Below are 70738 nucleotides of genomic sequence, written 5' to 3' on the forward strand. Positions count from 1 at the left end.
TCATGAAAAAGTGTGATTTCACGTTTAGTCCCATTGAAAGACGCGTCAGAGAGAAACACGCACGGTGCGTGAATCTACAGGAGGAGGAGGAAGAGAGGAGGGATTTTTTATTCCGCAGTCAATAAGTTAGTGATGCGATTCATATAATAACATATTCACACTTAATTCAGTTCTGTAATCATCTCTGGTCTCCTGCACCGATGTTATTAATTTAAAATCACAATTAAAGCCGTTTAAAAAAAAAAAAAAAAAACAGGCCAATAATAATAATATAAAATAATAATAAATAATTTGCTTGTGCATTGCAGCTGATTCCATGTCCAGGTGTCAACGCGATATTAGAGGAAAACCCGGTGATCACATAAGTTGTGCACGCAATCAGCAGAAGAAGAAGAAAGCTTAACCTGTGTGTGTGTGTAGGGGGGGGGTGAGAGAGAGAAAGAGAGAGAGAGAGAGAGGGAGCATCATCCCCCCCTCTTTAAACCCCCCCCAGCCCCGGAGAGAAAGGGTTAATTGGAGACGGAATTTCATCGCACATCTGTCAGATTTTTAAGGCCGTGACGCACTGAAAGCAGAGAGGAGGGGGGGGAGTGAGTGAGGAGGGGGAGGAGAAGGAGGAGGAGGAGGAGAGGGAGAGAAAGAGTTGGTGCTGAGATCGATGAAGTGGCAGCAGAGGGAAGAGGAGGAGGAGGAGGAGGAGGAGGAGGAGGAGGAGGAGGAGGAGGAAAATCTCACCGGATAATGAAAGAAGCAGAGGCGAGCAGCGAGTGAGGAGGAGAAACCGGACAACCTCTCTCTCTCTCTCTCTCTCTCTCTCCCTCTCTCTCTCTTGCGCGCAGTGGTGGAAAACAAAGAGGGGACGACGAGGACGCGTGCGTGTGACCGCAGATGGTTGGAGTGCGCGCGGGCGGTGGATGAACGTGGCACCCCGGGGCGCAGCGGAGAGAGAGACACCGGAGAGATGCTGAGGACGGACACACACAGAGAAGACAAGTGGACGCTGAGGAGAGAGGTAGGAGACAAATACAGGGGTTTTTATATTTTTTTGTGTATTGCGTGTGTGTGAGTGTGTGTGTGTGTGTGTCCACGCATCGTCGTCGTGCTCGGTGTCGAGTTTACGCATCGCTCGGGGTTCGCATGTGAGTAAACCTGCGATGCGTGACCCTCATTCTGTGATTTATTCGATATAAGAAGAGAAAACTATTTTTATTTCTGAGTCGAGATTCCGTTGAAGTGATTAAAAAAACATCGGTTTGTCCCGCGAGGTGAAAATCCCTCCAACGCGTCGCTTGTTTTTTTATAAAAAATGTGTATTTTGCGTAAATTTTGCGTCTAAAACCTAACGAGTCGAAGCTTATTATTCGCTGTTTTTTTCCCCCATGAAAGTTGAAACGCAAGGGACTAATGTCGTCTTGTCTCACGCATGCACTCGCAGGCACAACAGCTTCTGCCGAGGAGCCGCTGAGCAGCAGAGGAGCCGAAGCACAAGAGAGAGAATCCAAAAACCAGACACAACTCGCTGCTCCGGGACTTTGAGGGAGTTTGAAGACAGTACTTAACGTTATCAGATAATTAATTAGACACCCCATAAGCCCGGGAATCAATTAATTCACAAATCAATAAATCCATAGTCTGGTGTAACAAGAGGAGACCCTTCCAGTCCGTGCTGGCCCCGGCTGAGGAACAACAATAATAACAACAAGGAGAGCAGAAGAAGAAGAGCAGAACCCGGTGGACGGATCCAGGCGCTGAAGATGGACGGGGGTCTCGGAGACATGTCGCTCCACTCCCACCCGGACCACCTGGCCCACCCTCAGGACGGCCGGGCCATGCTGCACTCGCGGGACCTGTCGGCGGCGTTCCCCCGGCCCTCCCTCGGGGGTCCCTCCATGTCCCTGGAGCCCGAGCCGCGGCCCCCGGGCTTCGACCACTCCATGTCGGCGTTGGGCTACAGCGGCGACTCGCCCTCCAGCTCGGGCTCCACCTACACCACCCTGACCCCCCTGACCCCCCTGCAGCCCTTCGACGACAAGTTCCACCACCACCACCACCACCACCACCCCTGCCTGCCGGTCAGCAACGTCATCGGGAGCTTCACCCTCATGCGAGAGGACCGAGGCCTCGGCACCAACTTCTACAACCCGTACGGCAAGGACCTGGCCATGGCCCAGAGCCTGCCCCCCCCCAGCACCGGGTCGGGCCTGGGCTCCTCCATGCACGGCTACGGCAGCCTGGGGAACAGCCCCAACGGCAACGGCGGTCAGATGCTCCACGGCGGCTACGACGTGCACGGCGGGAGCCTCTTCTGCAGAACATCGGACTTCGCCCGGGAGATCTCGCCGCCGGGCCTGGGAGGCGGCGACGGGTCGGTGGGTCATCAGCTGAACAAGATGGAGGCTCACCAGCACGTGACGGGCCACCACCCCCACCTCTACAGCCAGCACTACCAGCCGCACCACCACCCGGGCCAGCAGGCCTCCAAGGTGAGCGAGCACCTGCACTCCTCCTCCTCCTCCTCCGGCGCGTCCTCGCCCGGCGACGGCGTGCTGTCGGGCCTGCAGGGCGGCGGCGGCGGCGGGGAGGAGATCAACACCCGGGACGTGGCCCAGAGGATCATCACCGAGCTGAAGAGGTACAGCATCCCCCAGGCCATCTTCGCCGAGAGGGTTCTGTGCCGGTCCCAGGGAACGCTGTCCGACCTCCTGAGGAACCCCAAGCCCTGGGGCAAGCTCAAGTCCGGCCGCGAGACCTTCAAGAGGATGAGCCGCTGGCTGCAGGAGCCCGAGTTCCAGAGGATGGCCTCACTCCGGCTGGAGGGTAAGACCTGGCTCTCTGTCTGTCTGACACACACACACACACACACACACACACACACACACACACACACACACACACACACACACACACACACACAGGAATCACAACAACAAACAGACACTCTCTCCCGTTGTTTCCCCCAAACACCCTCCTTCTCCATGTCTTCCAAAAAAAAAAACTCCCTCCTCTCCAGTAATCAGTATGCAGCTCAGGTTGAGACACGAAGAAAAAGCAGAAGCATCATCCTGATGTTTCCTTCTTCTTCTTCTTCTTCACACTGAACGGTCCACCAGATCCTCTATTGTCTCCGCAGCCGGGCGTGAGGAACTTCTCAGCTCATCCAGGACAGTTTCCCAGAAAGAAAGGGACCATATGTGCCGTTCCTTTGTTTACTTGGCTCCCAAACAGCCTCTATTGATTTGTACAGTAGCTACAATAAAAAAAAAGCCACAGACATTTGCCCTCCTCTTAAATGAACCATGAAGATCAGCTCGAGCAGCGTTTGGCAATTTAATCGCTTTTGAGCCCACAAAATAATTTGTGCAGAAACGCCACTCCGGAGCGATTGATTAATTCGAGCAGTGATTTATATCGGCGCGGCGCGTGGCTGAAGTTGAGTTGGCAAAGCCGCTGATGCAAATGAGACTTGAGCTTTTGCCAGACGTCTTTTATCAACGTTGTCGCCGAGGCAATTACTGCGAAGCTAAATACAGACGTGGTGCTCGGAGGCAGCGGCGGCGGCAGCAGCTCGCGGGTTCCAGATGATTCTTCACGTGTGGAACAAAAAGAGATTATTTGTTTCACCAGAGGATCATCGAGTCTCTGGAGCTGAATCCATCTGCAGACGACAGGAATTAATCCACAACTATTTTATTTATCGATAAAATGAGGATAAGACTCAAAATGGCCTGTTTGAGCATTTGAGGCCTTTTTCTGTTTTACATAAAATTCAAAGGATTTTAAGTTTTTAACAGATTTTGATTTGTTTTCTAAGCAAATATTTAGATTTTCTAAACTCAATTAAAATGAGCATTTGGGGAAAAATAACAACATAAAAGAAAATCGATGGTGAAAAAAAAATAATTATTCGTTGCAGAAGCAGAATTTATTATTTATACAGATTTCCCAGGATAAAGATTTTTTTTTTTTTTTTTTTGAAAGGCACATTGTAATCCGCTACTTGACATTTAATATTCTTCAGGGATGTGAATTGAAGACACAACAGCGTGCTGCACAGTGCCGTGTTACAGTGTTGTGCGTCCACTGGGACTCAGGGCCCATCTGATCCACGGCGCCCAGAAGCAGATCCAAGTGAACACAGTAATATGAGCCGAGCACAGACCAGTGTGTGTCTGTGTGTGTGTGTGAGTGTGTGTGTGTGTGCTGAGTGTTGTGCTCACACCGGGGGTCTGTGAGTGGTACGTGTGTGTGCGCCTTCCCAGTTGATCACTGCTCTTCGCTCCCTGTCAGCAGCTCGACTGATTAAGCCCAACAACACAATAGGGTTCATAGGTAATGATTGTGCACTCTTGCAATCCCTTCACAATTATTGATCTTTGATTGTTGGGCTCTGAGAGCACATGTGTACATCCTCCATTTAGCAAAACGTTACACCAATCACACGCAGAACCCTCTTATCTGGAGATGAGTTGTGTGTTGGTTTGTTCTGTGATTCATCACAAACGTTTTCCTGATGAATCCACTCGTCGGAGCTTTATATGCAAAACGTCCTGGAGGAGAATCCTCGGCCCTTTGTTCCTCGGAGCAGATTCCTAATCATCAATCATTCTTCTCTTTGTTCGCAGCATCCGCGACTCTTCATCTTTTACAAACACAAACATTATTTTAACGAGTCAGTGCTCCGGCGTCCGAGCAGCCGATCAATCAGACTCATAAAGAATTAAAACCTCTACACACACACAGAGAGAGAGAGAGAGAGAGAGAGAGAGAGAGAGAGAGAGACGTGTGTGTGTGTGTGTGTGTGACGCTGCTCCCACACACTCTCAAAGTGCAGATTTACTTCTTGGCAAAGCCACAATTTAGACAGCTCGGCACTTTTCTACATAACCTACTTTCCGAAGGGGGGTTGTTGTGTGTTTTTTTTCAACACTACACCCCCCCCCCCTCCCCTCCCTCCCCTCTCTCTCCTCTCTCGGCCAACCCCCTTTTGTTTAATTACAAGCCTCTATTGATTTCCATGGGAAAGAGCAGCACGCCTTGCCCACACACACACACACACACACACACACACACACACACACACCTCGGCCGCATCGGCAAAAAAAAATCGAGACTGGAATTTGAATGTGCTCTCCGGTCTGAAGACGGCTCAAGTGCTCTGTGCTTCACGCCTCAAGTTTTTTAAGATGATCCCCTCTAATGCAACACTCGCTTAAATACATAACAGGCTCTTCAGTGTCGCCCGGCCGCCCGCCGCGATCTCCATAACCACGACGACTCTCCTGGTCGTGGACGACGAGCTGCAGAGCCGGACGACGATTATGGAATGTGGTCGCTGCCATTTTGTCTCCTCTAATAATTGGCTTTCAACAGCGACATTTTGCTAAACACGGAGGAGGAGGAGGAGGTGATCTCTGGGATTTATCTGCAGTATCTTGTTTGTTTTTTCCCGAGTGTGAGTGTGTGTGTGTGTGTGTGTGTGTGTGTGTGTGTGTGTGTGCGTGCGGGTGTGTGTGTGTGTGTGCTCTATGGATTACTGTGCCGTATATATGAGATGCATCTCCAGCCCCGACCCCGGGCAGTGGAGGAGGCAATCAGGATTTAGTTGGAGAAGAAGAAGAAGAAGAAGAAGCCGGATGAAGAACGTGCAGCCGTGCTCCGACACTTAGAGTCAAGGGTGTGGGGGGGGGGGATCAGAGACTCTAACTTTAAAGATGATGGCCGAAGCCCTTGACTAAAGGTCCAAATGAATAAGAAAGGTCAATGCGGTTTACGTGCCGGCTCCAGTGCCTGCACCCCCCACCACCACCCCCACCCCCCCTCACAGTAATAACCTGGTACAGTTCACACTCGGCTGCCGAGGCTCAAAGGTCAACGCCGATTCCATTTGCATATCAGGACTCGTAAGCAGCAGGCCCGAGCTGCGCAACCACCAAACAAACAGAGGTTGTTGTTTTTGCTTCTTTCCTTTTTTTTTTTTTTTTTTTTTATCTAGCTCTTGCAGCTCCCCCCCCACCCCCCCACCCCACTCCGGCGCTGAAGGGGTTAACCAGCCTCTGTGGGTCGAGGAGTCTGAGCTGCACAGATTTAATCAATAATTTCTATCAGCCCCTGGCCCAAGAAATCAGCAGGGGGTGGGCTGGGGCTGCAGGGAGGGGAGGGGAGGGAGGGAGGGAGGGGGGGAGGAGGGAGGGAGGTGTAGGTTGAGACGCCGGGGGGGGGGGGGGGGGGTAGGGAAAGGGCTTTCGATCACGTTTCAGCAACACGAGAGAGGGGCGTACATCATGATTAGGGGCTGTTCCCACGATCATAAGACGCCTATGGGGGGATATTCACGTCTCCATGAGTCGCTGCAGCACCGGGGGGGGGCGGGGGGGGGGTTACAGCGTGGTAAATAATAATGATAATAATAATAATCGTGAGCCTTTTACACATGATTACAGCATAAGGAAGCATTTACTTTAATGGTCGGCGCTGTGTTCGTCAGTCAGGGATAGAGGCGATTGAAGCGAGGAAGAGGAGTAGGAGGAAGAGGAGGAGGAGGAGGAGGAGGAAGAGGAGGAGGAGGAGGAGGAGGAGGAGGAGGAGCGCTGCAGGAGAGAAATTAATAGAGGAATCTGTAGGACCAGAGTTTTTGGAAATCCAGCCACTGAACCCCGTGAAAATCAGAAGTAGCAAAATTACATCCTCCTCTTTTTTACAAGACTACGGCCAATCAGCGACTTCCTCTAAACACACACACATGGCTTTCAACTGAGGAGGAGGAGGTGGAGGAGGAGGAGCGCTGCAGGACACCCCCGACTCCTCCAACCAGCCATAAATCCAGGCTACCAGCACCTGCACTATCATGTCATTCCTTTCATTACTACATGAGCTGAGAGTGCACGGCTGTATATCTATATCTATATATATATATCTATATATCTATATCTATATTCACCTTCCATAGCTGCAGCCCGCCCCCCCAACCCCCAACGCAGAAATATTGATGGCGTGGATGGTGTAACGCCCGTGAAAAATGTAGCATTTGGAAGCAAAAAAAAAAAGAGAAGAAGAAGAAGAAGAAGAAGAATTTTCACTTGTAGTGATATTGACGTCCGCTGACATCTCGGCCTGTTTCGGATTTTAATGAGACGTCGTTCGATAACTCTCAGAAATGCAAACAAGCTCCGGATGCTAAACGCTAACAGGCCGCTGTAATCTCAAGTTGACACGAGTGCCCCCCCCCTCCGAGTCAAAGCATTTCCTCCAGATAATGATTTCAGAGGAGAGGAGTATGCAGGGATGAATTCACGTCGAGTCCGGTGCTTAAGTTTCATAAACTGGGCTGGATGTCCGATGTCTGATGCTGTCGATTGGCTGTGATGGAGAAAGACGACGTCTGTGAGGTCACCGTTATTTCTCAAGCATCCGGATAATGAGAGAAAATTTGCGCCACAGTGAGTTTGGAGGAGTGAGGAGCCGTCGTACAGTAAACAGCAGCAGATATCAGAAGATAGAAGCCAATCAACCCAACGCTGTTTTCAGAGCACAAGGCAGCAATTGCGGTTAATCTAATGTGTGTGTGTGTGTGTGTGTGTGTGTGTTTGAAATATGGGATTTCGAGGCTTTTTCCCGGCTGATATGTTCATCTAATCAAGATCAATAATAGAGTCAATAGCAGAGTTCATAAACCTTGTTTTCTTAGAGCCAGTGAAGAAGTCTGGCATCGCAGCAGGATTATTTCCAGAGGTTTGGGTCAAGATTTTAAAAACAAAATCTGGTTTTGTTTAATTCTAGATTCTGCAATATCCGGAAATAATAGTGGACATGTTTACGTAATTTTTTTTGTACAGTTTAAAACCAAAAACGTCGAATCATTCAGCGTTGCGCCCCCACATTTTTATTCTTCTGAAGATTCAAAGTGAGATCGTGTTAATATCACAAATATTTATCTCCATGCTGAATGAAGCAGGTGTTGCACGGACACATGAATAAATGCAGACAAAACCAAAAAGAAAAGACACTTTTGTTTTTCAGTTTGCTGGCCGGGATTAAAAGTCTTCTGTCGGCACAAGTCCATCCATCCCTGCTGTGTGTGTGTGTGTGTGTGTGTGTGTGTGTGTGTGTGTGTGTGTGTTGGCGTGCACGTGCGTGTTGAGTGCACAGACACCAATGCTTACACTTAGAAACGCCTTTGATACCATCAGCAGAACGCTCGCTCAGCCACACTGCTCTGATTGAAACCTCTTTACAGTGCGTGTGCATTTAGGTAATTGCACGACTCCCCCAAATATGTTTCAGTCCACTTAAGGCTCTAAACACCCGGGGGGGGTGGGGGGGTGGGGGGGGGGCCGTGCCGACGCTGCTGGTTTCGCTCGCCCCTGACGTAACCCGCCTTTAATAGAAAATAAATTAGTTCCCTCCTAAAGTGATTATTGCTCACTCACTGCCTCCACATGTAAATGACTTTTATGAGAAACTAATGATGTTGAAGTGTCCACTAAGGTAAAGGGAAGAGAGGGAGTGGAGGGAGATGGACGGAGGAAGGAGAGAGAGAAAGAGAGAGGGGGGGAGGAGGGAGGGAGGGGAGTTGGCTCGGTACACAAAGGCAGAGGTTGGTGTTGTGTTTCCTGTAAATACAGCATTACAGCGTGTTGGAGGTGAAGGGTTCAGCGATGGAGATGCAGAGGAACATGCAGCCGGAATTCAAAATGCACGTCTGATTCTCAAAATGGATCTGAGCTCAGCCCACACACACACATCAGCATCTTCTCCCTCCTCACTCCACCAAGATGCCTCTTTTATTATATTCATTTCTTATTTATTTTTTTTTATTTTTTTCGCAGGACATTTCCTTTTTTTAATTCGAGACTTTTACCAGAGGAAGTATTGATTATGTAATTGAGCGGCCAGTGATGTTTAACCCAGACCTCGAGTTTTTATTTTTCCGGTCGGCGTAAGCAAGACTTGCATTAAAATACAAATTACCAGGAGACTTCATCACCTCTGTTACCACTTTGAATATGGCCAACTCTGACACGCAGCTCACACACGGAGGAATTATGAGATCATGTTTTATCCTCCGTGGACCAGGGCGTTAGAAAAATTGTGTATTAATGCAAGAAAGAAAGAGTCTGCCTAAAATATGACAAGAGTCACGATTCAATTATTTTAAATGCAGCCACAACATGCTGGAAAAATATCAAATTTTGCTTTTGATCAGCTGATCTCTCGGAATGTGAAAATTGATCTTTAAATGTTTCTGGCTCTTTTCTCTCTGGATGTGTTTTCCAACTTAAAATGTAAAACACACGCGGACGAGTACGAGCCAGAATAAAAGCATAAAACTGCCGCCAAAATATAATATACCATAATAAGTTGCAGTAATTTCCCCTTGTAGTGGATGAAAGACAAAATGAGAATCGCATCTGTTTGTGTCTTTGAGTGTGATTATATTTGTTTTGGGAGGGGGGGGGCAGCCTTTGTCAGTTGATGACGTGTTTGCACTTTGTCTTTAGATCTATGTGAGCTGGGTTTTTTTTTAAAAAGAGGTTGTAATGAAAAGCATGAGGAGAAGCTTCAGATCTGTGGCCTGCTCGTGGTTCTCTGCTTCCTCTCAGACGTGACGGCTTCAGCTTCTTGATTCCTTCACACAACGATGAAGCAAAGCTGCTGATTCACCTCTTTCAACTAATCAAAGTTGCTTAGCTAATCAGTTTTTTCTTTCAACAAATCCACTTTCCCTCAGCCTAATCCATTTGTCCTAGTTAGCCTGCCCGTGTGTTAGCTAACCCTGTTTCTTTCCTCCCTTGTGTTCCCGCAGCCTGCAAGCGGAAGGAGGCGGAGCAGAGCAAGCTGGAGCGCAACCAGGGCCCGAAGCGCACCCGGCTGGTGTTCACCGACCTGCAGCGCCGCACGCTGCTGGCCATCTTCAGGGAGAACCACCGCCCGACCAAGGAGCTGCAGGTCACCATCTCCCAGCAGCTGGGCCTGGAGCTGTCCACCGTCAGCAACTTCTTCATGAACGCCCGCCGACGCAACGTCAACAAGTGGGCGGAGGAGGGCCGCCCCTCCTCCACGGGCTCCTCGGGCTCCAGCGTCTCCTCCTCCGCGGTGTCCTGCAGCACGGCGTGATGACGGGCCGCCGAGGAGGTGCGCTGGGGGGGGGGCGCCGAGGGAGCCGGGGGGCACATAGACTGGTCCGGGCAGGGATCAGCCGTCACACATGTCCTCCTCGTTATCAGAAGGAGCGACGGAGGAGCCGGCGATTGTAGATGATATTATGAAGATGAAGCATTTTTCCCGAAACCAAAGTTGATCGCTTCCTTGAAATGGAAGGGAGGGGGGAGGGGTGGGCGATACCCAGAGTGATATGAACGCAGGATGTGAGGTCCTGCTTGTACAGTCGAGGGTGCAAAGAGTATTTGACTCGCAGAAAGAGTCACGCCCTCACATCGACGCCATCTCATCGCATTATTTTGATTATGTAGAATAGAGATAATGAGGGTATTACAAATCAGGAGGAAGCATATTTTTGGTGAACCTTCAAATCTGTTGTCCTCTCTCCAAACGTGAAGAATCAAGATGTCGTTTGCTCGCACCTGGAGAGAGCGCCATCGTGTCACATGTTAATCAGAACTGTTCACCACCTGACCCCGCCCCCCCCCCCCCCCCCCCCCCGGGTGTGCTCCACCCACACGGTCCCGTCGGCTTCTTCCTCGAGAATCAAGGTGAAAGAGGAAAGAAACGGCGGGTTTTTTTTAAAAAACATTTTTTTCTGAAGAACCTAATTTCCCCTTTTCTTAGCATGTGTTTCCATGGCGACGGTTCCCACGTCTGTGCGGCGTTGTCTCGAGTTCAGAGCCTGGGATTATCAGGAGGGCGTCGCAGCGTCTGTGACTCCCAGCTGTCAATCATCTCACCGCCAGCAGGAGGAGGAGCCTGTGCTTCACGAGGATGGTCCCGCCTTGAATGAATCAGAGTTTTCGAGGGGGGGGGGGGGGCGCCCCCGGGGACAGAATCAATACACAAGTCGGACGCAGGAACGGACTTGTTGGTGCAAACGTCCGGCTCTGAGACTCTCACCGAGCTCCACCGACAATTTTTTTTGACTCAAAAATCAAGAACCACAAAAAAAAAAAGAAAAAACGAGAAACGGCCTTTGACCACGAAGGCGCCGCGGTGCAGAGGCTCACTCGACTCCACACAATGTATAGTGACATTGTCCGATTTTTTTTTCCACTCATTTTCAAACTGTACACACCTCTGCTCCATATTGAAATCTTTTTTTTTTTTTTTTTTTTTTTTTTACAGATGTCTAGAAACATGGAGGAATGTGATTCTTTCAGCCCTTTTTGTACAGATTTCAAGCACATGGCTCTATTTATAGAAACACATTGGGAGCACGGGCGGTTTGTTTCAGCCCGGCTGACGTACAAGGTCATTTTTTGGTCCACAAAGGAACGGCTTTGACATGCCTCCTTATAGCCAATAGTTAAATCAAACCAAGATCCTTTTAAATGCAATTGCTGATCTGATCAATGTATTTATTACTGCATTTGTGTATTTATTATTTTCCCCTTTTTTTCTTTCCCTCTTTCTATTTATTTGGTTATTTATTTATGCTAATCTATATACTGTAAGTATTTATTTAACAATGCTCTGTATGTCTGTGTGAAACTGAAGACTTTTTTCTGATGGGCACTTTTAGCTGTAGAATCCCATCGTAATACCAAAGATTAACATTGCGTCCCTGAATGTACGGCCTGAGTCCCCGACCCCTGACCCCTGACCCCTGACCCCCGACCCCCCCGAACCACCCAGTGATGTTACGTATCTCTCTCTCTCTTCCAGGCCTGGCCTTTGTTTTTGTTTTTTGTAGAATAACGGGGATTTCTTTACTCTTGCAATTGTCTCTGCGGTCAGCTCTTAACGTCAAGGCCAAAGCTTGTTTGAATGTTGTGATAATATTTATAATTAATAACACTATGAATAATGACAATAATAATGATGTTGATTCCCAATGACAACAACGATGATGTGGCGTCCCTTGGGTTCACAGGTTGCTTGTACAGTCGTGTCCGGCCTGACGCCATCTGGTGGCCGGCGCCTGGGGAGCAGCTCTGTCTGAAGGTCCCATCGAGTGCCAGTCCTTCAGGGTCACATGCAAACATGCGTACAGTTTGTCTGCCTGGGGAAATGCATGGTTGTGACCCCGCCCCCCCCCTCTCTCCCATTCCCATCTCCCTCCCCAGTGCAGTGCAGACGCTCTTGTCTTTGTCCAGCTCGGTGTGATCTTACTGTCCTCCACGTTCTAAAACCCTTCTGCCAGTTGTCTCAGTTCCCAGACGGTTCCCTCCTGGTTCTGGGAGGTTCTAAAGATTTGAGAGGTTCCTCCTGGGGTCGTCTTCCTGTTCCCAGAGATCTGGAAGGTGTTAGGATTCGCTCTTGGTTTCGAGAGGCTCCTTGTTTTGACGTGGATCAGGGTTCTGCGGGTGTAAGGATTCGTTCCTGGAGTTTGAGGTTCTTATGGTCCTGCGTGTTCCTCGTCTCCTCGGGTTTACATTGACCTTGAGTTCTGAAGGTCGCACGCCTTGTTCCTGGTCTTTTAAGGATCTTTCAGGTCTTCTGAGAGATTTGGTCCTCCTCTTTTGGAGATCTCCAATTTATTGATCTTCCTAGCGTGCGTCCCTTGGACTTTCTGAGAGGCGTTGGAGGCTCGTGGTGTTTGTCTGTGGCCGTCGTCCTCCGGCATCTCGCTGCCAGCACAAGTCACCTGATCTCCTGATTTCCTGATTTCCTGATTTCCTGATTTCCCGGTGTTTTAAATGCTAAATGCTTGAATCAGGAGAAAATTGCCCAGGATCTGATTCCCTGACCCGGGTGTAAACGCTGCCAGAGAGTGGCGAGGGCAAGCCTGGTGTTTCTCCTCCCTCTCTCTCTCTCTCTCTCACTGTCTTTAACATTGGGAGGGGAGGGAGTGGGTGGGGGGGGGCTGCCGGGGCCCCCTTCACAGCGTGCACTTGAAAGACGGGCGGTCATGAAAGAGGCCATCGACTTTTTTTCGCAGACTTCAAAGCCGAGGCCTTTTTCATCCCATCTCCTCTCTGGGTCTCCGGTCTGGGGTCTGCTCTCGGCCAGACCTGTGGGGTTTAGGGGGCATTCAGAGGGGGGGGGGGCGGGGGGCTTGGAGATCAGAGAGGAGGCTGAATCGTCCAGAACGAAGACAGTGGTAGTGTGCTGTGTGTGTGTGTGTGTGTGTGTGTAGGAGAGGTGGGAGGTGGAGGGGGGGTTATTGGAGGAACAGGAGGTGTCGGAGTAGTGAGGCGTGGAGCTGAATGAAACTTTAATGAGCAACAATTGTAAGCATGCTGAGCGCGGGGGGGGGGGGAAATGAAAAATAGAAGCGCTGGGAGGCTCCTGTGCTCCTCACCCCTGAGCTCCACTGTCATTGGACCAAAGCTGAGGTGACACCTGGCAGGTTCCTCTTTGTCCAACATGGAGACAGAGCCACCTTCTGCTCCGTGTCAAGCAGCGAGGCTCTTCCCTTTTTGTACAGAGGGGGGGGGGAGGGAGGGAGGAGGAGGAGGTGAATCCATTTGGCTGCTGCAGGTGATCCGCATTGCCATTTTTAGCCTGCGGCACCCCCTAGTGGCTTTTACAGAAACTTGACCCTGAAAAGCAGAAGGCCGTTGCAGAGCGAGTCGGAGGAGGGGGAGGAGAGGGGGGGGGTGTGTGAATAATGGAAGAGCGGAACTGAAAGCTAATATATACTTTCAGAATAATACAAAAAAAAACAGAGAGAGAGAGAGAGAGAAAATACCAAAAAAAAACCGTACAATTTTTTTTTTTTGATAATGTTGAAACCAAAAAAAAAAAAAAAAAAAACAACAACCAAAGATTGATGGGTAACTGCTGAATCGTGATGCATCATGGGTAGTTTGAGCAGTTCCCTATCAGAGCTACAGTAGCACTCAGAGGATTCAACACAAAGCACCGGTGGGTTCGGCCTGCTGAGTATTTACAGTTATGTGTTATTAAGTTGAGCTGGAACTGAGAAACTGACACGAGGCAGTGTCTTCTGATGGAAGCCCCCCCCCCCCACACCCCCCACCCCCGTGTGTACATGAAGACTTTACCCATCTACCTCAACTGTGTGAGATGTTGTGTGGCAAAGATATTCCTTAACCAAAGAATCCATCCTGTCAGGGTGTCTGTCCTATCTATCTTATCTATCAATCTATCTATCTTGTCTGTCCATCCGTCTCTTCTTCATGCCTTTTACTCCGAAAAACCAAACGTGCTGGAATCAATCCGTAACCGGAGCCCGCCGTGGCGCCCGTCCAGCCAAAGCTGAAGTCCAGTATGCTAGAGTGTCCCATCGATCCATGCTCTGTATATAAATACAACTCTCAAGACCAAAAAAAAAAGAAAGGAGGTGACAATCCAAGCAAGGAGGATCTTGCTGTAATCAACGTTGCCTATTCCTTGTTTTCCGAGAATCATGTATCAGAAAAAGCCCAAGAATCAAGCACCCGCCCCAGGATAAAAAAAAAAGGTCAGAGGAGACAGAAGCTATTTTTCCACATTTGTAAGCCACCCCTCCCAACCCTGTTTTTTCCGAAATGTTTAGTGTAGTTGAAATACTGTTCGATCCCACTGTTGTAAGTAGGAATTAATGAAATCCATTCAAAAAGCTTTAAACGGGGAAGAGCTGAGGGGAATATTATATTTGAGTCTAAGTTTCCTCAGCTTGGACGCGACCCACCATGCTTTATCGTGCCATTCTTGTTCATGTGTTAGACTTACTAATGAATGTGGCTAACCAACCAAAGGCTTTAAAAAAAGATACACAACACTTTAAACGTCAATCATGGTGGGACATTTTGTATCAACAACTAAAGAAAATCCCTTTGAATACCTCATGTGAAAATTGTTTGTTGTGATGTTGCACTAAAAAAATAAAAATGACTCATTTGTAACCCAACACGGAGCTCGGCTGACTTTGTTTCAGGTGCCGTCGGAGTTTTGTGGAGACACTGACACCGATATATCTTTAAATATTAAAGTAATCCTTTAAGTTGCAGTTCTAACTTGTAGTATTTCTTAAATTGGTTATATTCATCTGCATTAATAACCCTGAAGTTGGCCTTCGGTATCTTTTGTACTCGATTGCAAAACAAATTCAATAATTTATGTATTTTTATTAATTCATAGTATAAATATATTTATTCTTCTCTACAGGACTATGATGGTTTATCACCAGGGCCGGTGCTAAAGGATAGTCACCTTAAATTTCCCTTAAATTTTGAAGGTTTTGCGAATCCACTTCAAATCAAAATCCAAGTGTTGTGGATTAAAAAAACACACTTTTCATTAATCAGCCACTACAGACACAGAGAATATTAATGTTTCACCAGTTTAATTATTGTCAAAACCCATTTTACTGTCTTTCTTTACAGGAGTTGAACATTGGAGGAAACCTGCTCATTAGTTGCAGAGAGAAAGTATATGAAATTAAAGCCAGAAGCCAGTTAGCTTAGCATTAAGATTCAGAACAGCTGCAACATTTTAAAGGTTCACTGCAGCAAACAAAGAAACGATCCAGACTATTATTGTGTTGTCAAACCACAACTTGTCATCACTTTTTGATTGGATTAAACAGAAGATATACGCATCATCGAAGGACTCGAGGTTTGCGTTACTGAAAATGCAGTTTGCATAAAATTGGAATCTGTCGAGCAGCACCGTGGTTAAAAGAGTCGAGTTTGCATGTTCACACCAAAGCGAGATTTCATCCAACTTCCTCCCACAGTCCACAGACGTACAACTGAAGTTAACTGGAGACTCTGAGTTGCTCGTAGTGTGTATGTGACAGTGAATGGTTGTTTGTCTCCTGACGACTTGGTAAAGTTGAATATTTGGCGTCAGTGAGAAATAAAAACACCAAAAGGACGTTTGTTCTCTCCCGTGCACGAAAACGTGAGTTGCCAATCGGCAGCTTGTGCATGCTACATCAACATGTGCACAGATATCTACCAGAGACACCGGTATTGATTTGGACGATCCCTGGTAACATGTAAAAGCTAAACTGACCAACACACCAATATCCAACGTCAATGGTTTCCTTTCACTGGCTTTTATGGCAGGTTTAACAGCTGCTGGAGCAAAAATCACTTCTTCACCTCGATTGCGTCGCAGGCACAGACGTGATGTTTACTGAGACTAAACCTATATATGGATCCAAACCTGTCTGAGCCTCAGCAGCGAGTACGTACATTTTATTATTCCAGATTTAAAAATCACACAAACACATACAGTGAGTTTCAGGGACGAGGTGTTTAGAGGAAAACTTTTAAATTCCACCTGGAGATATGTTTAGAATACACCAAAGAGTGCTGGTACTTTTAGAAACACTTTCCCATTAGTGGCTCTTACTGTAAAACATTTTCATTAAAAAATTTGCACAGTACAACAAATTTAGTTTGATTATTAAAGATTTATTTGTTTCTGCGTGCTGCTACATGATGGGATAGAAGCAGTACGAGGCGATGCCACACTCATCGTTCTTGTTGCGTGACATCTTGATGTAGCCCTGATCTCCGAAAGTCGTTCCCCAGCTGAAATGAAGAGAACGGAAGAGAACACCACGAATCAAACAAACAGGCAAAGGACGAGCTTCCTGGGACTTTACGAGTTAATGTCAGATGTCGTGCAGAAAACTCCTCATTTACATGTTTTGTAAGTGATTTTCATCTGATAAACTTGACTACATCAGTTTGTCTTCATCTAAATGCACAAACATATATATATATATATATATATATATGTGTAAACTTTATTGAATCCACTCAGATCTTCATTGGTCAATGTCCTACAACTTCCACCAAGTTTCAAGAAAATCACTTCAGTAGTTTAGATGCTAAATGATTTAAAACATCTCCATCTACTCACCCGTCCTCTGTATGCCCTGGTTGTCGATGACGTACTGGAAGGCCATGCTCATGAAGCCCCCGTTGCAGCCTTTGTGGTCGTATCCCCTTGTACAGTCCACCAGGTTCTGGGGGCTGAGGTCCTCCAGCTTTCCTGTGGTCTTGGCCAACTGGCCCTCGAGGGCCCCTGCAGCACTGAAGGCCCAGCAGGAGCCACATGAACCCTGGATTATAACAAGATGTGTTACTGTGACGTCAGATAGACTCGCATCTTCTCCCAGGTTCAAACTTATTCCTCAAACATACTTCATATAATACAACTTAATAATAATATAATATTCTGCATCCGAATAGACACTTTCACACGCTTGGCAGCACGAGACGAGTTTGAGCAGATGAATCCGCTGGAGGTTGGAAAAGAGTTTAAGAGGTTTAAGAACTTTTGTCAATTATATTTAACTTGTTGTGAAATCAATACTCGTGAGTCTCTGGTTGAATGAAGCTCAACATCAGCTGTAATGTGTCAGTTCTGAACATCATCTCTTGTTGGAATATTTCAGACACAAGAAATACATTCATTAAAATATCCACTTTACTTATTGACTTTTCACAAGTTCTCACAGTGTCTTCAGTGACTAACTTAAGAAAAAGATTTATTTTATTTTGTTTCTATGCCCATTAACCAACATCAGTTTACTCCAGAAAAGAGTTTGTTGAAATGTAAAACAGTTTAAATCTAATACTAATAATTACAACGTGTGAGTTGCTGAATCTCTGTGATTCCTCGCTGATGGAAACTCTGACTCTTTACCAGCATTTTGACGCTGGTGACGAAGCCTTGGCGTCTCCAGTCCACTGAGTCTGGAACCTCTACGCCTGATGTGGGCAGGCGGATGTTTCTGCCCGTTATTGTGTCGCGACGAAAGCCGAATTCGCATCCTGTCAACGGGCATTAACTGCCAGCAATAAGGCAAGGTTGCAGAGGTTTCCAGCGAAGGAAATTTGGCTTTTAGTCTGGTAATAGTTGCAAATTACATTGTAATAGACATAAACAAGCGAAATCCGGTCAAATCAACAGTAATCGGCATTAGCATGCTAACAAGCTAGCCCCTAGGGTCAATTCCATAATAAAAAGCTTTAGCTAAAACAGGATAGTTTTAGCAGTGTTATTTTCCCAGTTATTCTTATGTCATTGTAGATATAAAAACGCAGTTCTAACTTACCTCGCGATGTTTTTCGTTCTCGGGGAGACGGAAAAGGAAATGATCCGATAAATGACAGTTGACAGCTAACTTTATACCTGTCAAGGAAGGTATTGGAGTAAAATCTGTGACCGAGCGTTTTTAACAAAGAGGAATCGCCTCATCTGGATAGGACGTCCCGTGATGCTCCTTCCACAGCTCCCAGTGGTTGTCCACTCTGCTGTCCAACACAGCAGACCTCAATCCCGAGGTCCAACTACGAGCTTTATAAATGCAGCAACTTTAAGATACGCTATTGGAGCTGGAATTACCGCGGCTGCTGGCACCAGACTTGCCCTCCAATGGATCCTGTGGCGATGCCTTGGTTTTGTACGATATAATCGAAGGCCTACGTTATGAAGCCCCCGTCGCAGTCATCGTTTCCGTATAAATATGAACAGTCCACCAGGTTCCGGGGGCTGAGGTCCAGGAGCTTCCCTGTTTTCTTGGCCCACTGGCCCTCGAGGGCCCCTGCAGCACTGAAGGCCCAGCAGGAGCCACATGAACCTAAACTTGGTGGCCTGTGTTTCAACGGTGACGGAGAAGCCCAGCACTCCTGAGGTGTTCCTGCAGGTTGCGTACACCTGGTACCTGCAGGTCGTGGGATCAGAGGCCCGTTTGGGGCTGGTCGAGAAACATCATCACTCAGTTAAACTCAAATAAAACACCACTCCCCCCAGTGTCTCCTTCGTCCTGAGGAAGTTGAAGCAGGACTCCTCCATGTGCATCTGAGAGGACACAAGTCACATTGACAGGAAGACTGTTTTAAATGTGCACTTGTTTGGACTTGTGTGCAGTTACAACAACATTATAAGACTTTTAACAGATAAAGCTGCAGTGAGAGTGAGGAGAGTCTCCAGGTTGAACCACACTTTGGCTCAAATCTTTGCACGAGGTTCGTTTCCTCTGGTTCGGTGGGTGTGTCAGAGGAGGTGTCCAATCAGCAGTAGCGGCTGTTTCACATCAACTGAAGATGTGAGACGATAAAGACAACGACTGAAACATTAGGTGTATTTTTTTTAAAATACGTATTTAAACTCGACTTATTAACATTTATTCGAGTCTCAGATTTTGTTGTTTGGGTGGTGGGGGACCTCCTGCTCTCTCCTTCCTACCACCTTGTGGGATTTGCTCTGTAAGTTTGACTGTGCAGTGCTGCGACTCCAAATGTTTCTTCAAATTTGACGTTGTGTTTTTGTAGCTTGATAGCACTTTGTCGCCACCAGCACCGAGTGTACAACGAACCTTGATATTTCCATCTTTAGCTGACAAATACTCAAAATAGTGATTGTATTTCCAACTCGAAAATGTGCATCTCAGAAACGGAAGAAGAAATCAAATTTATATTTTACTATTAATGACAAAATAGTAACACACAGTGACTTGGACAAGTAGCTTTAATCCGACTGCTGGTTTGGAAATAGTAACGCGTTAGATTACTCGTTTCTGATTACTCGTCAGATTTTGAGTAACGTTACCGGCATCACTGCATCTATCATGCGTGCACCTTTAATGCATTATCCAGTCTTGCCTGACGGTCGATTGTAGGTTGTTTTCCTCGAAAGGATAACGACACGGGTCAGGAAGACGTTTCAAGTGTAGCGTTGAGTTTTTACTGTAACAGCCCCTGGCTGGCAAAGCATGACGCCGAGAGTTCTGAACTGATGTCACAGCTCTTTATTCAATACATTACATCGTGGCGCCGTAGAAACACCGTAAAACTAGAATGACAGTAGATAAAACAAAATTATTTAATAGACCCCAAATTCAACCGTTAAATAGCCACGTGGGACAAGTTTGACGGGTTAATGTGACATAGCGACTCCCATTCCACGCTACCTGTAGCAAAGGGAATAAACCCAGCTTCTTGACCTCATTCCGCTTGGCTAGGGGTGTTAAACTAGGATCTATAGGTTTGTAATGTTTAAGAATTGCCGTACAGCTGGCGTCCTGTCATTTCTGCTGCTACCATCCTTGAGACGCAGCTGTACGGCAGGTGTTTTATATCTTCCTCGGACAGGAGAGAGGGATTTGGTGTGTTTATTAAAACGGTCCGCTCCGTGTAAGCTATAGGCGTTTTAATGCGAGGTGAGTAGCTATGTTTTAAAAAGACAACAAATTACTAACTTAAATAACACGACACATACTTGAACATAACAAACAAAATAAATCCAACCCAAATAACAAATGAAACAATTCGCATAACCTACCAGGTTTAGCAGCCAGTTACAAAACCTATATATGGATCCAAACCTGTCTGAGCCTCAGCAGCGAGTTGACTGCGTCGTCTACGGACCTGTTGGCTCTGTAGGCAAACTGCAGTGGGTCGAGGAGGTGGTTGGTTATGGCCTGGAAGTGGGTCAGCACCGAGCACTCAAAGGTCTTCATTACTACAGAGGTCAGGGCGACTGGTCTGGGGTCGTTAAGGCCTGTGATCCTCTGCTTTTTGGGAACGGGGATGATGGTGGACGTTTAGAGGCAGGCGGGTACCACGCATTCAGCCAGTGAAGTGTTGAAGATGTCTGTGAACACTGGAGACAGCTGATCCCCACAGTAGCTTAGTGTGGGGGGGGGACAGTGTCTGGTCCAGCTGCCTTGCGGGGGTTCAGACTCGTCAGTAGTTTGTTGACATCTCTCTTTTACAGTGTAAATTTCGAAGTTTTTACGAATCCAATTCAAATCAAAATCCAAGTGTTGTGGATTAAAAAAACACACTTTTCATGAATCAGCCACTACAGACACAGAGAATATTAATGTTTCACCAGTTTAATTATTGTCAAAACCCATTTTACTGTCTTTCTTTACAGGAGTTGAACATTGGAGGAAACCTGGTCATTAGTTGCAGGGAGAAAGTATATGAAATTAAAGCCAGTTAGCTTAGCATTAAGACTCAGAACAGCTGCAACATTTTAAAGGTTCACTGCAGCAAACAAAGAAACGATCCAGACTCTCTCCTGTGCACGATAGTTGCCGATCGGCAGCTTGTGCATGCTACATCAACATGTGCACAGATATCTACCAGAGACACCGGTATTGATTCGGACGATCCCTGGTAACATGTAAAAGCTAAACTGACCAACACACCAATTTCCAACGTCAATGGTTTCCTTTCACTGGCTTTTATGGCAGGTTTAACAGCTGCTGGAGCCAAAATCACTTCTTCACCTCGACCGCAGGCACAGACGTGATGTTTACTGAGACTAAACCTATATATGGATCCAAACCTGTCTGAGCCTCTGCAGCGAGTACGTACATTTCATTATTACAGATTTAAAAATCACACAAACACAAGACAGTGAGTTTCAGGGACGAGGTGTTTACAGGAAAACTTTTAAATTCCACCTGGAGATATGTTTATGTTTAGAATACACCAAATAGTGCTGGTACTTTTAGAAACACTTTCCCATTAGTGGCTCTTACTGTAAAACCTTATATTAAAAAATTTGCATAGAACAGAAAATTTAGTTTGATTATTAAAGATTTCTCTGTCTCTCCGTGCTGCTACATGGTGGGATAGCTGCAGTACGAGGCGATGCCACACTGGTCGTTCTTGTTGCGCGACATCTTGATGTAGCCCTGATCTCCGAAAGTCGTTCCCCAGCTGAAATGAAGAGAACGGAGAGAACACCACGAATTAAACAAACAGACAAAGGACGAGCTTCCTGGGACTTTACCAGTTAATGTCATGTGATGAACAGATGACGTGCAGACAAATCCTCATTTACATGTTTTGTAAGTGATGGAATCAGCATTTTCTTCATCTGATAAACTTGACTACATCAGTTTGTCTTCATCTAAATCCACATATATATATATAAACTTTATTGGATCCACTCAGATCTTCATTGGTCAATGTCCCACAACTTCCACCAAGTTTCAAGAAAATCACTTCAGTAGTTTTGTCTTAATCCTGCTGACAAACTAACAGTTTGTTGGATCAAGTTTTAAAATCATTGAGGTGACTTGTTGTAAAAAGTCAAGATCTGAGTTCACGTTAAAACATTTATATTTTATTTATAAGTAAAGCTCATTAACTGAAAACATCAAAACAACAACGTTACTTCCTCTTCGTTGTGACTCAAGCTGCCTGAATTTATAAGGTAGGCCCCGCCCACTTCTTCACAGCAGGTGGAAATAAGATCCAGGTGAGTTAGAGACGATTTCCCCACAGGAGATTAGATAATGGGATTTATATATATATATACATTTAAGGTAAGTAAAATAGAGTATATTCTTTAACAAAGTTTTTTGATATCATGTAATTATATCAGTGTGTTAAACGAAGACGAAATCTGAAAATTCACAAGAAATCTCCACAAACCACAGCTTTAAAATAAGCCAAGTGGACTGATGATGATTTTTGATTAATTTTTTTAATGTAAAATTAATTTTTAAAACTCCAGAACAAGAACTTGAATGATTAAATGCACTGAGTTACTGTTCCCAGCTATAAACATGCACCGAGGAGGAAGTGATGAAGAAATTCACTGTGGTGAGGAACGTGATAAACCACTGAGACCAGTTTCACATGATGAGTTTGACTGAGACCAGACTCGTGGTCGGAGTCAATCTCTGCTTCTTCATCGCTGTTTCTTCATCTCTGCTTCTTTTGTGACGTCTGTGACATTTTAAAGAGCTAGAACAGCACATCCTGAATTCCCTGTTTCACTTCCTGTTCATCCTCTGATGCACAGACGGAACCAAAATCAGGAACATATGTTACATATGTCCCCATGTTCATATATGTAAGTACTTGTTACGTGGACCAGATGTGAAAAGGTCTCACCTGTTCTTCACCAGCCAGTAGTCCTGCCCGCCCTCAGAACCGTAGCCCACAGCCAACACCCCGTGGTTCACATGCTGGGAGCAGCCCGGGTCGTTGTACACTCCTGAAACCAGTAAAGTAAAACTCACTAATAATAAATACATCTCAATATATCTAATTTCATACATAATTACATATTTAAACCGATTTGTTAGAGCATATTTTATACAAAAAACAAATGTCGGGACATATGAAGTCAGCAAACCGATCCAGTTCGGACATTCAGCTCCTGAGAGTCTAACGTGTGTAACCTACCGCTCTTGTATAAAGGAAACTTGGGCCTCGTGGCGTCAATGCCCACGGAGATTGGCCCGATGGTGGCGAGCGCCTGCTTCAGAGCGCCCTCGTCGCCTTCAGGCAGGACGCTGTACTTGGAGCAGTTGGCGGCGCGGTAGGAGGGGCTGTAGCGGCACTGCTGATCCTGAAGTGAGGAGATCAAACTGATTCACACAGCGTCCATGACGAAAAGTTGGCCTGAGGCGTAAATGAACCCTCTACCTAGAGCACCACAACCACCAGGGGGCCCTATTCAGACAAAACACCAACTTACTTTACCTTTCACTGTTTGCGTTGTGGCTGATTTAACTAATGTTGTGGAATCCAGAAATAAAGCCAAACTATCCCGGATACAAACGCTGGTGGTGATGTCATTTGGAGGCAGACTTTAGACCTTAGATACTCAGCCAATCATGAGTCAGTCTCAGCTGTCAATCATGACGCCTGTTTTTTGCGCTGGGAAGAAGTGTCGGCCATCTTAATTTACAAACAGCCGTGTCCTGAGATTGAGATTCTTTCAGTGGTTAAAATGAAAGAGGAATACATTTTAAATCTAAAATGTTGGTTGACATCTACGTGTTGAATCTTCTTCTCATAAACCTTTCTCAGAGTTTTGAATGTTCCGATCGACAAGCGAGTCAGACGTGAATAAGTGAATTTCCGCGGAGACGATTAACTCTCTGCTCGTTAAGAAGCTTTTTCACTTCCACGAGTGTTTTTATACTTTTGGGCTGAACTAGATCGAGGACGCGTCCACGAGGCTGCAGCAGCAGATCTGTCCTCCTCCTCCTCCTCCTCCTCCTCCTCCTCCTCCTCCTCCTCCTCCTCCTCCTCCTCCTCCTCCACTCAGCAGCGAACCAGATGGAGCCTGGAGGACAAACATGTTGTCCGCTCCGATTAATTTATTGTTGCTCCAAAGAGACATTAACAGCCGACCACAGACAAGTGAGGAGAGTGTTGCTGTCTGCAGCCTGGAGGGTTGTGCTTAACTTATTGTTTCTGTTCGTACACCCACACACTTTGTCTCACACAGGAATCCTCTCACCGATAACCTGAGCTTGCACTGGTTCCCTACGTGTTTACACTTTAAAAGAACATTGGGTTTTTATTTCTCCTGAACTGAGAAAACAGCACAGAGTCAAACAGAAATCAGATCTCAGTCCTGGATTAACCCTGCGTTTTTGGATTATAATCCCTGTTGGCTGGTAAACTGAGAGTGAAACTAATGATTCCGGCCACGTCTGTGAGTTTAAATACAGACGATATTTATTAAATAAATATATCAACGACACTCAGAAGAGTTCATACGTCTGCCAAGGTCACGTGATTGTCTGGTTCTCATCGTAGAAATATAAACGAAAAAAGGAAGCGTTTTTTAAGATCTGTAAATTATTCCCTGAAGAATTAATGATAATGTTGACGGACACTTGATGAAGCATTGTTAATCGGTTCTTGCTCAGTTCCTCCACCAAGTTTGGTTGAAGTTTGGTTTAGTAGTTTTAGCATGAGACGTTTGTCTTGACCCAAGAAAAAGCAGCTGAGGGAACAGTTGCACCACAAAGTTCATTTAGATGCTGAATGATTTAAAACATCTCCATCTACTCACCCGTCCTCTGTACGGGTACGAGGCCTCTGAGTCGATGCCCTGGTTGTCGATGACGTACTGGAAGGCCATGCTCATGTAGCCCCCGTTGCAGCCTTTGTTGCCGTATTTCCCAGAACAGTCCACCAGGTTCTGGGGGCTGAGGTCCACCAGCTTTCCTGTGGTCTTGGCCAACTGGCCCTCGAGGGCCCCTGCAGCACTGAAGGCCCAGCAGGAGCCACATGAACCCTGGATTATAACAAGATGTGTTACTGTGACGTCAGATAGACTCGCATCTACTCCCAGGTTCAAACTCATTCCTAATACATACTTCATATAATACAACTTAATAATAATATAATATTCTGCATCCGAATAGACACTTTCACACGCTTGGCAGCACCAGACGAGTTTGAGCAGATTAATCCACTGGAGGTTGAAAAAGAGTTTAAGAGGTTAAAGAACTTTTGTCAATTATATTTAACTTGTTGTGAAATCAATACTCGTGAGTCTCTGGTTGAATGAAGCTCAACATCAGCTGTAATGTGTCAGTTCTGAACATCATTTCTTGTTTGATTATTTCAGACACAAGAAATATTTAAAATATCCACATTTGTTATTGACTTTTCACAAGTTCTCACAGTGACTTCAGTGACTAACTAAAGAAAAAGGTCACGGTTTTATTTTGTTTCTATGCCCATTAACCAACATAATTTTACTCCAGAAAAGAGTTTGTTCAAATGTAAAACAGTTTAAATCTAATACTAATAATAAGAGAGTTCAAATTAAATATCATCTCTTCAGTGAAAACTGACAAAAAGGTCACAGAAAAAAAACGAGGTTATTGAAAAATAAAAGAAGTAAAAATCTGAAAGTGTCTGGAAGCATCAAAACCAAACTTCAACATTAAGGTTAATACTATATAATATATAATATAATAAATATTCATAAAGTACATAAAACATGTGCTAATCTTAATGTCAGAGAGTGGGTTATTATATATATATATATATATATGTGTGTGTTGGGTTACAGTGGTGGTGTCACGCCTCCTCTGGAAGTGGACGAGGTGAAACATTTCACAAACACGTGGTTGTGGTGACGTCTTCCTGTTTTAACAAGAAGCGATTTACAGAAATAAGGAACGGAGGAACGTGTGAGTTGCTGAATCTCTGTGGTTCCTCGCTGATGGAAACTCTGACTCTTTACCTGCATTTTGACGCTGGTGACGAAGCCTTGGCGTCTCCAGTCCACAGTGTCAGGAACCTCTACGCCTGACGTGCCCACGAAAGGAGATGGCGCCCTCTGGATGTGGGCAGGCAGAGTGAGCGCGGCGTACGACTGCATGATCTCCTCTGTTGTCTGTCAGGAAGTAGAGAACACAGCAGGAAACAGGAAGCAGTGAGGTCAAACCATCCAGATTCATTCAGCAGCGTTTTAAATCAAGTTAGATTTCACTGTTTTGTTAAGGTTGAAACACTGAAATCATCAATATTGTGGATGTGTATAGACAGAATAAACATCTGTTACATGTTAAACTGCTTTAATTCTTCTTCAGAAGTAAATAGACGTGATGATGGTGAATCAATAACGATCAATGATCAGTTGTTTGTGGTTGAACGGCCTCAGAGCGAGCGTCTCACCAGGTCTCCCATGAAGTTCATACTCAGGTCGTAGGTGTGAAGCCCCATGGAGACCTCCAGGTTGTGCGTGGTAACGAGCATCAGGTTCTTCTCCCACAATTCCCGGCGGCGCACATCCTCCACCTCAACACGAGCACAAACAGAATCAGTGCATGAGGTCAAACCCTGTGCGACTTTGTGATAAATATGGATTTAACAAATCCGCAAACACGCAGATTTTATTTGCAGTCACGTGTTAAATCTGTGACTGAGTGTTTTTAACAAAGAGGAATCACCTCTTCTGGATAGGACTTCCCGTGAGTCTTCTTCCACAGCTCCCAGTGGACGTCCAGTCTGCCGTCCAACACGGCGGAGGCCCGGACACACAGGCCCAGGAGCAGAAGGCTCGCCAGCATCAGCTCTGTGGACACACACATTTAATTATAGATATTAAAACAATTAGTATTAAATTGATCTATATCTTTACATACTTTACAAATATATTTCATATCTTAATTTGATTCTTTCCAAAGATATTCATTTAGTTCTATGTATTTATTGCTCTTATATATGTTTTTACCAGAACCTGAGACAAACAACTTCTCAGTTACGCAACTTTCCTAAATGAGGAAATACAAAAATAAAATACATATGATAGAATAACTTAATCTTATTAGTTATTATTATGAATAGCAGTATTATAACTATTATGACTATTATTACGATTATGATTATGATTATTATAAGAAGTAGTAGTAGTAGTATTAGTAGAAGTAGTAGTATCATTATAAATAGTAGTAGTAGTAGTAGTAGTATTCCCCTCCACAGTCGCACTGTGTCTCAGTGTTATATTATTATCACAGTTTTATTCTTCAGTAACTTTAACTTCACCTGTTGTCTCGGCACTAACACGTGAAAACGAAAGTAAAACTTTCATTTCACACTTGATTCGTTTTTTAAATCGACAGTTAAAAGTTCCCGTGTTGATATGAAGAGAAGCAGAATATTTCAGTCAAGAGTTTAAAAGTTGAAACTTTCTCTCACCTTGTTTGTTCTGAGTCTTCATCGTCACTGAGCGGAAAGATTCTCCAGCTCTCTCATAAAGGAGAACAACGGGTCACATGGTCTGATTTCTTCTTCCTCTTCTTCCTCTTCCTCCTTTTCCTCCTCTTCCTCCTCTTCCTCCTCTTTTCAAACACAGCACAGCTTCTCGTGTCTGTCGCAGATTCACCTGAAGTTCAACCGAGAGGAATAAACACAGACATCTGTTCACCTGATTCCTGAAAGACTCGAAACATAGAAACACCTGGAGAATGAGGATTTTGATTTAGATTCACAGAACTAACTCAGTAGTGACCTCTAGAGGCTGCAGCATGAACAGCATTTTACAAAACTAAACCAAACATTTAATCCTTAAACAGATAATACACAGAATTATTCAAAATATATTAATTTAAAACTGTTATTATGATATGTTTGTTTGTTTGTCAGCTGTTGTCTTCTGTTCCACAAAATGTTTGAAATGTTAATTCTAAAATTAGAAACTTCTGATAAATTGTTTAACAGCCTAGATGTTTTTTAATCAGCGTCATTAAAATAAAACCATAACCAACATGTTTACATGAAGCTGTTTCCTGTACGTCATTCGGACAGATTCAACCTCCGTGACTCTGTTGATCTGTACATTTTATAAATCTGTTATTAAATAATAGAAATAAATAAATCTAAACTTAATCCCAGTATCTTTTTGTGGAGCCAGTTTCAGATATTGTCTTTCATTGGTTCTTACACGAACATTATATTTATGCTGGAATCTATAGTAGTTAAAAAAAGAAACAAACAATCTAAATTAAATTATATACGTTATATATTGTAAAAGCTGTGGTTGTTGTTATATTCACATATTTACATGAAATGTCACTTTAACATTGTGCTGTTTATTGGCTTCATGTAAGTGTATCATTGTGTTTATCTAAGGATTCAGGTTTAATTAATCAGTTTACTCCAGTTTACGTTCTGAATATCCAGATACATTTCTACTTCTGGTTACTTGCTGACATCTTAGCTGTAATAAATACTGCACGACACAGTCCAACTCAAAATTAAACCTTTATTCAAGTTCATAGAAAACATCAGTTTCCAGTTTAATCATCGGAAAAAAGTTCTATACAGAAAAACTACAATAAAAGTGATTTGAAAGGTGAGAAGAGGAGGAGCCTCCATCGCAATGTCTCCTCCTCACAAACTGATTAAAGTGAAAGAATCTGAACAGTCACAGACAAACACTGTGGAACTCGTTTTTTTTCTCTGGAGATAAAACCTGAAAAATACCTCAGGGCTTTAAAGTGCCTCAAATAACTGAAGATAACCAAACGTCCTCATTTCTACAGACGCCTGAAATCCAAGAGTCCAAAACATTTAACTCCTGTTTGATTCCAGAGGAGATTCACTCAGGAAAAGTCCGATTCAAATTTAGAAAAACACGTATGTTGATAGAATTTAAATTAGTTAGTAACTAAGATCTGGGGAGGAGCTGTCTTCACGTGGTCCAATCAAAGCCCCTTCGTCCCCCTCCGTCCTCCTCTGAGCTCCGCCCCCTCACATGATGGGGTAGGTGGCGAGGTTGTGGCCCCAGGTGTCACTCCAGCTGTGACAGAGAAGAAAGGAGAGAGAAGTGAGAGAGGGTCGAGCAGCGTCAATAGATAATCTACATGTGAGAACTGTGTCTGTAGAATCCAGGTTTGTTTCTATATCACTGAACAATACAAACCAAAAGGAAACTGCAGGAAACAACTGAACACCTCAAACAAATACTTTACAACTAAGAAGGATGGAAAGATGCAGCATGTTTGTTTCTCCACTAGAGGGCAGACCGTGACTGCAGAGGTGTGAGCGTTTACTCCAGCGACACAACTCAACAAACTGGCACATCCTTCCTACACACACACACACACACACACACACACACACACACACACATACACACAAACACACACTCTCTACACTGCTGGCTGTGATGCAGATAATACAGACTGGAGCTGGAGGGCTGGCCGGGGTGGCGTGCAGGGTCTTCTTCAGGTTGAGGAGGCACAAGCACTGGGACCTGAAGTGCAGGTCTAAGAAGGCGTAGAGGAAAGGGTTGAGGCAGCTGTTGAGGAAGGCCAGGCAGGTGAAGTACGGGTGTGCCAGCAGCAGGAAGTGCAGGAAGGCACAGGTGACCGGGAACAGGTCCAGGTGGGACAGGGCGAACAGGCTCTTCACCAGGTGGACGGGTGCCCAGCAGGCGGCGAACACCACCACCAGCGTGGTGATGATCTTCAGCAGCCTCCTCATGCGCTGGTCCTCCCTGCGCAGGGTGTTGAAGTGGCGGATGACGGTGCAGCCGATGAAGCCGTAGCACACCATCATGGCCAGGAAGGGCAGGAGGAAGCCCAGCGCCGAGGAGAAGATCCACAGCGTCTCCTTCCTGGAAGTGGGCACCAGGCTTAAGTCCATGGCGCAGGAGGTGCTGTTGCTGCCGGGGTCGTCCTTGGTGGTGCGGAACAGCAGGCTTGGGGTGGCCAGGAGCCCGGACAGCATCCAGATGCCGATGAGGCAGGCCCTGGTGTGACCCCGGGTCCGCAGCTGGCTGCTGGACAGCGAGTGCACGATGGCCAGGTAGCGGTCGAAGCTCATGCACGTGAGGCAGAAGACGCTGGCGTACATGTTGAGCATCACCACGTAGTTGCTGATCTTACACAGGGCCACGCCGAAGGGCCAGTGGAAGCCCATGGCGGTGTACAAGGCCCACAGGGGCAATGTGACCACGAAGCTCAGGTCAGCCAGGGCCAGGTTCCCGATGTACACGTCGGCCGCGCGCCGCTTGCCCTGCGCGCGCCACACGGTGAAGATGACCACCCCGTTCCCGGAGAGGCCCAGGATGAAGATGAGCATGTAGAGCACTGGGATGATGGAGTACGAGGGGGTCCACTCCGAGAAGTCACACATGGTGTAGTTCTCCCACAAGTCGTAGAAATCAAAGTAATCATAGTAATCATAGGTAACTTGAGTTGGCTCCATCTCCAGTTTCTGCTTATTAAAGTCTGGTATGTCCACAGGGGTTGACAGCTCGGAGCTTTGTGGCTTCATGTGTGATGTGAGGACCTTTATATACCCCCCCCTCCCCTTCACTTGTACCGTCCCAGGATGCCCCCCCTCTCCCCTCCCACTGCCCTCCTCCTCTGAGGAACATGCTCTGTCACTACACACACACACACACACACACACACACACACACCCTACTCTTATCATTAATATTTCACCCCATCCAATGTAGAAGGAAAGGCTGTGTACATTTGCAAATACTGTGCAAAGACCTATGTTAAACTTTAACTCTTTACCTTCATATTTGACGCTAGTGATGATGCCTTGGCTTGTCCATTAAAGGCAACATCTCCCCTGGTGTCTGTCAGGAAGTAGAGAACACAGCAGGAAACAGGAAGTGGTGAGGTCAAACCATCCAGATTAATTCAGCAGCGTTTTGAATAAAGTAAGATTACACTGTTTAGTTAAGGTTGCAACACTGAAATCATCAATATCTTGGATGTGTGAAGCCAGAATAAACATCTGTTACATGTTAAACTGCTTTAATTCTCCTTCAGAAGTATATTACAGATGTGAATTGTTGTGCAATAGGAGTAGACTTGACGTTGGCTAATTATTAATAATCATGAAATATGATTATTAAAATACAAATTATTTATCAAAAATAATTAAATTATTAATTGAAGATGATCAGTAATCAAATAACAATAAAACCACTAATGAGAAAATAGGAATTATCAATTAGAAAGTACAAGCTATCAATTAACAATGATAAGGTTATCAACCAAGAATAATGAAAATAATTAGTCAAAAACAATAAAATTATCAATTTAAGAATAATACTATCTATATTAATAATTGAGAAAGGGGGGCACCACCCTGGTTTCCAGGGACCAACTAGTCAAACTATAATTATCAGTCTCATAATGATAAATGTCAAATTAATAATGTCAATATTTTAATATTAACGATTACTTAATAAACAGTGAAGGCTTCTAAGTTCGAGCACAGGCGATCATAATCCAGCTGCAATCACACACTTATGCACAAATAATCACAGACTACAGATACTTTAATTACAAAAGTATTTATTAAAAAGGGGAAATAAAGTTATAATGTTATTCAATGATTCATCATTTTAACAAGCTCCAATATTTCAAAGATAAACACAGCAGCAGCACTTATCACAATTCAGAAAATACATGTAAAACCTGCGGTCTACCTATGTATGTCTGTCTCTGTGTGTGTGTGTGTGTGTCTGTGTCTATCAAAGTGTGTGTGTGTGTGTGTGTCTCAAAGTGTGTTTGTGTGTGTGTGTGTGTGTGTGTGTGTGTGTGTGTGTGTGTGTGAGAGAGAGAGAGAAAAAGAAGGGGGGCGTGGCGATGACGCAGTCACATAGTGACAACACATCCAAGATGGAGGCCGACAATGTTAGGCTTAAAACTACAAAACAAAATGGCGGGTTCGTTATGAATTTAGAGCCAGAATTGAGGGCGGGTCTAGAGATGAATAACCTCCAATGGCCGCCGGACCACGTGTGAGGCACAAAGGAGGAGGTGGAACAAAGGATTCTTTGTTCTGGTTTAGCTTTGGCTTCAAAATGGCGGCCAGATGCGTTCAGGGCCTTTAAATATAGATTTAACTATGTCACATGAACTGTATTATAAATACAGATCGGAACGGGTGTATAGGTCGGTTTAGAAGGAGAGAGAGAGAGAGAAACATGCAAGGAGAGTTCAAAGAAGCTCTTAAAACCACAGTCAGAAACAAGTTACATTTACTTTACCGCTCAGCACCCAAACGGCGTTGTGTGCTGAAGTCTGACGGTAAAATCTCTGTAAGGTTGTTCAGACGGGAACGAGTGCAGCCGGAGACGTTTAGTCACGGCGCTTAAAAACTGTGGCACAAGGCCGTAACCGGAAATGAACCGGAAGTAGCCGAATCGTCGTGGCTAAACAATGAGACACGGAGGTCCCACAAACAAATACACTCAAATATTAAACAATATGCTACGTATCTGCCCAGATAATCAAGTCTCTTACTGTGCAACCCTCGCGATGTGCCTGCGCGTCTGCGCGAATGTGTCGGGGGCCAGTGAATCACGTGGTCTCTCTCACGAGCGGAGCTCCGGGCTCGGCCGCTGGACCGGAAAAGGAAGCGAATTCTTCTTGCTGCCTTGACGGAATGAAACTTCGCCTTTCTTCTGTAACAGCGGAGAACGTGCTGGTTTACAGGAACGGAGTGAATTGTCTCTTACTCCTCAGAGGGATGAACGTCGCGCTTCTGCAGGGAACGGCTTTGTGGAAGCCGTTTGTGGATGGTTGGAAAAAAGAAAAGTCTATGGAAGTGTCGGAGTCCGTCCAGCGGGGCACTTCCTGTTTCGGTCTTTCAAATTAAGACAGCAAAAAGTTCTATCAAGATAAAACTTTGACTGAGATAAAAGAAGAAAATGAAACGACTTCAAATAAAATGATATTAAACAAACGTCTAATCGCCTCCTTAGTTACTGAGTCGTGTGGTTAGACCTCTTGAGGTCAGAAGACAACTTGAGCAGCGTGGAAAAGAGGCAGATTTCTGGGAGCACAGGGGTTTTGTTCTACCTGGGAGGTACCTGCCCCCCTGGAGGAGGGGTCAAGGGTCAGTGTTGCCCTCAGCCAATTAGATGTCAGGGTCCCGACCTTAGTGGGCGGGGATTCGACCTCAGTGGGCGTTTCAGAGTCTCATTTGGGTTTTTGCAGAGCGGCCTGCAACATCTCCCCACCAGGGCCTGCTGGAGGGGGGGGCACAGTGGGGGTTCAGGAGATGCTTTCCCCACCAAGGCGAGGCTCCAGGCTGTCTAGAGAAGGTGTGAATTAAGACTGAAACTGGTTGAACTGGTTTCAGCTGGGCCTTGTAGGCCTCAAGTATTTACAACCTATTGTTTGATGGTCACTCAGGACCTCAACCCCAAGAGAATCATCTGGTCGGAGATAGTAGAAAACATATTAGTCCCTCGTGGGGGGCCCTACTAGATAGATAGATAGATAGATAGATATATAGATAGATAGATAGATAGATAGATAGATAGATAGATAGATAGATAGATAGATAGATAGATAGATAGATAGATAGATAGATAGATAGATAGATAGATAGATAGATAGATAGATAGATAGATAGATAGATAGATAGATAGATAGATAGATAGATAGATAGATAGATAGTTAGATAGATAGATAGATAGATAGATAGATAGATAGATAGATAGATAGATAGATAGATAGATAGATAGATAGATAGATAGATAGATAGATAGATAGATAGATAGATAGATAGATAGATAGATAGATAGATAGATAGATAGATAGATAGATAGATAGATAGATAGATAGATAGATAGATAGATAGATAGATAGATAGATAGATAGATAGATAGATAGATAGATAGATAGATAGATAGATAGATAGATAGATAGATAGATAGATAGATAGATTACTTTATTCATCCCCAAAGGGAAATTAAGTCGTCATAGCAGCCGGTATATTTGAATACAATAAAATACAATACAATACAATACAATAGAATCAAATTAAAAATATTGAGGTAGAAGAATAAAAACAGAAACACAAGATAAATAGGTAGATAAGGTGCCGTGGCAAGATGATGGTAATAGTACTGATGATATGATGGTAATGTTATTGTTAGACAGTATATACAAATAGTACAGTATATAATATAACATAATATATATTTATATATGATAGTAAATATACCAATATAATAGCAGTATATAGTAATAATGGCAGCAACAGTATATATAATAATAATAGTAAATATAATAATAATATTAACATCTTGTTGCAGACATTGAAGGACCTGAGCCTCCTCAGGAAGTAAAGCCGGCTCAGGCCCTTCTTGTTGACGGCCTGTGTGTTGGTGGACCAGTCCAGTTTATTGTCCAGTGTGACACCCAGGTACTTGTATGCAGATACCACCTCCACATCCGTCCCACCGATGCAGACAGGAGAGGGCAGGGGCTTGTTCCTTCTGAAGTCCTGAAGTCCACAACTTCATGAGTCATTGATAAATAGACGTGATGATGGAGAATCAATAAGGATCAATGATCAGTTGTTTGTGGTTGAACGGCCTCAGAGCGAGTGTCTCACCCAGCCTCCCATGAAGTTCATATCTAGCTCGAAGCTCTGAAGCCCCATTGAGAACTCCAGGTTGTGCGTGGTAACGAGCATCAGGTTCTTCTCCCACAATTCCCGGCGGTGCACATCCTCCACCTCAACACAAGCACAAACAGAATCAGTGCACATGGTCAAACCCTGTGCGACTTTGTGATAAATATGGATTTTTACAAATACGCAAATACGCAGATTTTATCTCCAGTGACATGTTAAATCTGTGACCGAGCGTTTTTAACAAAGAGGAATAACCTGATCTGCATAGGCCCTCCAGTGATGCTTCTTCCACAGCTCCCAGTAGATGTCCAGTCTGCTGTCCAACATGGCGGCGTGCTGGACACACAGGCCCACAGGCAGCAGGCTCGCCAGCATCAGCTCTGTGGACACACACACACATTTATCAATAGATATTAAAACAATTATTATTATTGGGGCCCAAGCACCGACAGTGGGAGGCCCTATTGAAATTGTAAGGATTATTCAGAAAATTTCAGAAAATTTGAATCACAATGGGTAGCCCACTGACGTCATTACGGTAAGCGTGCTGCGTCACTTCCTGTTATTGCCACGGGTGGTGTAGTCGCTATCTGAATTAGCTCCTCCGCTAAACACAACTGTCTTTCTGTTCTACTACGGCTAAAATCACCGGTATATAGTTAAGCACCCTCACATACCAGCCCCTACTCTCTGGTGCTTTGTGAGTCTGTGTTCTGTTTAAATCTCACCCTCGTAGTTTTAGCAGCGATGTGTTCTCTCTCTCCCTCTCGCTCCACCGCTCTCTCTTGCTCCGAGTGTCTCATGTTTACTTACTCCTCCGCCTCCATTAACAGTAGTGGTAAATGTAATAAATGTAGTATGTTGGTAGCGATGGAGGCGAGGCTTAGCGACTTAGAAGCTCGGCTCCTCAGCTTAGAACCCCCGTTAGCTGTAGTTAGCCGGCCCGTGCTAGCCGCAGCGAAGCCACGTAGCTCAGCCCGTAGCTCAACCCGTAGCTCAGCACGCAGCTTAGCTTCAGCTAGCAGTCCCTTGACTTGCCCCGGGCAGCCGGGAGCACAGGGCGGCTGGGTGACGGCCCGGAGGGGGCATAGTGCTGCCCTTAGAAAGCCCACGATTAAAGAGCCACCAGCTCACGTTTCAAATAGATTTTCTCCACTCAGCGACGCACCCGCTGAGAAACAAACTCTGGTTATTGGCGACTCGGTTCTCAGAAACGTGAGGTTAGAAACACCAGCGACCATAGTCAATTGTATAATATTGAAGCTGCTGGCTAAAACTAATCGTAAATACAGTAAAATCGTAATTCACGTCGGCAGCAACGACTCCCGGCTTCGCATGTCGGAGATCACTAAAGTTAATGTTGAGTCGGTGTGTGCTTTTGCAAAAACGATGTCGGACACAGTAATTTTCTCTGGCCCTCTCCCTAACACTACAGGTGATGACATGTTTAGTTGCATGTTGTCTTTTAACCGCTGGCTGTCGAGGTGGCGTCCTGTAAACGGTGTGGGCTTTATAGATAATTGGCAAACTTTTTGGAGTAAACCTGGTCTTGTTAGGAGAGATGGCGTTCATCCCACTTGGGATGGAGCAGCTCTCTTATCTAAGAATATTACTGAGTCTATCACATGACAACCCAGAGTTGGGACCAGGAAGCAGAGCTGCAGTGCTAAACACTTCTCTGCGCTCCCTCTGGATCAGTCACCCAACCGCATAGACACTGTCTCTGTCTACCGTCCGATTCAATTATTTAAATTAAACAATAACAGAGCGAGAACTCACAATAATCTTATACAAATTAACACAACCTCTGGAAAAACACAGGAAACTAAGACTTTCAAATGTGGTCTTTTAAACATAAGATCACTGTCCTCAAAGGCTATTTTAGTTAATGAACTAGTCTCAGACTACAATATAGATGTAATGTCCCTTACTGAGACGTGGCTGCATCCTGATGAATATGTCAGTTTAAATGAATCTACTCCCCCCAGTCATATAAATTCACACGTTCCCAGGGAACTCGGGCGAGGAGGTGGAGTTGCTGCTATTTTTAACTCCAGTCTATCAATTAATCCTAAACCTAAACTCAGCTACAACTCATTTGAATGTCTTGTTCTTAATCTTCCACGTCAATCCAGGAAACACCAACAGCCAATCATATTTGCTGTAGTTATCATACCTGTCTGAGTATTTGTAGGATAAATCATTGAATTTATCCGAGTTAAAGTAGGGCTTAAATATCTGAGTAAAGGTCAGATTGTCGTTGCACTAATCCGAGTTAAACATTATTAATAATATCTGATTAAAGGTAGGATTAATCGTTGTATTAATCCGAGTTAAACATTATTAATAATATCTGATAAAAGGTAGGATTAATTGTGTATTAATCCGAGTTAAACATTTTAAATAATGTCTGAATAATAAGTCAAGCACATTCTGGCTGGGAAATCACACACCATCATCTGCACTTCCTGTTTTTCTCACAGACACACACACTCAAACCTGATTAATACGATTGCATCCAACCACCACTCGACCCATTGAACTCTGCAATTATCTGTAGGTGCAGCATCTCAGAGCAAATGTTCCCTTCAGTCTATGACTCACTTCCTACACTGCAGCAGCAAATATATTTCACAAATTAAGAAATTCCCCTGCAGTTCCTTTTACTGTCTTCATTCTGTCTGTCTTTACGATATGTTGTCTGTTAGTTTTTATATTTAGTCTTGACTAAAATAAACAATCAGGCTTTTCTCTTTGGCTCCAGAACAAAGTAAATAAACACATGAAGTGGAGCAAAGTGCTGCAGGCGTCTCTGTCAGTCTCTGAGATAAATAATCTCCAGCAAGGATGTTATGATTTCATTCTGTTTGCCTGACTGTTATCATGGTGACGCAAAAAACTACTGAAATGATTTTATCGGAACTTGGTGGAGGGAGGGAGTATCGGCCCAGTAAGAGCTTATTAAATCTCACTAGATACAGGAATGTTTCGTTCCGATTTCTCAGAGAACAACAATTGGATCTTGATAAAACATGTTAAGAGGACTTATATTTAAGCTTGTGTGAAATTCTGTGCTGAACCAAATAAGATCTAGATCTACTGAATATAAATGTAGTTGCATTAGAAAACTGTTGGTGGAGGTATAGACTTTACTTAGTGACTTTCTATTTTGTAATAAATCAGTCTAATCATGAAACTGTTGTCTTTGTCATTATAAAACCTGATAGTGGAAGAACATTAGATTCCAATTTGATTGAACTTCATGAGTAATCAGCAGACTGAGCGTAGGGCCAGATGTTTCTACCTTCCCCTCTCGACTCATTGATGGAAGCTGAGGGCAAAAAAGTAGCTTGGTGACACAAATATCTGTTACAGATAATCCTGCAAATCTTTTTTAACATCACTTCACCCCGTCATGTTTGTGGTATCCTGACAGAACGGAAGCCCACATCTCACTGAGGAAGTCGTAGAGCTGCGGGGCCGTCACGGCGCCCCCTGGATGTTCGTAGGTGGTTGCGGGGAAGTAGGAGCCGTAATGGTTAATACACTGCTCTGGCTGGGTATGTCCACAGCCATTTTTAGACGGGACTGCTGTGGATTTGGCCTTTATTCTGACCATTAGTGGTTTTCCCTGAAACACCCGCACCTCCTCTCTGAGGTACTTGTAGACCTGGAGACGTCCACAGACAGTCACTAGTCACCGATTGAATAACTATTATTATTCTAGAGAGAAGATCAGAACATCAGACACCTGTATCTTACCTGCTGTGCCTCAGCTTCCGATTTGAAGGTGATGAACCAGTTATCGTTGCTTACGAACTCACAGCTCAGGAACTTGGGCAGATCGTCCCGATCGAAGAGAGCCTCCACCTCCTGCACGACAGAAAACCAGTCACACCAACCCATGAAAACGTCTCAGGAATGAGATTGTGTTGTTGTGTGTGGTGGACCCTCACCTCCAGGGGTGTGGTGTCAGGGATCTCACGAAGGATGACAACACATTGACTCTGTTTGGGTCGAACCTTCTTCTATACCCCGTATATATATATATATAACAGAAAATGGTTGATTTACATTTCAGGATGTCGGAGATGAGGTCCAGGTCTGTGCTGAGATTCTTGATCTTGTCGAGGCTGGCCAGAGTTGTGATGGGAACGTACTGGTCCCCGTCCATCTGAGACGTGAGGTAAAGGTCGCTGAAGAGGTGCTCCATGAACCTCCATGACTCTGTTGATCTTTACATTTTATCTGTTATTAAATAATAGAAATAAATAAATCTAGACTTAATCCCAGTGTATTTGTGTGGAGCCAGTTTCAAATCTTGTTATTAATTGGTTCTTACATGAACATTACATTTATGCTGGAATCTATAGTAGTTTTGTTCATAAACAATAAACAAACAATTTAATGTAAATGCCACTAAATTAAATTATATACATTATATTGTTGAAGCTGTTTTTGTTGTTATATTCACTTATTTATATGATATGTCACTTTAACATTGTGCTGTTTATTGGCTTCGTGTAAGTTTATTATCTTGTTTATCTAATGATTCAGGTTTAATTCATCAGTTTACTTTCTGAAGATCCAGTTCAATTTCCTCTTCTGGCTGTTTGCTGACCTTAGCTGTAATAAATACTGCAGGACACAGTCCAACTCAAAATTAAACCTTTATTCAAGTTCATAGAAAACATCAGTTTCCAGATTAATCATCGAAAAAAAAGTGCTATACAGAAAAACAACAATAAAAGTGATTTGAAAGTTGAGAAGAGGAAGAGCCTCCATCGCAATGTCTCCTCCTCACAAACTGATTAAACTGAAAGAATCTGAACAGTCACAGACAAACACTGTGGAACTCGGTTTGTTCTCTGGAGATAAAACCTGAAAAAGACCTCAGGGCTTTAAAGTGCCTCAAATAACTGAAGATAACCAAACGTCCTCATTTCTACAGACGCCTGAAATCCAAGAGTCCAAAACATTTAACTCCTGTTTGATTCCAGAGGAGATTCACTCAGGAAAAGTCCGATTCAAATTTAGAAAAACACGTTTGTTGTTAGAATTTAATTTAGTTAGTAACTAAGATCTGGGGAGGAGCTGTCTTCACGTGGTCCAATCAAAGCCCCTTCGTCCCCCTACGTCCTCCACTGAGCTCCGCCCCCTCACATGATGGGGTAGCTGGTGAGGTTGGCGATGTCGCAGAGGTTGTCATGGTTACGCGCCATCAGGATGTAGCCCTTGTTGCCCCAGGTGTAACTCCAGCTGTGGCAGAGAAGGAAGGAGAGAGAAGTGAGAGGGGGGCGAGCAGCGTCAATAGAGAATATACATGTGAGAACTGTGTCTGTAGAATCCAGGTTTGTTTCTATATCACTGAACAATACAAACCAAAAGGAAACTGCAGGAAACAACTGAACACCTCAAACAAATACTTTACAACTAAGAAGGATGGAAAGATGCAGCATGTTTGTTTCTCCACTAGAGGGCAGACCGTGACTGCAGAGGTGTGAGCGTTTACTCCAGCGACACAACTCAACAAACTGGCACATCCTTCCTACACACACACACACACACACACACACACACACACACACACACACACAAAAACACACTCTCTACACTGCTGGCTGTGATGCAGATAATACAGACTGGAGCTGGAGGGCTGGCCGGGCTGGCGTGCAGGGTCTTCTTCAGGTTGAGGAGGCACAGGCACTGGGACCTGAAGTGCAGGTCTAAGAAGGCGTAGAGGAAGGGGTTGAGGCAGCTGTTGAAGTAGGCCAGGCAGGTGGCGTAGGGGTGTGCCAGCAGCAGGAAGCGCATGAAGGCACAGGTGGCCGGGACCAGGTCCAGGTAGGACAGGGCGTCCGCGCTCTTCAACAGGTGGAAGGGCGTCCAGCAGGCGGCGAACACCACCACCAGCGTGGTGATAATCTTCAGCAGCCTCCTCTTGCGCTGGTCCTCCTTGCGAAGGGTGTTGAAGTGGTGGATGACGGTGCAGCCGATGAAGCCGTAGCACACCATCATGGCCAGGAAGGGCAGGAGGAAGCCCAGTGTCGAGGAGGAGATGCTGAGGCCGGCGATCCACAGGTTCTCCTCCTCCTTGGTGGTGAGCACCAGGCTGAAGTCCATGGAGCAGGAGATGCTGTTGCTGCCGGGGTCGTCCTTGGTGGTCTGGAACAGCAGGCTTGGGGTGGCCAGGAGCCCGGACAGCATCCAGATCCCGATGAGGCAGGCCCTGGTGTGACCCCGGGTCCGCAGCTGGCTGCTGGACAGCGAGTGCACGATGGCCAGGTAGCGGTCGAAGCTCATGCACGTGAGGCAGAAGACGCTGGCGTACATGTTGAGCATCACCACGTAGTTGCTGATCTTACACAGGGCCACGCCGAAGGGCCAGTGGTAGCCCATGGCGGTGTACAAGGCCCACAGGGGCAACGTGACCACGAAGCTCAGGTCAGCCAGGGCCAGGTTCCCGATGTACACGTCGGCCGCGCGCCGCTTGCCCTGCGCGCGCCACACGGTGAAGATGACCACCCCGTTCCCGGAGAGGCCCAGGATGAAGATGAGCATGTAGAGCACCGGGATGATGGAGTACGAGGGGGTCCACTCCGAGAAGTCACACATGGTGTAGTTCTCCGACTCCTCGTAGTCGTAGTAATCATAGGTAACTTGAGTTGGCTCCATCTCCAGTTTCTGCTTGTTAAAGTCTGGTATGTCCACAGTGGTTGACAGCTCGGAGCTTTGTGGCTTCATGTGTGATGTGAGGACCTTTATATACCCCCCCCTCCCCTTCACTTGTACCGTCCCAGGATGCCCCCCCTCCCCCGTCCCACTGCCCTCCTCCTCTGAGGAACATGCTGTCATCACACACACACACACACACACACCCTCCTCTTATCATTAATATTCACCAGAGGTGTAAAAAATACTGAAATATTGTACTCAAGTAAAAGTATCTTTACTTTGATGAAATTTTACTTACAAGTAAAAGTACCCATCTAAAAATCTACTCAAGTAAAAGTAAAAAGTAGTTAATTTAAAATGTACTTTAAGTAAAAGTTACTTAGTTACTTCGAACAACTTGATGGGGGCCGCTCCTATGCAGTGCAAGAAACGACAAGGGGTCATAAATCCAATCCAAAAACAGTTATTTTTAAATAAAGGACAATCTTTACAAATTTAAGTGCAATGACATTTAACATGTCAAACATTAAACATTTAACATGTCAACACAACATTTAAGAAGTTTTGGGAGGACATGTCAAGACATGAACAACATGACAGCTAAAATAAAAAGTTAGAATGCCGCTGTCCCACTGTAAATTTAAACTTTTGGTTAAACTTTGGGACCACCTTTAGAGCACTAGTCTACAAACATCTTGTTGAGTTTGAGCATTATATAGCTGTTGCCTATTTTGCGTTTGAAGGCAAACTGCTTGCTGAGATATGGCCACAGGTTTTCTTCATCTGCTTTAATCTCAACTGGTGGAAAGTTCTATGCTTCTGCTTGTTGGTCGTCCGCAATATCATCCTTCTCTAGCTCTCATGACAGCGACTCCATCATCCACTCTATGCAGCATCTACCACCAGTGTTGTGCAAGTTCACACCTCTCATGAACTAGTTCACAGTTCAGTTCATACAAGTAAACATGAACTAGTTCACATTCATAGTTCAGCATTTAAATTCTGAACTAGTTCATAGTTCAGTTCATTTCATAGTTTTAAGGTGTAAAGTGAAAATGAAAGACAACTGTACTTCATTTGTATCAATTACTATATATATTTAAATATATATTATATATATAATAATTGTTTTTTTTATTTTGTTTTATTATTGCTAATTTTCCCTGTTTATTTATTCATACCCTGCAAACAAAAGGCACAACAAATTAAAGTTTTGATACATTTATTTTTAAATGGTTTCTTTTATTTTGAAAAGGCACTTCCTGAATAATATGGAAAAGATCGCGACTGGCAGGTGTGCCTCGCTGTTGGAATGAACGAGTTCTTTTGAACTCGTTCATGCACAACAACACTGTCTACCACATCAGTCAGAATTGCCTTGCGCCTTGAATTATGTTTTTTTTTTACTCAGTAACGGATGTAATTTCCATTGCAGCGAAGTACAGTACTTCAGTCGAAATCTACTTAAAGGGACTCTTACCTTTGTTGCATTTGAGAATTACAGCACATTCAAATCATCCCGCCTTCCTCCAATGCCCCACCCCCTCGTTCCCATCCGCGGTGTTTTTTTGAAGAAACTTTATTTACAAGCAGACTTACAATTACTGCCTCCGCGCACGCACGTGAGTTTCTGTTTACCAAAGCAATGGATTCGGTAAGTTATATACATTTACATTCACATGCCTTGATGACGCGGGCCCGAATGCGCCACAAGAAGCAGACGGAAAACCTGCATGTCCATGCAGCAAACAGACAGGTCTGTCGGCCAATAAGGTCCTTCGGTCCGAAGAATTTTATTGGTTGAAGTTTTCACTAAATATTATGAGAGTGAAATAATTGTTTGTTTTTACTCCTGGTGGGTCTGTCTTGCATTTTAGAGTGTCATTACCTTATTAATACCAATTTAACCTTATCCAAAAAAAGTGTAAAAATGCAACAAAGGTAAGAGTCCCTTTAAGTAAAAGTAAAATTAATTTCAAAAACTACTCAAAAAATTACAAAGTACAAAAAAAACTACTTGATTACAGTAGCGTGAGTAAATGTAATTCGTTACTTTAAACCTCTGGTTCTCACAAATTTATCAACTTACAAATTAATATTTTTGTATTTGATAGTTGTACTATCTATTTTAATTCATCACACTTATTGTAGCATTTTATTATTACTTTATCAATAATAGGAATATTGTATTAATTCTCTGACTAAGTATTTATATTACATAATACATATGCTGCTTAATAATGAAATGTAATCATAAACACATAAATGACACATCAAAGTCACCATGTTATAATAAATATTATTGTTGTTATTGAAACTATTATTATTTATTCACATTCGAATGCTACCTTAAACCACTTATACAAAAATAAAACATAATATACACATACACTACTGTTGCGGGTGGAAATCAAAGGCAGGAGGCGTCGTTCTCAAGTTAAAATTAAGCAGGTTTATTCAGAGGTCACAGGTCAGGAAACTGCGGTGTCTAGCAAATGATCATGCATGGTCCACTGATCCTGTACAGGAAAAATGGCGTTTAGTCAGAGTGCGTACAAAGCTTATATATCGAAACTGGGCTTGACAGAGGTTCTTCTTGGATTGGGATTGGTCGGATCTCGTCGGGTCGTCCTCCTGGCGTCGTTTGGTCGTCCTCCTGGCGTTGAGTGATGACGTGCAAGCGGTGTCGGTTACTAGAGTTCATGAGCATATTGCCTCGCGTGTGCGCTTATTTTATGTGTGTGTGAAGTCAAGTGAGGTCATAGAAAACTGTGAGAAAGGCATGAAAACCTCTAGTCTAATCTGTCCGCTGTGTGTGTGTGAGGGAGTCTCAGAACTAATATAATGAAGTGATTCATGAAGCCAGAGGTTTGAAAACCTGTTATCTGTCCGCTATGCCAGACTCCCTTTTTAAGGAGTATGAACCATTCTGAGGTTGAGAAGCAGGAGAAGAACTATGTGTTATGTTTGTGTGTTTACGCTATGTGTATCTGACTACACGTTAAAGTGTGTGTATGTGTGTGATCAGTGGTGTATTGTCAATACTACTGTTGAAAAGTTTGGGGTCACTTAGAAAGTTCCTTATTTTTCAGAGAAAAGCACTGTTTTTTATCCGATGAAGATAAAATTAAATTAATCAGAAATACACTCTATACATTTTTTAATGTGGTAAATGACTATTCTAGGTGGAAAAGTCTGTTTTTTAATGAAATATCCACATAGGTGTATAGAGGCTCATTTCCAGCAACTATCACTCCAGTGTTCTAATGGTACATTGTGTTTGCTCATCGCCTTAGAAGACTAATGGATGATTAGAAAACCCTTGACAACCCTTGTGCAATTATGTTAGCACATCTGAAAACTGTTGAGCTGGTGAGAGAAGCTATAAAACTTCCTTTGAGCTGGTTGAGTATCTGGAGCATCACATTTGTGGGTTCGATTATACTCTCGAAATGGCCAGAAAAAGAAAACTTTCATGTGAAACTCACCAGTCTATTCTTGTTCTTGATAAGGAAGGCTGTAACATGCGAGAAATTGCGAAGAAACTTAAAATGTCTCACAACGGTGTGTACGTTGTGGGAACTTTTCCCCTAACCCCATAAAAAACATCATCACATGCTCAAACTCAACAGGAAATTCAATCTGTAAATAACTTCAGTTTCAGGAATCAAAACTTCCTCTATTGACCAGCGGCTGTTTCACTTTCGATTCCTCACATAACACAGTGATTTGTCTTGGAGCTGCTGAGGTGACGAGAGTCGAAAACGCCTTCGTCACATGATCTGGTTTCTTTAAAACTTACTTTGTTTTCTGTCATATTTCTTACTCCTGCAGCTTTCACTTCCCTGCTTGTTATAAATATCTGGTTAATGTTCTGAAAATTGTATTTCTCAGTAGTTTCATTGGATAAACTCATTTCACTCTCTCATTTTTTTCACATTGTCTGTTTATACATTGTTATTTTGGCCTTTTAACATCAAATCATAGATAAGATGGTGTTTGTCCGTCTCACCTGGTTCTTCACCGCGGTCACCATGCCCTTCTTGCGGTAGTCGGTCATCTTCTCGGCCACTTCCTCTGACGTCTGCGTGAACACAGGTCATGTTTTCATCAGACTCAGATATTGTGCAACAGCAGGTTTGAATCTCTGTATTAAAACCATCAGAGCTACCAGAGGTCGAAAGGTCACGCCTTATGTCACGCTGACAAAAGATGGTTTGAAACTTTGCTCGGCTCCTGGAATAATCCAGTGAGATAAAAACATTTTTGGGGAGAGAACAAGAGAGGATTTATTTTTAAACTTAAGAACAATTCAGAGACAATATGCAGGACGCACACGATTACATGATTCCTCTACTTTTAAGTCTTTTCCCATCTTCACCTCCACCTTTCTCAGTCTTTGAAACCTTTTCATTCTGCATTTCACAAACGTGAGGAAAGAATCCACTGACCAGGCCGTTGTATTCTCTCAGGTGTGTGATCTTCCACTCATGTTACACACTCAACACCAATACCTAGTACACCTACTACACACTACCTGCAGCCACACTATACTTACAGACGGGTGTTGGCTCAGATTCAAACTGAAAAATGAACACTGAGCTTTGTTTTGACACCGGCTGTAAAAGCTTCTGATGTTTGCTTCATTGCATTTTAAAAAGTATAAACCATTTATTAAATGTTCACATTAACTTTACAGTACGTGTGTTTCTGTCGGGTGGTTTATTGTTAGTGTTGCTCGTATATTTCTATCGAAACCTTCAAACAGCTGATTCTGGAGAAACTACTTTCAGAGTGACTCAGCACAAACATCTGCAGCTGCTGCGAGAACAGTTTCCACACAAACAAAAGTCTGGAGGAATTACTGAAGTTGTCTTTTCTTGAATTTTCTGCACAGACACGATCACATCTGGAGCACGAAGAATTCATCTAAAATAACTTTTTAATTGTTTTGTGAAGTTTCAACTTTTACTGTCGTGTGTAAAGTTAAAACAAAGTCAATGACAAGTATTTAAATTCAAATATAATTAAATTGGAAAAAAGTGTTTCCTATGTATATACTTACACATGTATAAGTTATTGCAGTTTTTCAGAGTTCCTCTCATCTGTGACTCTCTCAACTTCAAAAACAAAGTTTTGCTGCAGTCTGAACTTTTTCTTTCCCTCCCTCAGTTTCCTGCCATCTGTTATTCATCAGCTCTCCCTCTCACTTTGTTTCCAGTTTCCTTTCTGCTGAGTTAAGCTGAACTGAACTGAAAGCAGAAAACATCTTGTTTTTCTATTAACTTGTGTGTTGAGCTGATTCACGTTTCCTGCTTCCAGCACCAAGACCTGATCGAGCAAAGCTTCACTTTCAGATGATTTGAACTGAATCTCTTGATTTAAATGTCACAGTCTGATGATCTGTATGAAATATGGTTTACAGTTAGCAGGAAGTGGTTTGTGCCTGGTGCTGCACGAGTCGTGACGTTTCTCCTGGTGAGGACTTCAGCCTGTTTCAGAACATTAACATTAACTGAGCAGAGTTACAATGAAGACTGAGATTGGTTAGGACTTCGGCTGTAAATACTTCTGATGTTTGCTTCATTGCATTTTAAAAGTATAAACCATTTATTAAATGTTCACATTAACTTCACTGTACGTTTTTTTTCGATCGGGTGGTTTATTGTCAGTGTCGCTCTCTCATCTGGAGGATGACAGAGCAGGAGTAAGGAACTAGTTTATATTTCTATCGAAACCTACAAACAGCTGATTCTGGAGAAACAACTTTCAGAGTGACTCAGCACAAACATCTGCAGCTGCTGTGAGAACAGTTTCCACACAAACAAAAGTCGTCTTTCCTGAGTTTTCTGCACAGACACGATCACATCTGGAGAAAATGAACATTTTCTATCTGAAGCCTGATCATGAAGAATTCATTAAAAAAAACCTTTTTAATTATTTTGTGAAGTTTTAACTTTTACTGTTGTGTGTGTAAGTTAAAACAAAGTCAATGACAAGTGTAAGGTTCAACTCAGCAGGATTTAAGATTTAAATTCAATCAATTTAAATAGTGTTTCCTATCTTTTTACTTATACTTACACACATATATATATAAGTTATTGCAGTTTTTCAGAGTTCCTCTCATCTGTGACTCATTCTCAAAGTTTTGCTGCTGTCTGAACTCCCCCCCCCCCCCCCCCCCCTCAGTTTCCTGCCGTCTGTGAGATCTGAAAGTGTCTGGATGCATCACAACCAAACTTCAACACTAAAGTTAATACAATAGAGTCATAATAAATATTCATAAAGTACATAAAACATGTGCTAATGCTATTGTCAGAGAGTGGGTTATTATATATATATATATATATATATATATATAAAATAAATCGAGCTGTACCCCACTCAATCAGGACTGACAATGTCGCAGACCAGATTTTTCTGTTGATTGTTGGGAGGGGCCAGGGCATAAATTTGACGAGAACCTTGCAGTGTGAGGCCAGCATTAGACTCACATTTCCCTTGAAACATTTCACATTCCACTTCAACATCAGTACAACATATTTACACACACATTTGGAATGTTAACAGTGAACAAGTACAACTTTACCTTGGTAAAATAACAAAACATTTCACAGTTTGACATAAAAGCCAACAGTGGGCAACCTTAAACATTGTCAAAGAAAAAAAATTCAATCATGTATCTTGTGTCGTTATTAACGGGAAAGCATTGTTTTGAGCGCTTGCGGAAAGTTTATTTCCGTCTAGATTCATAATGACCTTCTGCAGAGCTTCGAAGGTGTATTTTAGCTTCTGGGGTAGCTCGGGTTTAGAGCATACACAAGCGCAAGCAACATTGCCACTGCACAAGGCACATACCTTAACTCATGCAACACCGTTACACCTTCCAGAAGAATTACGACATCCTCTGGGTTCTCACTGGGCCCTGCACCGTGGTGTCCAATGACAAAGACTCCAAAGACCGTCTCTGCCATAGCCGCCAGACTGCTTTCATCATTGCTCTGCAATTAATAACAAAATTAATTAAATAAGAGAAATAATGTTTCATTTATGTGCATTATATTCCATTTTTTACACTATTAATGTAAAACAGCTATGACCAACTATCTTTAAATAATCATGTTACATTCCAAATGTTTTTGGAGCTGATATTTTGAAAGTTTTAAGGGCAATGTGAATTCAAAGGAATATTAACCATGATCATCCCCAGTGAAGATGAAGTTAAATCAACATACCAGGTACTCTTTCACCAGCATCTCTGGATCTTCATTCAAGTAGACGCAAAGACTTTTCAGTATGCATTATCTTTTGACATCAATGCTGTCAGTCTAAGTATTCAGATTAGAGAGAATATGAGAAAAAAGAAAAAACACATTAGGAAAACCATTTTGACCAACCAGCAGAGTAGTTTTCAAACACCTGATGCAAGATTCACAGGTCATCACAACATGAAAAGCCTTTAGAAGCTAGAGTAGATGTGTATGCAGTCATTATTATAAATATGAGTATATAACATGAGTCACTTTTCCATTATCATACCTCAGTCATGGGTAGCATGATGCTTCTGATCCGTCTCCCTTGAACTCCGCCTTTCCTGGCAAACACCTTGATTAGGTCTGCAGAGTGAGCATCGAGCTCAGAGAAGAACTTTGACTCTAAATGGATGGTTGTGATCCTCTTGAATTCCACACACACCTACAAATTTACAAAAAAACAAAAAAAACTTTTTAGACTGGCTATTCTGATTTCAGTGGTACATGTTTGATTTAGCAGGTCAGACTGAAAACACGTGTTTATCAATATTAGTTTTCTCCATACAAATTCCACTGTCAGAGCCAATGAATCCTTGCCAGTTTATGAATTACCTCAGAGTCTGACAATAGGTGTGTCTATATAGCTCAAACTGTAAAAAGTAAAAGGGGATGTTCCTTCACACAGTCATTTACTTACCTCATGCACATGGAAGAGAGCCGGCCACCTCGTTTTGAAATCAGCTTTCATTGGTGCCTCCCGAACTACCTCTTGCCTCCTGTAAGCGAAGGTCTTGTCCATCATTTTCACCACATTCTCCTCATTGTTTCTTTTCTTCACTTCTGAGAGGAGGGCCACTCTTAGTCCTTCTTGTGTCTCGGCTGTTTCACCCGACGGGTAGGCAGGGCAGTGATTCACTTTGGCCTCTTCACACCATAGGCAGGACTGCATTTGCCATCAAGTTTGTGTGTTAGGGCATTTACTGTGACTTTATATTTTAAGCTTGTCTTCCAGCCGCCAAAGCCAGTGACTGAGCCTGGCTCTTTCAAACATGGATGTGCTGATACAAGAGCTTCGGCTACCTCCTCAAACTCACGGTCGGAGAGGTACACTTTGTACCTGACAATAGTTTCAGTCAAGCCATCAAGAAGGCTGATTTAAGTTGGTTATCAGGACTTAACAAAGTTCCAGTTTCTTTAAAAGCAGTGTTGGCCCTTTCCAGCTGCAGCTCAGCCGGGGAACAGTGAAGATAATGGGCCATCCAGAGGATCTTGAAGAAGTGGACTCCGGTGAAGACAGTATTTCTGAATCATGTGAGCTACCAGGAGAAAGGGACGAGGAGTCATCTGGAGATCGAATGGTGGCAGCAGCAGCTGGATAGGGAGAGGGCATAGAGCCATCATGCTGGACAGATGTAATGGAATTAAATATGACCTTGATGGTACTTTTGTCCTGGACACGGCTCCGCTGATAAGTGTTGAGCTATAACTTCAGCTTCTCTGGACACTGACTAATGACTTAAAGTAACTTCACCACTCAAAACAAAACCGTTTACCGTGACTACATCCTGGCATCCCCCGGACTCGCTCGTGTTGATCACAGAAACACACACATGCAGTTAAATAAAACCTAGCCATAGCAAAGTTAAGCTAGCGCTAACGGTGAGGAACACGAGGGACTAACTGAGATATGTCTCACACATGTCGATTAACTACTATGTATTACTCACCCTGTTTAATTAAATAAATTAATATATCTGATTTACTCACCTTAATATCAATGATGCCAAACGAGCAGGTGAGAGTTGCTGGGGCTGGTCAGTCGGTTAACATCCATGTAACGTTCCACTTCCGCCTATTCGAATTTTTCTGTATCCTGTGGGTGCAGCGCATGCGCAATAGCTGAACTAATTTCGGATTCATTGTTTTGAAGGACCTCATTCTCATTAGGTTGACATGAATGAATTATATTCATCAGAAATTTGTTTGAGTCTTGTACATCAAACAAGAACAAATCATTGAATTAACATAAAACCGATTAATTCATTTAATGTAAACATAATTGTAGTTAACTAATCACACACATGCCCAAGTTCAGCCGATATCATTTTTTTGAGTGTAGCTAGACCGTAGGTCTGAAGCAGAATCCAGAACTCCAGGTTGTGCGTGGTAATGAGCATCAGGTTCTTCTCCCACAATTCCCGGCGGCGCACATCCTCCACCTCAACACAAGCACAAACAGAATCAGTGCACAAGGTCAAACCCTGTGCAACTTTGTGATAAATATGGATTTTTACAAATCGGCAAACACGCAGATTTTATCTCCAGTGACGTGCTAAATGACGGCCTGATACGATTATGTTTTTAAAAATTGTTGTGACTTAGTCAACCGCCAACATTTTCGTTTCGACTCGTCTCGTTAACGAAAATTAAAATAGATTTCGTCATAGTTTTTATTTTCAAAGATCCATTTCGTTACGTCTTCGTCTCGTCTTAGTCATGGGAAAAGGGGCGTTAACGAATATTTTTCGTTATCATTATCGTCAACGAAATTAACACTGACACACACACACATTTATCAATAGATATTAAAACAATTATTATTATTAGGGCCCAAGCACCGAGGCCCTATTGAAATTGTAAGGATTATTCTTATTCTTATAATTGTTAGCCAAATGAATTGGCTTTTTGAGGGCTTTAACATGCTCATAAATGTTCCAAACTTGAAATTGGTAGAAATTTGCGTATTCTGGAGTATATGGAAATGGGCGTGGCACAATGGAATTCAAATCCCAGTTGTCCGGACAGCAGTCATGTTTCTCACAGCTGACGACAAAAGCAAAGGCAGCCACCGAAGCATCATTCCGGGTGAGTCACTGCATCATTAAGCACAAAAAGTCCTACCAAGATGGAGAGATGGTAAAAGAGGCATTCGTTGAAGCAGCTGACTCGTTGTTCAGAGACTTTAAAAACAAATCAGAAATATTATCTTCCATCAAAGCTCTCCAGCTATCAAGAAGTACAATAACACGGCGTAGTGAAGCCATAGCATAGGATTTAACCTAGCAACTTCGGAAGGATATCGCGGACTGCGAGTGTTTCTCACTGCAATTTGACGAATCTACAGACGTGAGTGACACAGCCCAGTTGTGCATTTTTATTCGGATGGTGTTTCCCGATATGACTGCAAAAGAGGAGCTGCTAACATTACTGCCCTTGAAGGAACACACGCGAGGAGAGGACATTTTTCAGTCTTTCAAAAACTTTACAGAGAAAACCCAGCTCCCAGTGTTTAAATTGGTGTCCATCACCACGGACGGAGCTCCCGCGATGGTTGGCTGCTCAAAGGGATTTATTGAAAAACAGTGTCTATCTAAGTCCAGATATTCTGTACAACATATTCTCCAAATTACACTAATCAAAAATAATAAATACACTCATATATATATTGATTTACTCACAAGAACAGGACAAGAACAAGAAAGAAACTCAAAAATCACAAAGATTATTGAAAAAGACAATTCGTAGACGTCACGAAGGGGTAATAACATGATTTATTACAAAAACAATATATGGATGTAGACAACTCGAATTAGTAACATGTAATTTGAAATGTGAGTTAAAGCAATCACAGTTCATCGATACGAAATTTGTTTAAAGTCACAATTTTATTTTAAATAGAATATATATAATAAATATATCACTACGTCCAATAAAATATAATACATTCATAGATACACGGTATCATGAATGAGAATATATATAAATAAGTTTCTTTTTATACACAGTTATAGAATAAAAGGATCACAGTGGAATAGACAAGGGGGAGGAGTCTGTGAGAGGCAGCCTATAAATAGAGGAGCTCTCAGTCTCCTCAGTCACTCTTGCTCTGAACGTTGTAGTGGAAGGACCTCACAGCTCAGATAGAAATATTTTGCTTTTTCACTTGCCTAATAAGATCTGAAGAAGACCCAAGAGCTTTTTAACTGCAGCAACTTTAAGATACGCAAGTGGAGCTGGAATTACCGCGGTTGGATGAACATTTAAACAGATGTCGTGCAGACAAATCCTCATTTACATGTTTTGTTTTAACATCCAAAGAAATATAAATGTACTTTTCCAGGTTTTTCATGACCATAGGAACCCTGAAACATATTTTGGGCATGGTTGTCGTGGTTTAAAATGTTGTTTGGTAGTTGTCCAAGTTTTCTTGGCTGCTCAAAGGGATTTATTGCCAAGTGCAGGGAGGACGATGATTTCCCGAACTTCCTCAATTACCATTGCATAATACACCAGCAAGCGTTATGCGCAAAAATGCTCAACATGAAGGAGATAATGGATGTGGCAATGAAGATCGCCTGTTCTATTCGTGCCAGATCTCTTCAAAGAAGGCTATTCCGTGCGCATCTTGAGAAGGCTGACTGTGAGTACTCAGAGTTATTGCTACACACTGACGTGAGATGGCTTAGTCGAGGGAAATTCCTGCAAAGATTTCGAGACCTCTGTCCGGAGATTAAAGAGTTTTCCCGTGAAGCTAAACATGCAGAATATAACAAACTGAATGACCATCAGTGGCTGCTAGACTTAGCATTTTTAACTGATCTGACCAACATGTTGAATGACCTTAATGTAGAGCTGCAAGGAAAAGACAAAACCATTATCAATATGATCAGCTCCGTTAATGCTTTCAAACGGAAAATGCGACATCTGTCCTCAAAGATGCAGCGCCATGATTTGGCAAACTTCAAGAACCTCGCATCAGAGCTGGAGATGCAAGGCAAGGCGAATGTGCAACTTGAAAGTGCACGCTACATAGAGCAGATTGATGACTGTCTGTCAGAGTTTGACAGACGCTTTCAAGACTTTGTTTTACTGGAGCCAGTCGCTAGATTCATGTGCTTCCCTTTTCGAGAAGATGCTGAGGTTGATTCACTCGCATCAGAAATTGCAACACTGTTTGACCTGAACTCATCTGGAGTGGAGGATGAAATTTTGACACTACAAGCTGAAATTCAGCTTAAGTCCAGGGCTCATGGACAATTCTGGAACCTACTCACGGAGGAAAAGTACCCTAACATGAGGAAATGTGCTACCTCTTTGACTGCATTATTCGGCTCCACCTATTTAGCTTTTTCACACATGAAGATTATTAAGTCCAAATACCGTTCCACCTTGACTGATGATCATTTGGAAGTGTGCTTGAGGCTGGCTATCAGCAGCTACTGTACGGACTATGCATCCCTGGCTGGCTCCATTCAGTGCAAATCATCAGAATAAGGTAGGTACCCTACTGTAAATATGTTGAAATGTAAGCTAAATGTGTTGTGGCTTCTGCTATGTGCTCAGGACCACGGATAGCTCTGCTGGTGTATGGGTGCCTGTGCTGCTGCTGTGCTATTCTAAATCTATTGAAATGTATTCTATTTTGCTGTAGCTTCTGATGTGTATGTGTGGTCAGGACTATGTACAGCTGTACTTGTTAGTTTGGTTTCTTAACTCGATTGCTTCTTGTGCTTTGTACATGCAGGGAAGTGAATGGACAGTCTGAGAGAGGGACAGAGAGATCACACCTGCGTTTTCTACACTAGGCCTGGAACTACAAACTATTTTACAGCTAAAAGCAAAGAACTTTGAGAGAGAGCCTCCTGTACATAGTTATTTAAGTAAAAGTTACAACCAACTATAGCTCCATGTTACATTTAAGTTTATTAATAAATCTGTTAATTGATTGAGAACTTTGAGAGAGAGCCTACTGTACATAGTTATTTAAGTAAAAGTTACAACCATCTATAGCTCCATGTTACCTGTTAGTTTATCAATAAATCTTTGAATATTGAAACAATGCAGCGTCACCTTCATTTGTTCTTATTCCAGTACATTTTTGTAGCTCTAGCCTATAAAGTGTGGGCACCCCTGACCTAGACTTACATGGCTTTTAGGACCCGGGCACCGAACAGAGTGAGACAGGGTGAGGCCCTATTGAAATTGTAAGGATATTATTATTGTTATTTTTAAGGCAAATGAATTGGCTTTTTGAGGGCTTTAACATGCTCAAAATTATATAGCTTTTCTAGTCAAAACAGGTCGCACATCATGTTCCTCAGCTCTTCCTCAGTTTAGTCGGTGCCAAAGTACCTCTGTCCAAAATGTGTTGGAGCCACTTGATGAACCTCTGTGGTCAGAATGGTGATGTCTGGGAACTCCTGGATTATAGATTTGGCTCCATGAGGTGTGGAGAAGAGGCTGAGGAGGATAATGTGTCTGGGCTGAACTCCGTGCTCTATCAACACCTTCACTGCTTCAATCACTGTGTTCCCTGTACTGAGGATGGGATACATGAGCAGCACCTTTCTTCTGTACACATCTGGGGGGAACTTGGCATAGTAGACCTTGGCTTTCTGTGTCTCTTCATCGCTCTGGATGAGGATCTTGCCGATGCGGATGGAGCGGCAGCAGTCCCGGAGACCCTGTTCCATGGCCTCGCCACTCCTCATTATGCTGACTCCACAGTTGCCTCTTTCAAAATTGACACCTTCATACTTGTACCCTGTTGGTGTAGTCACAGTACACTCTGAGTAGGGGAGCTGATTCAAGCCCTCTTCAACTACGAGTCTGATCAGACGGTCGGCACAAAAAATGAAATCTCCTCGGCTGGTTGTCTTGTCTCTGATGATGGTCTGTAGTTCTCGGATCTGGTCGTTGAGAGGGAACAGTTTGAGCTGCGGTCCCAGGTTTTCCTGACTGGGTTGTGTGGTGGCATCGCTGGGCTCAGAGCTGCCCAGCACCGGGGGGAACCGCACCTGCTTCACTGGGTGGTCCTGGCCACTGCTGACACTGTTAATTTGCTGGTTGTGGCACGACATCCTGGGGGGGAGATCAGCGGGGCTGAAAGGGCCCAGACAGCATTTCCTGACCGAGCGACCCACTTGCTAACGGTTCACCCGCTGTCTGACAAAGACGAGTGGCCACACAACGTGTTCAGCATTTAGCTTTGACCCTTGTTTCAAAGTGAGCGGTATCCGGTTCACGCTAACAACACACCGACACTGGCCATTAGGAGACACTCACTAACCACCAGGCGCCCAGCGATGTCGCGTTAAAAGCGAACTCGTGGTTTGGGTCCCTCCCGACATAGAGTAGTGGCTAGCCTGCTAGCCTTGAAAGTGAAACATGATGTTCTGTAACGCGGACATACATGGACCATGAATCCTTTGATGCTGAGCCGTAAACAAACAACTCCACTCCTGCAGTGACAGTGGTCATAGATCAAAGGAATATTTATGTCTTGCAAAGGTGACGTCTCTCTCTCTCGCTCAGAATTGGGACATTTCCTCAAAGTGTGTAAACATTGAGGTCCGGCGAAGGATCATCCTTCGCCAAAGGAGACGATGTTGCCCTAATCCTAACCATTTTCTACCCGAGCCTAAACATAAAACCTACTCTACTATTGGCTAAACCTAGGTCACACAGCCTCTCCCCCTAAACCTAACCTTAGACTTTTGCCCTAACTGTAACCACTATGGACCCTTGCCTAAACCTAACCTCCAAACTAGACTAAATAAAACTGGCCGTGGCGTATTGCCCTAACCCTAACCATTTTGAGCCCATGCCTAAACGTAAGTGTCCTCTACTATTGCCTAAACCTAACCAGCGTTCTCTCTGCCTAAAACCTAACCATTGGCCCTACCCCTAACCACTATGGACCTTTGCCTAAACATTAAAACCTTCTTACTTGAGAAAAACAGTGTTTAGCTAAGTCCAGATATTCTGTACAACATATTCTCGAAATTACACTAATCAAAAATAATAAATACACTCATATATATATTGATTTACTCACAAGAACAAGAAAGAAACTCAAAAATCACAAAGATTATTGAAAAAGACAATTCGTAGACGTCACGAAGGAGTAATAACATGATTTATTACAAAAACAATATATGGATGTAGACAACTCGAATTAGTAACATGTAATTTGAAATGTGAGTTAAAGCAATCACAGTTCATCGATACGAACTTTGTTTAAAGTCACAATTTTATTTTAAATAGAATATATATAAATAAATATATCACATAAGTCAAATAAAATATAATATATTCATAGATACACGGTATCATGAATGAGAATATATATAAATAAGTTTATTTTTATACACGGTTATAGAATAAAAGGATCACAGTGGAATAGACAAGGGGGAGGAGTCTGTGAAGGCAGCCTATAAATAGAGGAGCTCTCAGTCTCCTCACTCACTCATGCTCTGAGCGTTGTAGTGGAAGGACCTCACAGCTCAGATAGAAATATTTTGCTTTTTCACTTGCCTAATAAGATCTGAAGAAGACCCAAGAGCTTTTTAACTGCAGCAACTTTAAGATACGCAAGTGGAGCTGGAATTACCGCGGTTGGATGAACACATGAACAGATGTCTTGCAGACAAATCCTCATTTACGTGTTTTGTTTTAGCATATCCAAAGAAATGTAAATGTACTTTTCCAGGTTTTTCATGACCGTAGAAACACTGAAACATATTTTGGGCATGTTTGTCGTGGTTTAAAATGTTGTTTGGTAGTTGTCCAAGTTTTCTGCCATCCCAACTATTCCTATCACTCTGTTTTTATAACTACATTACAATTACTGAATTACTAAATGCTCTGTTACTTTGGTCTTACCTGGACAACTGCAGAGAGCAGCATATGAAGGCAGTTTATGATCTAACATCATTTCTGTTGCCTTCCACGTAAACATATCCACATGTTTAACTGTTGTATAGTCTCGGTCTGTGCAATGCCTTTAACAACAGTTTAAAAAAAAATGTATACACTACATGAGACAGTTAGTTTCGTAAAGTCAGGAAGTGTCAGTGTTCTTTTGACGTAAGCTGCTGTTGCTAACACCTACAAAAGAAAATACATTAAAAAATGGTCAGCCGGAACAAAACGCAGGTCATCCCTACTACCACACAGCATTCACGATCGACGTATTGGCCACTTGTAAGAAATCACTTTTTTTTTTGGCGTGACAAATTGGATGTGTGTCACACGCCGAAAGCGTGAGTGTTGTCAGCTCTGTATTCATATTTTTTTCTATACGAGAGGTACCGGATCAGCCCAAATAAGTCCCGGAACACGGGCAGGCCAAAACCAAGAGGTGCCGGATCCTGTTCCGGCATGATCCGGCACAAATTAACCCCTGCTTACATTGCTTTTAGGACCCGGGCACCGAACTGAGTGAGACAGGGTGAGGCCCTATTGAAATTGTAATGATTATTATTATTGTTATTTTTAAGGCAAATGAATTGGCTTTTTGAGGGCTTTAACATGCTCAAAATTTGCAGAAAATTAGAAAGTGGTGTAAATTTACGTATTCTGGAGTAATTTTCAATGGGTGTAGGTGTGACTGTGGCGTGGCATCAAATTTGATTACACGCCATTAAAATGGTAAATGGATTTGTATTTATATAGCTTTTCTAGTCAAAACAGGTCGCACATCATGTTCCTCAGGTCTTCCTCAGTTTAGTCGGTGCCAAAGTACCTCTGTCCAAAATGTGTTGGAGCCACTTGATGAACCTCTGTGGTCAGAATGGTGATGTCTGGGAACTCCTGGATTATAGATTTGGCTCCATGAGGTGTGGAGAAGAGGCTGAGGAGGATAATGTGTCTGGGCTGAACTCCGTGCTCTATCAACACCTTCACTGCTTCAATCACTGTGTTCCCTGTACTGAGGATGGGATACATGAGCAGCACCTTTCTTCTGTACACATCTGGGGGGAACTTGGCATAGTAGACCTTGGCTTTCTGTGTCTCTTCATCGCTCTGGATGAGGATCTTGCCGATGCGAATGGAGCGGCAGCAGTCCCGGAGACCCTGTTCCATGGCCTCGCCACTCCTCATTATGCTGACTCCACAGTTGCCTCTTTCAAAATTGACACCTTCATACTTGTACCCTGTTGGTGTAGTCACAGTACACTCTGAGTAGGGGAGCTGATTCAAGCCCTCTTCAACTACTAGTCTGATCAGACGGTCGGCACAAAAAATGAAATCTCCTCGGCTGGTTGTCTTGTCTCTGATGATGGTCTGTAGTTCTCGGATCTGGTCGTTGAGAGGGAGCAGTTTGAGCTGCGGTCCCAGGTTTTCCTGACTGGGTTGTGTGGTGGCATCGCTGGGCTCAGAGCTGCCCAACCGCACCTGCTTCACTGGGTGGTCCTGGCCACTGGTGACACTGTTAATTTGCTGGTTGTCGCACTGCATCCTGGGGGGGAGATCAGCGGGGCTGAAAGGGCCCAGACAGCATTTCCTGACCGAGCGACCCACTTGCTAACGGTTCACCCGCTGTCTGACAAAGACGAGTGGCCACACAACGTGTTCAGCATTTAGCTTTGACCCTTGTTTCAAAGTGAGCTGTATCCGGTTCACGCTAACAACACACCGACGATGGCCATTAGGAGACACTCACTAACCACCAGGTGCCCAACGATGTTGTGTTAAAAGCGAACTCGTGGTTTGGTTCCCTCCCGACGTAGAGTAGTGGCTAGCCTGCTAGCCTTGAAAGTGAAACATGATGTTCTGTATCGCGGACATACATGGACCATGAATCCTTTGATGCTGAGCCGTAAACAAACAACTCCACTCTTGCAGTGACAGTGGTCATAGATCAAAGGAATATTTATGTCTAACCTAACATTGAGGTCCGGCGAAGGTTCATCCTTCGCCAAAGGAGACGATGTTGCCCTAATCCTAACCATTTTCTACCCGAGCCTAAACCTAAACCTACTCTACTATTGCCTAAACCTAGGTCACACAGCCTCTCCCACTAAACCTAACCTTAGACTTTTGCCCTAACTGTAAACACTATGGACCCTTGCCTAAACCTCCAAACTAGACTAAATAAAACTGGCCGTGGCGTATTGCCCTAACCCTAACCATTTTGAACCATTTTGAATAAGTAGGTTTCTACATATTTTTACCTGTTAAAAAAGGTTTTTAGTAGTTTTTCCTGACTCTTGTTGAGGGTTAAGGACAGAGGATGTCACACCATGTTAAAGCCCTATGAGACGAATTGTGATTTGTGAATGTGGGCTATACAAATAAAACTTGATTGATTGATTGACAGGGGTCACTAACCCGGGCCTCGTGGCGTTGATCACCACGGCGATGTGCCCATTTTTGGCGACCGCTTCCTTTAGAAGGTCCTCTTCGTCTTCAGGCAGGAGATGGTACGTGGCGCAGGTGGCGGCGCGGTAGGAGGGGCTGTAGCAGCATTGCTGAACCTGAAGTGAGGAGATCAAACTGATTCACACAGCGTCCATGACACGGATTTGGCCTGAGGCGTAAATGTAAATGTTTCTGCCCGTTATTGCCAGTTGGTGTCGCGCGAACGCCGAACTCGCATCCTCTCAACGGGCATTAACTGCCAGCAATTAGGCGAGGTTGCAGAGGTTTATAGAGAAGGAAATTCGGCTTTTAGTCTAGTAATAGTTGCATATAACGTTGTAATACACATAAACAAGCGAAATCCAGCTCAAATCAATACAGGCCAGTGACACTCACTATAAGTGAAATACTGCCTCGTCACCGCAAGCTCTCCTATAAGCACATAGTCTCAACACAATTACAGTAATCGGCATTAGCATGCTAACAAACTAGCCCCTAGGGTCAATCCTTAACAAAAAGCTTTAGCTAAAACAGGATAGTTATAGCAGTGTTATTTTCCCAGTTATGCTTATGTCATTTCGCGATGTCTTTGGTTCTGTGGGGAGACGGAAACGGGAATGATCCGATTAATGACAGTTGACAGCAAACTTTATACCTGTCAAGGAAGGTATTGGAAGCACTCCGCCATCTAGTGGTCAGAGTGGAAAATACATCCGGTTGATGTATCCAGAAGAGCGGCTCGGCATACCGTTTAGCTTTTGAATGCTAAACTTTTGGAGTTAGATTAAGTCATTTCTTACAGGAGAAACCAAGCACTAAGGTTGTCTAAACTATTGATACCCCAACCGTGAACCACTTCGTGATAAATATGGATTTTACAAATCTGCAAACACACTGATTTGATTTCCAGTCACGAGTAAAATCTGTGACCGAGCTTTTTTAACAAAGAGGAATCGCCTCATCTGGATACGACTTCCCGTGATGCTCCTTCCACATCCTCCAGTGGTTGTCCAGTCTGCTGTCCAACACAGCAGACCTCAATCCCGAGATCCAACTCCTTGCTTTTTAACTGCAGCAACTTTAAGATAGGCAAGTGGAGCTGGAATTACCGCGGTTTGATGAACATATATCCAGATGTCGTGCAGACAAATCCTCATTTACGTGTTTTGTTTTAACATATCCAAAGAAACTTAAATGTACTTTTCCAGGTTTTTCATGACCATAGGAACCCTGAAACATATTTTGGGCATGTTTGTCGTGGTTTAAAATGTCGTTTGGTAGTTGTCCACGTTTTTTGCCATTGTTGTTGGGCTAGTCATTTCTGTTGCCTTCTACTCGGTCTCACCTGTTCTTCACCAGCCAGTAGTCCTGCCCGCTCTCAGAACCGTAGCCCACAATCCACACCCCGTGGTTCCCCTTAGGGTTAGGGTTAGGGTTAGGCAGGCACGTGCACAGACATTTTGGGGGGCAGGTGCTCCAACCAAAAAAAAAAGGGCACCCATCGCCAAAATTATTTATGAAATTAAAAATAATAATAATAAATAAATAAAAACTTACTGAGTCTCCCTCATTTGTTTTACTAGTTGATGGCCTGATCCAATATAACAGAGAGCTGCTACCCTGAGCTGCTTGCTGCAGTTCCCTGTCCTTCTGCTTTTGGAGTCTGTCTTTTCTTGGCATTATGCTGCAAATTTTGTAAATGAGATAAATCAATTTTGTGCATAATAATCAAGAGTGACTTACATAATCTCTATAAAGCTGACAACACAGTACACACACATTTTTGTTTACTGTTTTCTGACAGAGTTGAAGTATAAGCAGCATTATAATATACCACAATATACACCTCACGTAGCTCAACTTAATACCTACCTTTCATTTCAATTATTACGATTTTAAATGAAACAAAACTAGTGAACTTGTCTAATTTGTAGAACAGTAAAACTGCCTTTAAATTCTCTGCCTGCCTGTCTGTCTGCCTGTCTGCCTGCCTGCCTGCCTGTCTGTCTGCCTGTCTGTCTGTCTGTCTGTCTGTCTGTCTGTCTGTCTGTCTGTCTGTCTGTCTGTCTGCCTGCCTGCCTGCCTGTCTGTCTGCCTGTCTGTCTGTCTGTCTGTCTGTCTGTCTGTCTGTAGGACATCTCAGGCAGGAGATGGTACGTGGCGCAGGTGGCGGCTAGCCCAACTGTCGTTGGGCTCGTCATGAGATCTTCAATTGAAGGTCTCTATGATCGGGTTTATGTCCATGTAACAATATCAGTGCCGGTTGGCAGCAGACTTTCCCTCCAATGGATCCTCGTTAAAGGATTTCAAGTGAACTCATTCCAATTACAGGGCCTCGAAAGAGTCCTGTATTGTTATTTTTTGTCTTCTTTTCAATAATCTTTGTGATTTTCTTTCTTGTTCTTGTGAGTAAATCAATATATATATATATATATATATATATATATATTTATGTGTATTTATTCTTTTTGATAAGTGTAATTTCGAGAATATGTTGTACAGAATATCTGTTGTTCTCAAGTTAGAAGGTTTTAGGTTTAGGTTTAATTTCTCTGCACAACTCTCCTGTGCAGAGAAATTGTTCTGGATTTATATTCTACGAAGAAATCAGCTAAACTTCTGAGTCCAGAGTGTGTCTTATTTATTTCTCTTATTTAATAACAGATGTATAAAATGTAAAAATCAACAGAGTCATGGAGGTTGATTCTGTCCGAATTACGTACAGGAAACAGCTTCATGTCAACCTGTTGGTTATGGTTTTATTTTATTGATTAAAACAACATCTATGCTGTTAAACAATTTATTTTGAACACTGAAGTTACAGCAATTTCGTGTTTCACGTTTTTGTAATAAATCATGTTAGCTTTAACAAATGTTCACACTCTAGACTGAGAAGTTTAATTCATTAGTTTACGTTCTGAAGATCCAGTTAAATTTCTACTTCTGGCTATTTTCTGACATCTTAGCTGCAATAAATACTGCACGACACAGTCCATCTCAAAATTAAACCTTTATTCAAGTTCATAGAAAACATCAGTTTCCAGTTTAATCATCGGAAAAAAGTGCTGAACAGAAAAACTTCATTAAAAGTGATTTGAAAGGTGAGAAGAGGAGGAGCCTCCATCGCCCAGCAATGTCTCCTCCTCACAAACTGATTAAACTGAAAGAATCTGAACAGTCACAGACAAACACTGTGAACCCGGTTTGTTCCCTGTGGATCGAACGAGGGGCCGAGGACAGTTTCTAACATCGCGTCCCTGGAGGTTTGTGTCGAGTTTCTTTCTGACGCCTGCTGCTCTGGAGATAAAACCTGAAAAATACCTCAGGGCTTTAAAGTGCCTCAAATAACTGAAGATAACCAAACGTCCTCATTTCGACAGACGCCTGAAATCCAAGAGTCCAAAACATCTAACTCCTGTTTGATTCCAGAGGAGATTCACTCAGGAAAAGTCCAATTCAAATTTAGAAAAACACGTTTGTTGATAGAATTTAATTTAGTTAGTAACTAAGATTTGGGGAGGAGCTGTCTTCACGTGGTCCAATCAAAGCCCCTTCGTCCCCCTCCGTCCTCCTCTGAGCTCCGCCCCCTCACATGATGGGGTAGCTGGCGAGGTTGGCGATGCCGCAGAAGTTGTCACGGTTACGCGCCATCAGGATGTAGCCCTTGTTGCCCCAGGTGTCGCTCCAGCTGTGACAGAGAAGGAAGGAGAGAGAAGTGAGAGAGGGGCGAGCAGCGTTTTTACATTGTCAGTTTGTCGTGGACGTGGTCGACAGAAGCATCAGGTCACATGACCAGCCGCCTGCTGCCGACAGACAGGTGACGCCTCCCACCTGTTCTTGACGATCCAGTACTTCTTCCCCTTGGAGCTGATGCCGTAGCCGACCGCCAGCACGGCGTGATTGATGTCGTCTTTGTTGCAGTTGCGGTCGTAGTAAACACCTGAGAACACGACACACAGGAGGAGGAGAGACCCTGAGCTCAGAGTGTTGCTTTAAAGTCAACTTTTTAAATAAATGTATCTGCTAAGACCCCGAACTTGTTGTTAAAGGTTCATTGTGCAGGATATAGTGACATCTAGAGGTGACGTGTCATGTTGCAGCTGAATGCCCCTTTAGAAACAATAGGCCCATTTTAATTGAAGTAATATGCTGATGGTGTGTCAGCAGCCATGTGATTGGATCTCTGACCTCTCTGGTAGAACTGGAAGCCCCTCTGTGTGGCGTCGATGCCGACAGACACTGGACCCACTTTGAACAGAGCCACAGCCAGAGCGTGCTCATCGCCCACGGGCACTTCCTTAAAGCCTTTGCACTGAGCCGCCATTCCGGAGGAGTTGTAGTTGCACGACTGGTCCTGCAGGCGAGAGGAGAGAGAATTTTAGTTTCTAGTTTCTCTGTTTTCACTGGGAAAGGAAATGGACGAGGATTAAACCAGTCCTGTGTGTCCGTGCGACCCGCTCACCTCTCCAACGTACGGGTACGCCTCCTCCGAGTCGATGCCTCCGTTCTCCTGGACGTACTTGAAGGCGTTGGTCATGTATCCTCCTCCGCAGCCGTTGTTCTCTGTGACACAGTCCACCAGGTTCTGAGGACTGAGGTCCACCAGCTGACCCGTCTGCTTGGCCAACTGGCCCTCAAGGGCCCCACAGGAGCTGAAGGCCCAGCAGGAGCCACAGGAGCCCTGTCAGGAGGGCGGGGGGGGGGGGGAATAGAGAATATACATGTGAGAACTGTGTCTGTAGAATCCAGGTTTGTTTCTATATCACTAAACAATACAAACCAAAAGGAAACTGCAGGAAACAACTGAACACCTCAAACAAATACTTTACAACTAAGAAGGATGGGAAGATGCAGCATGTTTGTTTCTCCACTAGAGGGCAGACTATGACTGCAGAGGTGTGAGCGTTTACTCCAACGACACAACTCAACAAACACACTGACGATACCTGCAGGTCAGTGTGTCGAACACCAGGGGGAGACAGGGTCCACTTGAACCTCACACTCCGTCAGTTACTCTCATCTCAGTCTGTTCTCACAAATTGATCAATTTGCAAATGTGTAATTTTTCATTTGACAGTTGTGCTAGTAACTTTATTAAAATTTTAATTAATCAAACTTACTGTATCATTTGTATTATTACTTTATCAATAATAATAGTCATTGGATTCATTCCCTGAGAAAGTGTTGAAAAGCATAATTTATATTACATAGTTATTCTGCTTAATAATGCAATTTAATCAAAAACACAAAAACTACACATCAAAGTGACCATGTTATGATAAATATTATTGTTGTTATCGATGTTGTTATTATTTATTTACACTTGAATGCTACATTAAACCACATAAAATACACATAATTGTGTAGAGTTTTTTCCCCACAAGGTTTGAGTTTTCAAACAAAAAGGAAAGAACAATTATAAATGCTGATAATTAAGAGAATGTACAAATTAAACAACACTAACACTAGAGCTTGAGTCTAATAATAACACAACGTGCCTGTGAGCACAAAGCACAGATGTACGACAACATGTTTCCGCCTCTGAACTTCCTGCTCAGCTCGAACTCCTCGACTAACGACTCGTTACATCAAACCATCAGACAAACTTTTTCCCCAAATCCCCTAAAAAACATCATCACATGCTCAAACTCAACAGGAAATTCAATCTGTAACTAATTTCAGTTACAGGAATCGAAACTTCCTCTATTGACCTGCGGCTGTTTCACTTTCGATTCCTCAGATGACACAGTGATTTGTCTTGGACCTGCTGAGGTGACGAGGGTCGAAAACGCCTTCGTCACATGATCTGGTTTCTCGAAAGCTTACTTTGTTAATTTGGTCATATTTCTTAGACCTGCAGCTTTCACTTCCCTGTTTGTTAAATAAACTTTGTTTCATAATATATATATATGGTTATTGTTCTGTAAATTGTATTTCTCAGTAGTTACATTGGATAAACTCATTTCACATTTTCAGTTTAAACAATGTTATCTTGACTTTTAACATCAAATGAAAATGTTTTTTCTCTAGAAAAACAACCAAATCCAACAGTTTTTTAAACCCTGGATGTTAGATAAGATCTTGTCGGTCTCACCTGGTTCTTCACCGCGGTCACCATGCCCTTCTTGCGGTAGTCGACAAATTTGGGGAGTTTGGACACCTTGTCGTCCAGAGCCATGGTGAAGCTGCGCTCGCGCTCCAGAGGGACCACCAGGCCGGTCATCTTCTCGGCCACTTCCTCTGACGTCTGCGTGAACACAGGTCATGTTTTCATCAGACTCAGATATTGTGCAACAGCAGGTTCGAATCTCTAGGTTTATACCAACAGGAGCCGCCAGAGGTCGAAGGTTACGCGTTATATTACGCTCACAAAAGATGGTTTGAAACTTTGCTCGTTCCTGGAATAATCGCGTGAGATGAAAATGTTTTTGGGGGAAAGAACGAGAGAGGATTTATTTTTAGATCCAAGAACAATTCAGAGACGATATGAAGGACGGAGGATTTGATTCTGACGGAGGATGAAATGTATTTTATGAAGAAATGGGTTTAACTCAGTTTAGTGAAATGTGGTGATTTAGCAAATGTCAAAAAGGACAGTAGAAAAGCTACGACAAGTTTTAGTTTTATTAAAGTTCTCCGGTGCTTTGATTACACGTTGCTCTGTAAACCAATAGTCACTAATGGAAGAAACTCCCACCATCTGTTCATTTCTCTCATTTCACTTCAACACGTCCTTCCTTTCCGAGCCACCTGTTCTCAAACATGAAATCCTCCATTTAACCAGAACTCAGCCGTGTGTGTTTGTGTTTCTGACGCCTGAGGAATGAGCCCAAACAACGTGAGCTTGTTTGACAGCTTCCTCGTGAAAAGGATCATTAACCACGGCTCATATTTGGGTTTTTTCCCGTCGAGCTGCAACACGATGAGAAGAAAGAGAAACAGAGTCGACAGCAGCCGAGGAGGAGAAAAGGTGAATATCTGAGATTAGGATCAGATTGTTACCGAACACGTCCCTGGAGATGAGACACGTTTAGTTTGATGTGTGAGACGCTGGTGTGAGACGATGTGAAGCTAATGGAGGATGTTTGCAGACGGACCAGTTATCACTTGTTAGAGCTGCTAACGATCTTCAGGTCTCAGTTCCGACAGCGAGACTGAAGCTGAATCTACAGATCAACAGGAAATCAATCAGCAATAATCTTTTAATTATTGATAGTTTCATCAGTTCTTTAAAATTAATACCAAAGATTTTTACTAAATCAAATAATTACAAATTTGTCTTTGATTCTATTTGAAACGTTTTTAATGCTTCTTCTTTGTTTTGTCTTATGTCACTTTGACAATTTATCCTGACGCCTGTAACGTTTTATGTAAAACACTTTGAATTGACTTGTTCTGTACGAATAAACGTTTTTTTTCTTGTTTGTTCTGAAACGAGTGCAGTTTCAACATCTGTCCGTGTGCAAATATGTTACATGCAGCTTGTTTACATAGTATATTTTATTGCTACCGTTATATTTCTCTGTTTATTTGGCTCAAATTATCTTATCTTATCTTGTGTCATAAAGTGAATCTCTGGAGGGAGGAGGAAACAAAAGAAAATTTTTACGGCGATTTCCTCACAGAGAACACAGAGCATGTAAATCTATAATAAAAACAATGATTAGTTATATGTTAATAGCTCACACAGGCTTTATTATTATACTTCTTTCTTACTTGATTAACCTGAGACAGATGTGGAGGCTCCACAGCAGCTGCACTGAGCCACTGATATCATGGAGAACAACCCAGACCAGTGGAGACTGGTTTTGTTCTGGAACTGGTGAGATGCATGAGTTGTGTCTGTGGGACATGTTTGTTTTTAAAGTCAGATGGGTGTGGGATGAGGTTTTTCAAAGGGGACGGATGAGGCCAGACACAGACGTCCTGAGGAGTCGTTACAACTTGAACCTTTTCTCCACATGGATCAGAATCGTACTCACCATGTCTCCCAGGTGGTTCATCCCCATCTCGTACGAGTGCATTCCCAGCGCTGCCTCCTCGTTGTGGGCTGCGATCATTCGCATGTTCTTGTCCCAGACGGCCCTGCGGATCCCCTCCTCGTCCTGACACACACACACAAAAGCAAAATAAATGTTTGTGTTCTTCACACCTCCAGAGATCAAGGACCTCTGTTTGAGAAGCTTTAGATTTGTATTCTTCTGATGCAGCGAAATACAAAACAAGATCTGAAATAAATATGAAGTGATGTCAGAATAATTCCAAATTTACAAGTTGACAGATTCACCTGAAGGCATCATTAAACACCAGAGGATTATGGGATCATGAAGACGTACTGAAGTCTGCATTTCTTTTGGATATAACAAAGTCCTGGCTTCATAAAGAGGCCGTGAAATACCAGCGAATATTCTCCTCCAGTCAAACTGAAGTTTTATTTAACTCCTGCACCAACACCTCAATCTGGACAAATAGGGCAAATTTACATTTTAATTAGTGAAAAAAAGACGAGGAAGCTGTGTGAGTGCCCCACTTCATTAACTGGGACAGTTAAACTGGTGCAGGTTACCAGGTTTCCCTCGAGCTGCTTGTGTAGTTACTGCAACACGACTGTCCAAAGCAATTATTGTCTATGACAGAATTTTTACATCCAGTCAAAGACTGAACTGCAGTTAAACTACATTCACATGATGTCAGTGCTGCTTAAAGTCTCAATGTAGGATTTAATTGAGTCAATTGCTTGGTTGGTTGGTTCCCTGAAAAACACCCGAGCTTCACATCCATGGTCTTAAAACCCACTGGAGAGACTTCGATCATTGTTTCTGTCTTATTTCACTCTCGCTAATGGAAAATGCAAATTGTGCACCAAGACAGATTCTATTACCGTGAGGAACCGATGGAGAGAGAGTGATTAAAATCACCAGGACAGAGAAAGAGAGCTAAAGCAGAATCTGTTCTGCTGACTGCAACCACACATCGTGAGCATGTGAACGCACACACACGTTCAAATGAGTGAGTGCACGTCCACACAAACTGCGCTGTGGATAGAGTGCACACACACACACACACACACACACACACACACACACACACACACACACACACACACACACACACTGCAGCCGTGGAGCGCTGACCTCTGGCTGGAGGCGGAGAAAGCAGATGTTTAACACCAGCTAAACTGTGTTTGTTTCCTTTTTCACAGACAGGAAGGAAAACACATGAAGAGGAAGAGGAAGAGGAAGAGGAAGAGGAAGAGGAAGAGGAAGAGGAAGAGGAAATTCCTCCGTTCCACTGAAATGTGGGACATCTGGTGACGGCTGCACTGACAGAACATCTATCAGATCCAGAATACATCTGGAGAAGCGCTCCACAGTTTGAGATTCACCTGATGTTTGATTTTCTGTTGACGAGACAGGAAGCTTCTCTCTGATGGAACTGAAATCTGAGCTGCTGCTGCATCGTCCCACGAGTAGAAGTTGTGCATAAGAGTGAATCTTCACGTTCTCTTCAGCCCGAGTGCTGTCACATGCCGAGGGAGGAGCACCGCTCGCTCTACTTCTGTGTTTTGGCTCAAAGTGGAAGCGAGACAGATGGAGTAACAGAACAGAAGTAAAAGTAAAGCAGGACGAGCACAATGAGAATTGACAGCACGACGTCCTCCCAGTCCTCCCAGTCCTCAGCCAGTAACTCAGACAGGTTCATTTCCAAAAGGCTGCAAACTGAAGTTCCTGTTTATTTGTTTAATTTGCTCGAGGGAGGTTTCGTCATTCGAGACAAACTAACCCACAGTCACCAGGACGGAGAAGTTTCATATTCAAGCTTCACTGCAGGTCACAGTTTCAGAGAGAGAACATGTGACCAGCATCACCACAGGTTTCAAACTGAGAGTTAAAATACAGCACTGGTCATTGAACTTTCATTATTATTAATTTTGAGTTCTCCGTTCAACTGGTCAAGGCAGATTTCTGGTCCCAGAGGTTTCTATGATGAGGAGGTTTTTCTCTCCACAGTCTTCAGCGCTGCTCTTTGTAGAAGCTGTTTGTTCTTCAATGCTTTTTAAAGCCTTGAGATAATGAAGATTGTAATTTGAAATTTTCCAAGAGCTGTGCTGTGTTTTCAGCCGAGTGAATATCCAGCAGACACAGAGCGGACTCACTCTGGAGTGAGCGGCTGCAAAACTGAGTCAGACGCAGACAGACAGTGAGTCAAACACAGAGACGTCCTCACAGAGACGTCCTCACAGAGACGTCCTCACAGAGACGTCCTCACAGAGACGTCCTCACAGAGACGTCCTCACAGAGACGTCCTCACAGAGACGTCCTCACAGAGACGTCCTCACAGAGCGACTCGCTGGAGCACAGAGAGACAAGAGGACAAACCGAGCTCGACTGGAGACAGGAGACCGGAGCAGAAGAGAAATGCTCCCTGAACAGAGCGAGCAGCTGGAATGAAACTCTTTCTAAATCCTCTTGGTTTACTTCTGCTGATTCTCTGTCGCTAAACATTCCTAAATGTTGAATGAACTTTAAAGAACTTTTTATATCTTCAGGAATTTGCATCAGAAGTTTGAAAAACAAACGTTTTGGTAAAATAACCATATATTCTGTACATGTGTTTCATGTCGGTATTGAAATATGAGGCTTCACCACAGATTCATGCAGTTTATGATTCACCACATGCTGCTTAGTCTCCGATCTTTCCTTTCCGCTGTCACTCATGCAGCGGTACACTCACATTCATATCACTGAGGAACAGAAGTTGAAGATTGGAGAAGAAGAAGAGAGGAAGAAGCTTTGTGGTTTCAGATATTAATATTTCCCACAACATGTTGACGTGAAATGTTTAAGAATTTAAATTGAAGGTTATATCATTTAAGGCCCACGCTTGTTTCTGGGATATTTGAGCCACATTTCAGGCTTGAAGATTCTAACACTTTATACACTTCCTCTTCTTTTAAGT

At 43.5% G+C, this 70738-nt stretch overlaps 7 protein-coding genes across 8 annotated transcripts in view; 1 reads left to right on the forward strand and 6 right to left on the reverse strand.

The window, feature by feature from the left end:
• The first annotated feature begins 1754 nt into the window (after positions 1–1754).
• onecutl (one cut domain, family member, like) lies at positions 1755–10113 on the forward strand. Its single transcript, XM_061082060.1, has 2 exons — positions 1755–2817; positions 9803–10113. The coding sequence occupies exons 1-2, from the start codon at positions 1755–1757 to the stop codon at positions 10111–10113; spliced, it is 1374 nt and encodes a 457-aa protein (XP_060938043.1).
• Positions 10114–20901: 10788 nt separating this feature from the next.
• LOC133014619 (cathepsin S-like) lies at positions 20902–27763 on the reverse strand. Its single transcript, XM_061081880.1, has 8 exons — positions 27501–27763; positions 26753–26877; positions 26478–26600; positions 26044–26196; positions 24859–25083; positions 23232–23397; positions 22938–23040; positions 20902–21752 (listed from the first exon to the last, which is right to left on the reverse strand). The coding sequence occupies exons 1-8, from the start codon at positions 27520–27522 to the stop codon at positions 21653–21655; spliced, it is 1017 nt and encodes a 338-aa protein (XP_060937863.1). The 5' UTR covers positions 27523–27763; the 3' UTR covers positions 20902–21652.
• A 1331-nt stretch (positions 27764–29094) lies between these two features.
• On the reverse strand, positions 29095–30515 carry LOC133013836 (apelin receptor B-like). The gene is made up of 2 exons (XM_061080923.1): positions 29460–30515; positions 29095–29103 (listed from the first exon to the last, which is right to left on the reverse strand). Exons 1-2 carry the CDS (start codon positions 30513–30515, stop codon positions 29095–29097), a joined length of 1065 nt encoding a protein of 354 aa, XP_060936906.1.
• A 9385-nt stretch (positions 30516–39900) lies between these two features.
• Positions 39901–41381, reverse strand: LOC133014686 (apelin receptor B-like). The gene is made up of 2 exons (XM_061081952.1): positions 40350–41381; positions 39901–39965 (listed from the first exon to the last, which is right to left on the reverse strand). The coding sequence occupies exons 1-2, from the start codon at positions 41379–41381 to the stop codon at positions 39918–39920; spliced, it is 1080 nt and encodes a 359-aa protein (XP_060937935.1). The 3' UTR covers positions 39901–39917.
• A 13360-nt stretch (positions 41382–54741) lies between these two features.
• LOC133014405 (uracil phosphoribosyltransferase homolog) lies at positions 54742–55494 on the reverse strand. The gene has a single exon (XM_061081637.1). It carries the CDS (start codon positions 55492–55494, stop codon positions 54748–54750), a length of 747 nt encoding a protein of 248 aa, XP_060937620.1. The 3' UTR covers positions 54742–54747.
• A 2619-nt stretch (positions 55495–58113) lies between these two features.
• Positions 58114–58876, reverse strand: LOC133014349 (uracil phosphoribosyltransferase homolog). Its single transcript, XM_061081560.1, has one exon. The coding sequence runs from the start codon at positions 58874–58876 to the stop codon at positions 58142–58144; it is 735 nt and encodes a 244-aa protein (XP_060937543.1). The 3' UTR covers positions 58114–58141.
• A 3900-nt stretch (positions 58877–62776) lies between these two features.
• The window catches only part of ctsk (cathepsin K), a 9658-nt gene continuing 1696 nt past the window's right edge, over positions 62777–70738 (reverse strand). For both annotated transcript variants that reach the window (XM_061081882.1, XM_061081881.1), the window contains exons 3-8: positions 67762–67884; positions 65874–66026; positions 64242–64460; positions 63968–64133; positions 63611–63719; positions 62777–63467 (exon numbers count right to left, since the gene is read on the reverse strand). In XM_061081882.1, the coding sequence (XP_060937865.1) occupies positions 63368–63467; positions 63611–63719; positions 63968–64133; positions 64242–64460; positions 65874–66026; positions 67762–67884 (870 nt within the window). In that variant the 3' untranslated portion in view covers positions 62777–63367. The remainder of the gene's footprint in view (positions 63468–63610; positions 63720–63967; positions 64134–64241; positions 64461–65873; positions 66027–67761; positions 67885–70738) is intronic.

This window comes from Limanda limanda, chromosome 11 (genome assembly GCF_963576545.1).
Source record: "Limanda limanda chromosome 11, fLimLim1.1, whole genome shotgun sequence".
In the NCBI taxonomy this organism is placed as follows: domain Eukaryota; kingdom Metazoa; phylum Chordata; class Actinopteri; order Pleuronectiformes; family Pleuronectidae; genus Limanda; species Limanda limanda.

Excerpts from the sequence above, each read along its gene's own strand:
- onecutl (XM_061082060.1), top strand. The coding sequence starts at position 1,755 with ATGGACGGGGGTCTCGGAGACATGTCGCTCCACTCCCACCCGGACCAC. Across the intron at positions 2,818-9,802 it reads GGCCTCACTCCGGCTGGAGG|CCTGCAAGCGGAAGGAGGCG; the intron begins GTAAGACCTGGC and ends GTGTTCCCGCAG.
- LOC133014619 (XM_061081880.1), bottom strand. The coding sequence starts at position 27,522 with ATGAAGACTCAGAACAAACAAG. Across the intron at positions 26,601-26,752 it reads GGAAGTCCTATCCAGAAGAG|GTGGAGGATGTGCGCCGCCG; the intron begins GTGATTCCTCTT and ends GCTCGTGTTGAG. Across the intron at positions 26,197-26,477 it reads TGAACTTCATGGGAGACCTG|ACAACAGAGGAGATCATGCA; the intron begins GTGAGACGCTCG and ends ACTTCCTGACAG.
- LOC133013836 (XM_061080923.1), bottom strand. The coding sequence starts at position 30,515 with ATGGAGCCAACTCAAGTTACCTATGATTACTATGATTACTTTGATTTC.
- LOC133014686 (XM_061081952.1), bottom strand. The coding sequence starts at position 41,381 with ATGGAGCCAACTCAAGTTACCTATGATTACTACGACTACGAGGAGTCG. Across the intron at positions 39,966-40,349 it reads CGGCCAGCCCTCCAGCTCCA|CTGGAGTTACACCTGGGGCA; the intron begins GTCTGTATTATC and ends TCTCTGCCACAG.
- LOC133014405 (XM_061081637.1), bottom strand. The coding sequence starts at position 55,494 with ATGTCGTGCCACAACCAGCAAATTAACAGTGTCAGCAGTGGCCAGGAC.
- LOC133014349 (XM_061081560.1), bottom strand. The coding sequence starts at position 58,876 with ATGCAGTGCGACAACCAGCAAATTAACAGTGTCACCAGTGGCCAGGAC.